The sequence below is a fragment of the Triticum urartu genome, chromosome 4A (assembly GCF_056163025.1).
Source record: "Triticum urartu cultivar PI428250 chromosome 4A, HENAU_Tu73, whole genome shotgun sequence".
Classification (NCBI taxonomy): domain Eukaryota; kingdom Viridiplantae; phylum Streptophyta; class Magnoliopsida; order Poales; family Poaceae; genus Triticum; species Triticum urartu.
In genome coordinates this window covers 230754259-230826347 of record NC_141876.1, presented here as the reverse complement: position 1 = coordinate 230826347, position 72089 = coordinate 230754259, and the positions used below count along the sequence as shown (strand labels likewise).

At 45.3% G+C, this 72089-nt stretch overlaps 1 protein-coding gene across 7 annotated transcripts; it reads left to right on the top strand.

The window, feature by feature from the left end:
* Positions 1 to 56740: 56740 nt before the first annotated feature.
* LOC125553851 (uncharacterized) lies at positions 56741 to 66734 on the top strand. 7 transcript variants are annotated; one of them, XR_015600805.1, is made up of 5 exons: positions 56741 to 57199; positions 57279 to 57591; positions 58374 to 60465; positions 65132 to 65209; positions 66444 to 66734. XR_015600805.1 is itself a non-coding variant. In XM_087518160.1 (5 exons), exons 2-5 carry the CDS (start codon positions 57549 to 57551, stop codon positions 66545 to 66547), a joined length of 315 nt encoding a protein of 104 aa, XP_087374286.1. In that variant the 5' UTR covers positions 56741 to 57199; positions 57279 to 57548; the 3' UTR covers positions 66548 to 66734. The 7 variants fall into 7 exon arrangements, 1 of the variants encoding a protein (XP_087374286.1); XR_015600806.1 differs by having other exon boundaries at positions 58336 to 58463; XR_015600802.1 differs by having other exon boundaries at positions 58336 to 60465.
* The last annotated feature ends 5355 nt before the right edge of the window (positions 66735 to 72089 follow it).

Genomic DNA, 72089 nt, shown 5'->3' with positions numbered 1-72089 from the left:
AAAAGAGTATCCTTGTCATCAAGGCGATAGCACTTGTACTTGGATTGACTCTTGGCAATCCCAATCTTCACCTTCTTCACCATAGCATCAAGAAGTTGAGCCTCGCAAATTTGATCTTCCAAAGTAGGAGAGACTTGAAGGTTGGCGAGGAAACCTTGAGGAACAACTTGCAGACTGAGTTTGCGGAAAGCTTCACAAAGCTCGGGTTGGTAGGGCTTGAGAATCAGACTGTTGCAGTACGCCTTCCTACTCAATGCGTCAGCAATCACATTGGCCTTGCCTGGAGTATATTTGATACTCGGATTATACTCTTGAATCATTTCGACCCAACGAGTCTGCCTGAGGTTGAGATTAGGCTGAGTGAAGATGTACTTGAGACTCTTGTGGTCAGTGAAGATGTCCACTTTTCTTCCCAATAAGAGATGTCTCCAAGTCAAAAGAGCATGCACAACTGCCGCCAACTCGAGGTCATGAGTGGGGTAGTTCTTCTCGTTGGGCTTCAACTGGCGAGAGGTATAAGCCACAACTTTCTTCTCTTGCATCAACACTGCACCAAGACTTTAAAGAGAGGCATCGCAGAAGACCTCGAACGGTTTGGATTCATCAGGAGGAGTCAGAACTGGAGTAGTGACTAATTTCTCTTTCAGTGTGTTGAAAGCGATGTCACATTCAGGAGACCAAACGTACTTGACGTGCTTCTGGAGAAGGTTTGAAAGAGGCTTCGCGATCTTTGAGAAGTTCTCAACGAACCTTCGACAATAGCTTGCGAGACCAAGGAAGCTGCGGAGTTGCTTCACGTTCTGAGGTGGTTCCCAATTCACAATTGCAGACACCTTCTCGGGATTCACTGCAATGCCCTTGGCAGAGATGATATGCCCAAGATAGAGAACCTCATCGAGCCAAAACTCGCACTTTGAGAACTTGGCGTAGAACTGATATTCTCTGAGCTTATCGAGCACCAAACGCAAGTGCTTGGCATGATCTTCCTTGTTCATCGAAAAGACCAGAATGTCATCGAGGTAGACCAAGACGAAGTCATTTGTGTAGGTGTTGAAGATGAAGTTCATCATGTGAGAGAAAGTCGGAGGAGCGTTGACGAGGCCAAAAGACATGACAGTGTATTCATATGAACCATAGCTTGTTCTGAAAGCCGTCTTGGGAATATCTTTCTCACGGATTCGAATCTGGTGATAGCCCATACGGAGATCAAGCTTGGAGAATACTTGAGCACCTTTGAGTTGTTCAAACAGCTCGTTGATGTTGGGAAGTGGGTACTTGTTCTTTATAGTCTTCTTGTTCAATGGACGGTAGTCAACACAAAGTCGGTCCGTTCCATCCTTCTTCTTCACAAAAAGAACTCCACAACCCCACGGAGAAGAACTAGGTCGGATGAGACCCATTCGCTCTTGAATATCGAGTTGCTTCTTTAACTCCTTCAGCTCTTCAGGTCCAAGCTTGTAAGGACGTTTGTAAACAGGTTCCGTGCCAGGCTCAAGATTGATGACGAATTCAACTGGCCAGTGCGGAGGAATTCCTGGAAGCTCTTCTGGAAAGACGTCTTGATATTCGCAAACGACTGGAATTTGAGAGATAGCATCCAGTTCACCCTTCTCATTGAGAGAAAACAGACGGATGGTATCGTCATTAACGGCAAAGACAATTACATCCTCAAACGAATGAGTCAATTGAATCTGCCTGGCAGCACAATCAAGCTGAGCCTTGTGCTTAGAAAGCCAGTCCATTCCAAGAATAAGATCAATATCCGAGTTACCAAGGACCATTGGAGAAGCCAGAAACTTGAAATCACCCATCATGATAGAAACATCCGGGACTATTAAAGTAGCCCTCATAGACTTAGCCGGAGAAACCACTCCCATAGGTTTACCCAACATTTGCGAAATGAAGTCATGCTTGGAAACAAATGATCTTGACATGAAACAATGCGATGCACCAGTGTCAAAAAGAACTTTAGCAGGAACAGAGTTAACTGGAAAGTTACCCATGATGACATCTGACGAGTCCTCTGCCTGAGCTGCATTCAGCAAGTTGACCTTGGCGTGCTTGGGGTTATGCTTGACCACAGCTGTACTTGCCGATCTCACAGGAGGAGGAGGAGGGAGACGCCTCTGATTGAAGAATTTGTTGGCATAGTGACCCTTCTGTTGGCACTTGTTGCACGTGACCTCTGAAAGCGGACGGTGATACAGAGCACTTGATCTTGGAGCTTGAGACGAAGTCTTGTTCTGAAAGCCAGGGTTGGGTGAGTGGGAGGATCCACTGCCACCTTTGCTCTTCTGCTGAAAAGGCTGACAGAACGGAGGAGGAGGAAGCCAATACTTCTGCTGCTTAGCCACTTGAGTTGAGGAAGAAGGAGTAGCATCTCTGACTCGCTTCTTGGAAGCATCGCACTTCAGCTGAGCAGTCTCTTGCTTCATTGCCATGTTGTAAAACTCATCGTACCTCTTGGGCTCAAAGAGGACAAGAGCTAGCTGGATTTCTTCTCTGAGACCACCCCTGAACTGGTATATCATGCTCTTCTCGTCAGGGACGTCCTGCTTAGCAAAACGGGCGAGCTTCTGAAACATCTTGTTGTACTCGTAGACAGACATAGAGCCTTGCTTCAGGTTGCGGAATTCCTCACGCTTGCTTTCAACCACGCTCTGAGGAATATGATGAGCTTTGAAGTCTTGACGGAATTCATCCCAGGTAATCACACGGCCTCCTCTGGAATCTTTGTACTGCTGAAACCATTCTGCAGCTTGGTCTTTGAGTTGGAAGGAAGCAAACTTGACAAAGTCCTCAGGCCTGACGTTACTGCACTCGAAATGCTTGCATATGTCCACGAGCCAATCATCAGCGTCTGTTGCCTCAACACAATTTCTGAAGGTCTTTGGCTGGTTAGCAAGGAAGTGGTTGAGTGTAGCAAAGTGATTCTGATTGTTGCCTTGGCCCTGGTTCCCTTGGTTGCGCTCTTGAAGAAGTTGCATGATCAACTGCGTGTTTGCATTGGTAGCGGCCATCACAGCTTGCCATGCCTCCGGAGGTGGGGGTGGTGGTGGCGGATCAGGATTCGGAGTCGTGCGCGTTGGAGGAGCCATCCTGAAGAGGTTGACATCCATTAGCACATTGACAGACAAATATTGAAGCTGAATCAAACGGGTTGAAATTGCAACATATAGTCTTCACATCCGAACAAAATGAACGAATGCATTCCAATTGAAATGGTCACATATCCATAAATTGAGAAGCCACTTAGAATTGAGGTAGAAGAAAAACAACAAGGTACGTAACAAGAACGAATACTCGGTAAGGATCAGCCAATCTCAAACCAAATATCCATGGAAGAAGAACTAGAGCTACAAGAATTCCCACCTATGAAACTCCTGAACCTTTCCGGTTATGCAATCAGGTGTTGGGGATACAGGGGAAGCATAATATCTCACCCAAATCTAGAAAATCCTACATCCAGCTATATCCATCCTTTAACACATAACCGAGAAAAACTTCGGAAATTGTTTACCTCAACCTTCGAAAAGCATCCGCTATACAAGTTATGGCAATACTCCCGAACTCCTGCCCCAGTACTGGGTGGCGTCGAGATTATCTCACCAACAACTGCATAAAAGAGATTTTCGATGTCGGTGAACCTAAACTCAGGTATTCTAGAACTGCAACGATAAAATTGTGACGACAACACCTCGGAGCTCAACTCCCCGGGACACTGCCACAACCCCTAAATGACAGGAGGCACCAAGAACAATGTTCTCGTCACAAATCGATCGGAACAATTTCAAGATACCCGCGTGATCCTAAAAAAAATTAGTGAAATTTGAGAAGAGAAGAGTCAAAACTCTACGTCAAGATGCCTTACCAGAGCGATGAAGGGACTGGGGAGTAAAAAGAAGTCCTAACTCTCTGATATATATAATCCTAAATGACTCAAAACATTTTTCTAGACTCAACAACGCCAGCTATTCGATCAAGCAGGGGGGCTCCTAAGGTCGGGGAAGGCTCTGATTACCAACTTGTAACGCCCTCGATGCGGCTATATCTCCTATGTGTCGAAGCACGACTTAGAGGCATAACCGCATTGAAAGCAATGTCGCAAGTAAGGTAACCTTCACAACAACCCATGTAAATAGATAATAGGGGAAAAGGTACATAGTTGGCTTACACTCGCCACGTCACACAAATATGTGAATAACATTACAATCATCCAATACACTCAGGGTCCGACTACGGTACCAAAATAAAAGATCAACCCCAACATGCAACACGGTCCCCGATCGCCCCAACTGGGCACCACTACTGATCATCTGGGAAAGACACATAGTAACGACGAGAGTCTTCATCGAACTCCCACTTGAGCTCAAGCACATCATCTGGAACGGTATCATCGGTCCTTGCATCTGGTTTTGGAAGTAAACCGTGAGTCACGGGGACTCAGCAATCTCGCACCCTCGCGATCAAGACTATTTAAGCTTATAGGTAAGGCAAGGTAAATATGTGGAGCTGCAGCAAGCGACTAGCATATATGGTGGCTAACCTGTTCGCAAAAGAGAGCGAGAAGAGAAGGCAAAGCACGAACGAAGAACTATGATCAAGAAGTGATCCTATAGCAACCTACGTCAAGCATTACTCCAACACCGTGTTCACTTCCCGGACTCCGCCGAGAAGAGACCATCACGGTTACACACGCGGTTGATTCATTTTAATTAAGTTAAGTTTCATGTTATCTACAACCGGACATTAACAAATTCCCATCTGCCCATAACCGCGGGCACGGCTTTCGAAATTTCAAATCCCTACAGGGGAGTCCCAACTTAGCCCATCACAAGCTCTCACGGTCAACGAAGGATATTCCTTCTCCCGAGACATTCCGATCAGACTCGGTATCCCGGTTTTACAAGACATCCTCAACAATGGTAAAACAAGTCCAGCAAGACCACCCGCTATGCCGACAAATCCCGATAGGAGCTGCACATATCTCGTTCTCAGGGCACACCGGATAAGCTAAGCGTACAGGAGCCAACGTAACCCAAGTTGCCAAGGGACGGCCACGCACGGTGCTCTGGGTTGGACCAACACTTAGAGAAGCACTGGCCCGGGGGTTTAAAATAAAGATGACCCTTGAGTCCGCGAAACCCAAGGGAAAAAGGCTAGGTGGCGAATGGTAAAACCAAGGTCGGGCCTTGCTGGAGGAGTTTTATTCAAGGCGAACTGTCAAGGGGTTCCCATTAGAACCCAACCGCGTAAGGAACGCAAAATCCATGAACATGACACCGATATGACGGAAACTAGGGCGGCAAGAGTGGAACAAAACACTAGGCATAAGGCCGAGCCTTCCACCCTTTACCAAGTATATAGATGCATTAATATAACAAGATAATATAGTGATATCCCAATAATAAACAATGTTCCAACAAGGAACGATCTCCAAACTTTACCTGCAACTAGCAACGCTATAAGAGGGGCTGAGCAAAGCGGTAACATAGCCAAACAACGGTTTGCTAGGACAAGGTGGGTTAGAGGTTTGACATGGCAATTTGGGAGGCATGATAAGAAAGTGGTAGGCATCGTAGCATAGGCATAGCAAAGAGCGAGCATCTAGCAAGCAAAGATAGAAGTGATTTCGAGGGTATGATCATCTTGCCTACAAAGTTGTCAGAGTTGACTTGATCCTCGTAAGCAAACTCACCGGGCTCCTCGTTCGTGAACTCGTCTCCCGGCTCTATCCAAACAAGACAAACAAGCAAAAGGAACACAATCAACCACGTGCAATGCTCAAACAACATGATGCGAACATGGTATGCTATGCGGGATGCGGTATGTGATGCATATGCAAGATTTGACAAGGAATGATTGAACCTGGCCTCAACTTGGAAATCCAAGAGTGCCACTGGAAAGGTTAGGTGATTTCGGTTGAAGTCGATATAAAGATCACCGGAATCGGATGCACGGTTTGGAAATGGCAAGCAAAACAAATATGGCACCGGTCTGCGATATTAAGCAAGTAGCCATCTAAATGCATCAACATAAATATGCTACGGCACTCAAACATGACAACAAAATACATGGCAGGGATCCGCTCATGATGCTTGACAGAAGATGAACACTGAGCTACGGCCAATTCATCCATTAACAGGTTCAAACAAGCATGGAAAAAATGCAAATGATAACAGGTTTCAGACTTAGTGAAATTAACACAAGTCTGGAATTTAACATTAGGTAGCACACTTTGGAGCATAAAAACTACATGCTACAGGAACTTAACATGGCAAAGCAAGGCATGAGATGAAGCTACTCAAAGCACTTAACAAAAGTCCCTTAGTGACCTTGAGCCAAAAGGGATCAGAAAATACAATTGCAAGCATGTGAACATGGCAAAAACATAAACAGATCTCAGACTTAGTGAAAAACTAGAGCATGCAAATCTGTTAACGAGTAGGCATGTTTACGAGCTCGATGCACTCACTAGAGAACATGGCATGACAAACTAAGCATATACCCATCAAGAATACATGTCATGGAATCTAGGCATGGCAAGAACAACAACATAGCATGCACGGATCAATAACAACATCCTCGGCAAAATCGCTAACAAGTCAACAATCTGCCAGGAATCACGAAATAGCAAAAGTAGAGCTCGATTGACTCAAGCTAGGTTGCTCCATAAATGCAAACAAAGACATGGATGGATAGAGCACCACAATGTTAACAAATTATCCTTACTGATCATCCTCAAAAGAGGCACGGATCACTAGGAAACAACAAGAACATATGGCATAATGACAAAATCAGGACAAGGACTTAGTGAAATTCTAAGTCCCTGAAATCAGCATTACCGAGTACGCTACTTTGCAAGCTGGTGCTAGTCACCACACATATCACAAAAATACATGGTAAGCACCTCTGTAAAGATGGCATGGCATATAACAAAACTCATGTAGAGCTCAGGAGCATACCATGCACACATTAATCATGGCAAAAATGACAAATATCTATTTGATGAAACAGATCTGACAATTATATCACATAGCCCTCTTCCAACAGCATTTCGGGCATCAAGATGAGCTCAAATGAAAATGATGCAATGAGATGAATGATGTACTTGTCGAGACGAACATTTTGATACGCTACATGCGCAAATTGGAGCTACGGATGCGGAGTTACGACATGCCAAAGATTGCAAAATAAATCTGAGAGAGGGGGAGAAAGTCAACCCAGATCTAGGGTTTACTGTAGCGGGTACTGTAGCAGCGGCGGGATCTCGAGGTCTCCGGCGAGGTTCCTCGCTCCGGCGAGGTGGCAAGGGCGCGGGGACGACCGGAGGAGATAGGAGCGCCGGAATGCAAAACGGACAACGGGGAAAATGCTCGGATGCATGAGATGAACACGTATGCAAATGCAATGCACCTGATGACATGATATGAGATGCATGAAAAAGGCAACAACACACGAAGACAAAAACCCGAACCCGAGGAAATAAAATAACTTAGTGCCGGAAACGACAAGAGTTGGGATACATATAAGGTAAATTACATCTGGGGTGTTACAACACTCCACCACTACGAAAGGATCTTGTCCCGAGATCTAGGACTGGAAAAACGCCGGGTACTCAGAACGGAGGTGATCCTCGCATTCCCAGGTGACTTCACGGTCGGAATGGTGTGACCACTTGACTTTGAGGAATTTGATTGACTTATTGCGAGTCTTGCGCTCAGTCTCTTCAAGAATAGCAACTGGGTGCTCACGATAAGAGAGGTCTTCTTGGAGATCAATGTCTTCAAAGTTGACGGTGCGGTCAGGGGTCTTGAAGCACTTGCGGAGCTGAGAGACATGGAACACATCGTGCACATTTGCAAAGTTTGAAGGAAGCTCGAGTTGATAGGCGAGATCACCTCTCTTGCTGACTATCTTGAAAGGACCCACATATCTAGGGGCAAGCTTCCCTTTGATACCGAAGCGACGAGTATCTTTCATTGGAGAGACGCGGAGGTAAACATGGTCTCCGACCTCGAAAGCCAAATCACGATGCTTACTATCATAGTAGCCCTTCTGACGCGATTGCGCTGCTTTGAGGTTATCATGAATGACTTTGCACATTTCCTCTGCCTCTGTGATCAAGTCATTACCAAGAAGTTGATGTTCACCGGTCTCTGACCAGTTAAGAGGAGTACGGCACTTTCTGCCATAGAGAATTTCAAATGGGGCCTGGCCCGAACTTGCTTGAAAACTGTTGTTGTAGGAGAACTCGGCATATGGAAGACAATCTTCCCACTTCATGCCGAAAGAGATAACGCAAGCCCTGAGCATATCTTCGAGAATCTGATTGACACGCTCGACTTGACCGCTAGTTTGAGGATGAAAAGTTGTGCTGAAACAGATGTTGGTGCCCATGGCCTTCTGAAAAGAATCCCAAAACTTGGAGGTAAAGAAGCTTCCACGGTCTGAAGAAATCAACTGTGGAATGCCGTGCAGAGAGACAATCCGAGAGGTATAAAGCTCCGCCATTTGAGCTGCAGTGATAGACTCTTTGATAGGCAGAAAGTGAGCCACTTTAGTGAGTTTGTCGATGACAACGAACATAGCATCATTGCCACGCTTGGACTTTGGAAAACCCGTCACGAAGTCCATCTCAATGTGGTCAAACTTCCATTCTGGAATGGCAAGAGGTTGGAGGAGACCAGCTGGTCGTTGGTTTTCTGCCTTCACTCTTCTGCAGACATCACATTCATTCACGGACTAAGTAATCTCGCGCTTCATTCGAGTCCACCAAAAAGCCTGCTTGAGGTCCTGGTACATCTTCGTACTCCCAGGGTGGATAGAGAGGAGTGAATTGTGAGCCTCGTTCATAATGACTTTACGAAGGTCACCTTTAGGCACAACAATGTGATCCTCGAAGAAAAGAGTATCCTTGTCATCAAGGCGATAGCACTTGTACTTGGATTGACTCTTGGCAATCCCAATCTTCACCTTCTTCACCATAGCATCAAGAAGTTGAGCCTCACAAATTTGATCTTCCAAAGTAGGAGAGACTTGAAGGTTGGCGAGGAAACCTTGAGGAACAACTTGCAGACTGAGTTTGCGGAAAGCTTCACAAAGCTCGGGTTGGTAGGGCTTGAGAATCAGACTGTTGCAGTACGCCTTCCTGCTCAATGCGTCAGCAATCACATTGGCCTTGCCTGGAGTATATTTGATACTCGGATTATACTCTTGAATCATTTCGACCCAACGAGTCTGCCTGAGGTTGAGATTAGGCTGAGTGAAGATGTACTTGAGACTCTTGTGGTCAGTGAAGATGTCCACTTTTCTTCCCAATAAGAGATGTCTCCAAGTCAAAAGAGCATGCACAACTGCCGCCAACTCGAGGTCATGAGTGGGGTAGTTCTTCTCGTTGGGCTTCAACTGGCGAGAGGTATAAGCCACAACTTTCTTCTCTTGCATCAACACTGCACCAAGACTTTAAAGAGAGGCATCGCAGAAGACCTCGAACGGTTTGGATTCATCAGGAGGAGTCAGAACTGGAGTAGTGACTAATTTCTCTTTCAGTGTGTTGAAAGCGATGTCACATTCAGGAGACCAAACGTACTTGACGTGCTTCTGGAGAAGGTTTGAAAGAGGCTTCGCGATCTTTGAGAAGTTCTCAACGAACCTTCGACAATAGCTTGCGAGACCAAGGAAGCTGCGGAGTTGCTTCACGTTCTGAGGTGGTTCCCAATTCACAATTGCAGACACCTTCTCGGGATTCACTGCAATGCCCTTGGCAGAGATGATATGCCCAAGATAGAGAACCTCATCGAGCCAAAACTCGCACTTTGAGAACTTGGCGTAGAACTGATATTCTCTGAGCTTATCGAGCACCAAACGCAAGTGCTTGGCATGATCTTCCTTGTTCATCGAAAAGACCAGAATGTCATCGAGGTAGACCAAGACGAAGTCATTTGTGTAGGTGTTGAAGATGAAGTTCATCATGTGAGAGAAAGTCGGAGGAGCGTTGACGAGGCCAAAAGACATGACAGTGTATTCATATGAACCATAGCTTGTTCTGAAAGCCATCTTGGGAATATCTTTCTCACGGATTCGAATCTGGTGATAGCCCATACGGAGATCAAGCTTGGAGAATACTTGAGCACCTTTGAGTTGTTCAAACAGCTCGTTGATGTTGGGAAGTGGGTACTTGTTCTTTATAGTCTTCTTGTTCAATGGACGGTAGTCAACACAAAGTCGGTCCGTTCCATCCTTCTTCTTCACAAAAAGAACTCCACAACCCCACGGAGAAGAACTAGGTCGGATGAGACCCATTCGCTCTTGAATATCGAGTTGCTTCTTTAGCTCCTTCAGCTCTTTAGGTCCAAGCTTGTAAGGACGTTTGTAAGCAGGTTCCGTGCCAGGCTCAAGATTGATGACGAATTCAACTGGCCGGTGCGGAGGCATTCCTGGAAGCTCTTCTGGAAAGACGTCTTGATATTCGCAAACGACTGGAATTTGAGAGATAGCATCCAGTTCACCCTTCTCATTGAGAGAAAACAGACGGATGGTATCGTCATTAACGGCAAAGACAATTACATCCTCAAACGAATGAGTCAATTGAATCTGCCTGGCAGCACAATCAAGCTGAGCCTTGTGCTTAGAAAGCCAGTCCATTCCAAGAATAAGATCAATATCCGAGTTACCAAGGACCATTGGAGAAGCCAGAAACTTGAAATCACCCATCGTGATAGAAACATCCGGGACTATTAAAGTAGCCCTCATAGACTTAGCCGGAGAAACCACTCCCATAGGTTTACCCAACATTTGCGAAATGAAGTCATGCTTGGAAACAAATGATCTTGACATGAAACAATGCGATGCACCAGTGTCAAAAAGAACTTTAGCAGGAACAGAGTTAACTGGAAAGTTACCCATGATGACATCTGACGAGTCCTCTGCCTGAGCTGCATTCAGCAAGTTGACCTTGGCGTGCTTGGGGTTATGCTTGACCACAGCTGTACTTGCCGATCTCACAGGAGGAGGAGGAGGGAGACGCCTCTGATTGAAGAATTTGTTGGCATAGTGACCCTTCTGTTGGCACTTGTTGCACGTGACCTCTGAAAGCGGACGGTGATACAGAGCACTTGATCTTGGAGCTTGAGACGAAGTCTTGTTCTGAAAGCCAGGGTTGGGTGAGTGGGAGGATCCACTGCCACCTTTGCTCTTCTGCTGAAAAGGCTGACGGAACGGAGGAGGAGGAAGCCAATACTTCTGCTGCTTAGCCACTTGAGTTGAGGAAGAAGGAGTAGCATCTCTGACTCGCTTCTTGGAAGCATCGCACTTCAGCTGAGCAGTCTCTTGCTTCATTGCCATGTTGTAAAACTCATCGTACCTCTTGGGCTCAAAGAGGACAAGAGCTAGCTGGATTTCTTCTCTGAGACCACCCCTGAACTGGTATATCATGCTCTTCTCGTCAGGGACGTCCTGCTTAGCAAAACGGGCGAGCTTCTGAAACATCTTGTTGTACTCGTAGACAGACATAGAGCCTTGCTTCAGGTTGCGGAATTCCTCACGCTTGCTTTCAACCACGCTCTGAGGAATATGATGAGCTTTGAAGTCTTGACGGAATTCATCCCAGGTAATCACACGGCCTCCTCTGGAATCTTTGTACTGCTGAAACCATTCTGCAGCTTGGTCTTTGAGTTGGAAGGAAGCAAACTTGACAAAGTCCTCAGGCCTGACGTTACTGCACTCGAAATGCTTGCATATGTCCACGAGCCAATCATCAGCGTCTGTTGCCTCAACACAATTTCTGAAGGTCTTTGGCTGGTTAGCAAGGAAGTGGTTGAGTGTAGCAAAGTGATTCTGATTGTTGCCTTGGCCCTGGTTCCCTTGGTTGCGCTCTTGAAGAAGTTGCATGATCAACTGCGTGTTTGCATTGGTAGCGGCCATCACAGCTTGCCATGCCTCCGGAGGTGGGGGTGGTGGTGGCGGATCAGGATTCGGAGTCGTGCGCGTTGGAGGAGCCATCCTGAAGAGGTTGACATCCATTAGCACATTGACAGACAAATATTGAAGCTGAATCAAACGGGTTGAAATTGCAACATATAGTCTTCACATCCGAACAAAATGAACGAATGCATTCCAATTGAAATGGTCACATATCCATAAATTGAGAAGCCACTTAGAATTGAGGTAGAAGAAAAACAACAAGGTACGTAACAAGAACGAATACTCGGTAAGGATCAGCCAATCTCAAACCAAATATCCATGGAAGAAGAACTAGAGCTACAAGAATTCCCACCTATGAAACTCCTGAACCTTTCCGGTTATGCAATCAGGTGTTGGGGATACAGGGGAAGCATAATATCTCACCCAAATCTAGAAAATCCTACATCCAGCTATATCCATCCTTTAACACATAACCGAGAAAAACTTCGGAAATTGTTTACCTCAACCTTCGAAAAGCATCCGCTATACAAGTTATGGCAATACTCCCGAACTCCTGCCCCAGTACTGGGTGGCGTCGAGATTATCTCACCAACAACTGCATAAAAGAGATTTTCGATGTCGGTGAACCTAAACTCAGGTATTCTAGAACTGCAACGATAAAATTGTGACGACAACACCTCGGAGCTCAACTCCCCGGGACACTGCCACAACCCCTAAATGACAGGAGGCACCAAGAACAATGTTCTCGTCACAAATCGATCGGAACAATTTCAAGATACCCGCGTGATCCTAAAAAAAATTAGTGAAATTTGAGAAGAGAAGAGTCAAAACTCTACGTCAAGATGCCTTACCAGAGCGATGAAGGGACTGGGGAGTAAAAAGAAGTCCTAACTCTCTGATATATATAATCCTAAATGACTCAAAACATTTTTCTAGACTCAACAACGCCAGCTATTCGATCAAGCAGGGGGGCTCCTAAGGTCGGGGAAGGCTCTGATTACCAACTTGTAACGCCCTCGATGCGGCTATATCTCCTATGTGTCGAAGCACGACTTAGAGGCATAACCGCATTGAAAGCAATGTCGCAAGTAAGGTAATCTTCACAACAACCCATGTAAATAGATAATAGGGGAAAAGGTACATAGTTGGCTTACACTCGCCACGTCACACAAATATATGAATAACATTACAATCATCCAATACACTCAGGGTCCGACTACGGTACCAAAATAAAAGATCAACCCCAACATGCAACACGGTCCCCGATCGCCCCAACTGAGCACCACTACTGATCATCTGGGAAAGACACATAGTAACGACGAGAGTCTTCATCGAACTCCCACTTGAGCTCAAGCACATCATCTGGAACGGTATCATCGGTCCTTGCATCTGGTTTTGGAAGTAAACCGTGAGTCACGGGGACTCAGCAATCTCGCACCCTCGCGATCAAGACTATTTAAGCTTATAGGTAAGGCAAGGTAAATATGTGGAGCTGCAGCAAGCGACTAGCATATATGGTGGCTAACCTGTTCGCAAAAGAGAGCGAGAAGAGAAGGCAAAGCACGAACGAAGAACTATGATCAAGAAGTGATCCTATAGCAACCTACGTCAAGCATTACTCCAACACCGTGTTCACTTCCCGGACTCCGCCGAGAAGAGACCATCACGGTTACACACGCGGTTGATTCATTTTAATTAAGTTAAGTTTCATGTTATCTACAACCGGACATTAACAAATTCCCATCTGCCCATAACCGCGGGCACGGCTTTCGAAATTTCAAATCCCTACAGGGGAGTCCCAACTTAGCCCATCACAAGCTCTCACGGTCAACGAAGGATATTCCTTCTCCCGAGACATTCCGATCAGACTCGGTATCCCGGTTTTACAAGACATCCTCAACAATGGTAAAACAAGTCCAGCAAGACCACCCGCTATGCCGACAAATCCCGATAGGAGCTGCACATATCTCGTTCTCAGGGCACACCGGATAAGCTAAGCGTACAGGAGCCAACGTAACCCAAGTTGCCAAGGGACGGCCACGCACGGTGCTCTGGGTTGGACCAACACTTAGAGAAGCACTGGCCCGGGGGTTTAAAATAAAGATGACCCTTGAGTCCGCGAAACCCAAGGGAAAAAGGCTAGGTGGCGAATGGTAAAACCAAGGTCGGGCCTTGCTGGAGGAGTTTTATTCAAGGCGAACTGTCAAGGGGTTCCCATTAGAACCCAACCGCGTAAGGAACGCAAAATCCATGAACATGACACCGATATGACGGAAACTAGGGCGGCAAGAGTGGAACAAAACACTAGGCATAAGGCCGAGCCTTCCACCCTTTACCAAGTATATAGATGCATTAAGATAACAAGATAATATAGTGATATCCCAATAATAAACAATGTTCCAACAAGGAACGATCTCCAAACTTTACCTGCAACTAGCAACGCTATAAGAGGGGCTGAGCAAAGCGGTAACATAGCCAAACAACGGTTTGCTAGGACAAGGTGGGTTAGAGGTTTGACATGGCAATTTGGGAGGCATGATAAGCAAGTGGTAGGCATCGTAGCATAGGCATAGCAAAGAGCGAGCATCTAGCAAGCAAAGATAGAAGTGATTTCGAGGGTATGATCATCTTGCCTACAAAGTTGTCAGAGTTGACTTGATCCTCGTAAGCAAACTCACCGGGCTCCTCGTTCGTGAACTCGTCTCCCGGCTCTATCCAAACAAGACAAACAAGCAAAAGGAACACAATCAACCACGTGCAATGCTCAAACAACATGATGCGAACATGGTATGCTATGCGGGATGCGGTATGTGATGCATATGCAAGATTTGACAAGGAATGATTGAACCTGGCCTCAACTTGGAAATCCAAGAGTGCCACTGGAAAGGTTAGGTGATTTCGGTTGAAGTCGATATAAAGATCACCGGAATCGGATGCACGGTTTGGAAATGGCAAGCAAAACAAATATGGCACCGGTCTGCGATATTAAGCAAGTAGCCATCTAAATGCATCAACATAAATATGCTACGGCACTCAAACATGACAACAAAATACATGGTAGGGATCCGCTCATGATGCTTGACAGAAGATGAACACTGAGCTACGGCCAATTCATCCATTAACAGGTTCAAACAAGCATGGAAAAAATGCAAATGATAACAGGTTTCAGACTTAGTGAAATTAACACAAGTCTGGAATTTAACATTAGGTAGCACACTTTGGAGCATAAAAACTACATGCTACAGGAACTTAACATGGCAAAGCAAGGCATGAGATGAAGCTACTCAAAGCACTTAACAAAAGTCCCTTAGTGACCTTGAGCCAAAAGGGATCAGAAAATACAATTGCAAGCATGTGAACATGGCAAAAACATAAACAGATCTCAGACTTAGTGAAAAACTAGAGCATGCAAATCTGTTAACGAGTAGGCATGTTTACGAGCTCGATGCACTCACTAGAGAACATGGCATGACAAACTAAGCATATACCCATCAAGAATACATGTCATGGAATCTAGACATGGCAAGAACAACAACATAGCATGCACGGATCAATAACAACATCCTCGGCAAAATCGCTAACAAGTCAACAATCTGCCAGGAATCACGAAATAGCAAAAGTAGAGCTCGATTGACTCAAGCTAGGTTGCTCCATAAATGCAAACAAAGACATGGATGGATAGAGCACCACAATGTTAACAAATTATCCTTACTGATCATCCTCAAAAGAGGCACGGATCACTAGGAAACAACAAGAACATATGGCATAATGACAAAATCAGGACAAGGACTTAGTGAAATTCTAAGTCCCTGAAATCAGCATTACCGAGTACGCTACTTTGCAAGCTGGTGCTAGTCACCACACATATCACAAAAATACATGGTAAGCACCTCTGTAAAGATGGCATGGCATATAACAAAACTCATGTAGAGCTCAGGAGCATACCATGCACACATTAATCATGGCAAAAATGACAAATATCTATTTGATGAAACAGATCTGACAATTATATCACATAGCCCTCTTCCAACAGCATTTCGGGCATCAAGATGAGCTCAAATGAAAATGATGCAATGAGATGAATGATGTACTTGTCGAGACGAACATTTTGATACGCTACATGCGCAAATTGGAGCTACGGATGCGGAGTTACGACATGCCAAAGATTGCAAAATAAATCTGAGAGAGGGGGAGAAAGTCAACCCAGATCTAGGGTTTACTGTAGCGGGTACTGTAGCAGCGGCGGGATCTCGAGGTCTCCGGCGAGGTTCCTCGCTCCGGCGAGGTGGCAAGGGCGCGGGGACGACCGGAGGAGATAGGAGCGCCGGAATGCAAAACGGACAACGGGGAAAATGCTCAGATGCATGAGATGAACACGTATGCAAATGCAATGCACCTGATGACATGATATGAGATGCATGAAAAAGGCAACAACACACGAAGACAAAAACCCGAACCCGAGGAAATAAAATAACTTAGTGCCGGAAACGACAAGAGTTGGGATACATATAAGGTAAATTACATCCGGGGTGTTACAACACTCCACCACTACGAAAGGATCTTGTCCCGAGATCTAGGACTGGAAAAACGCCGGGTACTCAGAACGGAGGTGATCCTCGCATTCCCAGGTGACTTCACGGTCGGAATGGTGTGACCACTTGACTTTGAGGAATTTGATTGACTTATTGCGAGTCTTGCGCTCAGTCTCTTCAAGAATAGCAACTGGGTGCTCACGATAAGAGAGGTCTTCTTGGAGATCAATGTCTTCAAAGTTGACGGTGCGGTCAGGGGTCTTGAAGCACTTGCGGAGCTGAGAGACATGGAACACATCGTGCACATTTGCAAAGTTTGAAGGAAGCTCGAGTTGATAGGCGAGATCACCTCTCTTGCTGACTATCTTGAAAGGACCCACATATCTAGGGGCAAGCTTCCCTTTGATACCGAAGCGACGAGTATCTTTCATTGGAGAGACGCGGAGGTAAACATGGTCTCCGACCTCGAAAGCCAAATCACGATGCTTACTATCATAGTAGCCCTTCTGACGCGATTGCGCTGCTTTGAGGTTATCATGAATGACTTTGCACATTTCCTCTGCCTCTGTGATCAAGTCATTACCAAGAAGTTGATGTTCACCGGTCTCTGACCAGTTAAGAGGAGTACGGCACTTTCTGCCATAGAGAATTTCAAATGGGGCCTGGCCCGAACTTGCTTGAAAACTGTTGTTGTAGGAGAACTCGGCATATGGAAGACAATCTTCCCACTTCATGCCGAAAGAGATAACGCAAGCCCTGAGCATATCTTCGAGAATCTGATTGACACGCTCGACTTGACCGCTAGTTTGAGGATGAAAAGTTGTGCTGAAACAGATGTTGGTGCCCATGGCCTTCTGAAAAGAATCCCAAAACTTGGAGGTAAAGAAGCTTCCACGGTCTGAAGAAATCAACTGTGGAATGCCGTGCAGAGAGACAATCCGAGAGGTATAAAGCTCCGCCATTTGAGCTGCAGTGATAGACTCTTTGATAGGCAGAAAGTGAGCCACTTTAGTGAGTTTGTCGATGACAACGAACATAGCATCATTGCCACGCTTGGACTTTGGAAAACCCGTCACGAAGTCCATCTCAATGTGGTCAAACTTCCATTCTGGAATGGCAAGAGGTTGGAGGAGACCAGCTGGTCGTTGGTTTTCTGCCTTCACTCTTCTGCAGACATCACATTCATTCACGGACTAAGTAATCTCGCGCTTCATTCGAGTCCACCAAAAAGCCTGCTTGAGGTCCTGGTACATCTTCGTACTCCCAGGGTGGATAGAGAGGAGTGAATTGTGAGCCTCGTTCATAATGACTTTACGAAGGTCACCTTTAGGCACAACAATGTGATCCTCGAAGAAAAGAGTATCCTTGTCATCAAGGCGATAGCACTTGTACTTGGATTGACTCTTGGCAATCCCAATCTTCACCTTCTTCACCATAGCATCAAGAAGTTGAGCCTCGCAAATTTGATCTTCCAAAGTAGGAGAGACTTGAAGGTTGGCGAGGAAACCTTGAGGAACAACTTGCAGACTGAGTTTGCGGAAAGCTTCACAAAGCTCGGGTTGGTAGGGCTTGAGAATCAGACTGTTGCAGTACGCCTTCCTGCTCAATGCGTCAGCAATCACATTGGCCTTGCCTGGAGTATATTTGATACTCGGATTATACTCTTGAATCATTTCGACCCAACGAGTCTGCCTGAGGTTGAGATTAGGCTGAGTGAAGATGTACTTGAGACTCTTGTGGTCAGTGAAGATGTCCACTTTTCTTCCCAATAAGAGATGTCTCCAAGTCAAAAGAGCATGCACAACTGCCGCCAACTCGAGGTCATGAGTGGGGTAGTTCTTCTCGTTGGGCTTCAACTGGCGAGAGGTATAAGCCACAACTTTCTTCTCTTGCATCAACACTGCACCAAGACTTTAAAGAGAGGCATCGCAGAAGACCTCGAACAGTTTGGATTCATCAGGAGGAGTCAGAACTGGAGTAGTGACTAATTTCTCTTTCAGTGTGTTGAAAGCGATGTCACATTCAGGAGACCAAACGTACTTGACGTGCTTCTGGAGAAGGTTTGAAAGAGGCTTCGCGATCTTTGAGAAGTTCTCAACGAACCTTCGACAATAGCTTGCGAGACCAAGGAAGCTGCGGAGTTGCTTCACGTTCTGAGGTGGTTCCCAATTCACAATTGCAGACACCTTCTCGGGATTCACTGCAATGCCCTTGGCAAAGATGATATGCCCAAGATAGAGAACCTCATCGAGCCAAAACTCGCACTTTGAGAACTTGGCGTAGAACTGATATTCTCTGAGCTTATCGAGCACCAAACGCAAGTGCTTGGCATGATCTTCCTTGTTCATCGAAAAGACCAGAATGTCATCGAGGTAGACCAAGACGAAGTCATTTGTGTAGGTGTTGAAGATGAAGTTCATCATGTGAGAGAAAGTCGGAGGAGCGTTGACGAGGCCAAAAGACATGACAGTGTATTCATATGAACCATAGCTTGTTCTGAAAGTCGTCTTGGGAATATCTTTCTCACGGATTCGAATCTGGTGATAGCCCATACGGAGATCAAGCTTGGAGAATACTTGAGCACCTTTGAGTTGTTCAAACAGCTCGTTGATGTTGGGAAGTGGGTACTTGTTCTTTATAGTCTTCTTGTTCAATGGACGGTAGTCAACACAAAGTCGGTCCGTTCCATCCTTCTTCTTCACAAAAAGAACTCCACAACCCCACGGAGAAGAACTAGGTCGGATGAGACCCATTCGCTCTTGAATATCGAGTTGCTTCTTTAACTCCTTCAGCTCTTCAGGTCCAAGCTTGTAAGGACGTTTGTAAACAGGTTCCGTGCCAGGCTCAAGATTGATGACGAATTCAACTGGCCAGTGCGGAGGCATTCCTGGAAGCTCTTCTGGAAAGACGTCTTGATATTCGCAAACGACTGGAATTTGAGAGATAGCATCCAGTTCACCCTTCTCATTGAGAGAAAACAGACGGATGGTATCGTCATTAACGGCAAAGACAATTACATCCTCAAACGAATGAGTCAATTGAATCTGCCTGGCAGCACAATCAAGCTGAGCCTTGTGCTTAGAAAGCCAGTCCATTCCAAGAATAAGATCAATATCCGAGTTACCAAGGACCATTGGAGAAGCCAGAAACTTGAAATCACCCATCATGATAGAAACATCCGGGACTATTAAAGTAGCCCTCATAGACTTAGCCGGAGAAACCACTCCCATAGGTTTACCCAACATTTGCGAAATGAAGTCATGCTTGGAAACAAATGATCTTGACATGAAACAATGCGATGCACCAGTGTCAAAAAGAACTTTAGCAGGAACAGAGTTAACTGGAAAGTTACCCATGATGACATCTGACGAGTCCTCTGCCTGAGCTGCATTCAGCAAGTTGACCTTGGCGTGCTTGGGGTTATGCTTGACCACAGCTGTACTTGCCGATCTCACAGGAGGAGGAGGAGGGAGACGCCTCTGATTGAAGAATTTGTTGGCATAGTGACCCTTCTGTTGGCACTTGTTGCACGTGACCTCTGAAAGCGGACGGTGATACAGAGCACTTGATCTTGGAGCTTGAGACGAAGTCTTGTTCTGAAAGCCAGGGTTGGGTGAGTGGGAGGATCCACTGCCACCTTTGCTCTTCTGCTGAAAAGGCTGACAGAACGGAGGAGGAGGAAGCCAATACTTCTGCTGCTTAGCCACTTGAGTTGAGGAAGAAGGAGTAGCATCTCTGACTCGCTTCTTGGAAGCATCGCACTTCAGCTGAGCAGTCTCTTGCTTCATTGCCATGTTGTAAAACTCATCGTACCTCTTGGGCTCAAAGAGGACAAGAGCTAGCTGGATTTCTTCTCTGAGACCACCCCTGAACTGGTATATCATGCTCTTCTCGTCAGGGACGTCCTGCTTAGCAAAACGGGCGAGCTTCTGAAACATCTTGTTGTACTCGTAGACAGACATAGAGCCTTGCTTCAGGTTGCGGAATTCCTCACGCTTGCTTTCAACCACGCTCTGAGGAATATGATGAGCTTTGAAGTCTTGACGGAATTCATCCCAGGTAATCACACGGCCTCCTCTGGAATCTTTGTACTGCTGAAACCATTCTGCAGCTTGGTCTTTGAGTTGGAAGGAAGCAAACTTGACAAAGTCCTCAGGCCTGACGTTACTGCACTCGAAATGCTTGCATATGTCCACGAGCCAATCATCAGCGTCTGTTGCCTCAACACAATTTCTGAAGGTCTTTGGCTGGTTAGCAAGGAAGTGGTTGAGTGTAGCAAAGTGATTCTGATTGTTGCCTTGGCCCTGGTTCCCTTGGTTGCGCTCTTGAAGAAGTTGCATGATCAACTGCGTGTTTGCATTGGTAGCGGCCATCACAGCTTGCCATGCCTCCGGAGGTGGGGGTGGTGGTGGCGGATCAGGATTCGGAGTCGTGCGCGTTGGAGGAGCCATCCTGAAGAGGTTGACATCCATTAGCACATTGACAGACAAATATTGAAGCTGAATCAAACGGGTTGAAATTGCAACATATAGTCTTCACATCCGAACAAAATGAACGAATGCATTCCAATTGAAATGGTCACATATCCATAAATTGAGAAGCCACTTAGAATTGAGGTAGAAGAAAAACAACAAGGTACGTAACAAGAACGAATACTCGGTAAGGATCAGCCAATCTCAAACCAAATATCCATGGAAGAAGAACTAGAGCTACAAGAATTCCCACCTATGAAACTCCTGAACCTTTCCGGTTATGCAATCAGGTGTTGGGGATACAGGGGAAGCATAATATCTCACCCAAATCTAGAAAATCCTACATCCAGCTATATCCATCCTTTAACACATAACCGAGAAAAACTTCGGAAATTGTTTACCTCAACCTTCGAAAAGCATCCGCTATACAAGTTATGGCAATACTCCCGAACTCCTGCCCCAGTACTGGGTGGCGTCGAGATTATCTCACCAACAACTGCATAAAAGAGATTTTCGATGTCGGTGAACCTAAACTCAGGTATTCTAGAACTGCAACGATAAAATTGTGACGACAACACCTCGGAGCTCAACTCCCCGGGACACTGCCACAACCCCTAAATGACAGGAGGCACCAAGAACAATGTTCTCGTCACAAATCGATCGGAACAATTTCAAGATACCCGCGTGATCCTAAAAAAAATTAGTGAAATTTGAGAAGAGAAGAGTCAAAACTCTACGTCAAGATGCCTTACCAGAGCGATGAAGGGACTGGGGAGTAAAAAGAAGTCCTAACTCTCTGATATATATAATCCTAAATGACTCAAAACATTTTTCTAGACTCAACAACGCCAGCTATTCGATCAAGCAGGGGGGCTCCTAAGGTCGGGGAAGGCTCTGATTACCAACTTGTAACGCCCTCGATGCGGCTATATCTCCTATGTGTCGAAGCACGACTTAGAGGCATAACCGCATTGAAAGCAATGTCGCAAGTAAGGTAATCTTCACAACAACCCATGTAAATAGATAATAGGGGAAAAGGTACATAGTTGGCTTACACTCGCCACGTCACACAAATATATGAATAACATTACAATCATCCAATACACTCAGGGTCCGACTACGGTACCAAAATAAAAGATCAACCCCAACATGCAACACGGTCCCCGATCGCCCCAACTGAGCACCACTACTGATCATCTGGGAAAGACACATAGTAACGACGAGAGTCTTCATCGAACTCCCACTTGAGCTCAAGCACATCATCTGGAACGGTATCATCGGTCCTTGCATCTGGTTTTGGAAGTAAACCGTGAGTCACGGGGACTCAGCAATCTCGCACCCTCGCGATCAAGACTATTTAAGCTTATAGGTAAGGCAAGGTAAATATGTGGAGCTGCAGCAAGCGACTAGCATATATGGTGGCTAACCTGTTCGCAAAAGAGAGCGAGAAGAGAAGGCAAAGCACGAACGAAGAACTATGATCAAGAAGTGATCCTATAGCAACCTACGTCAAGCATTACTCCAACACCGTGTTCACTTCCCGGACTCCGCCGAGAAGAGACCATCACGGTTACACACGCGGTTGATTCATTTTAATTAAGTTAAGTTTCATGTTATCTACAACCGGACATTAACAAATTCCCATCTGCCCATAACCGCGGGCACGGCTTTCGAAATTTCAAATCCCTACAGGGGAGTCCCAACTTAGCCCATCACAAGCTCTCACGGTCAACGAAGGATATTCCTTCTCCCGAGACATTCCGATCAGACTCGGTATCCCGGTTTTACAAGACATCCTCAACAATGGTAAAACAAGTCCAGCAAGACCACCCGCTATGCCGACAAATCCCGATAGGAGCTGCACATATCTCGTTCTCAGGGCACACCGGATAAGCTAAGCGTACAGGAGCCAACGTAACCCAAGTTGCCAAGGGACGGCCACGCACGGTGCTCTGGGTTGGACCAACACTTAGAGAAGCACTGGCCCGGGGGTTTAAAATAAAGATGACCCTTGAGTCCGCGAAACCCAAGGGAAAAAGGCTAGGTGGCGAATGGTAAAACCAAGGTCGGGCCTTGCTGGAGGAGTTTTATTCAAGGCGAACTGTCAAGGGGTTCCCATTAGAACCCAACCGCGTAAGGAACGCAAAATCCATGAACATGACACCGATATGACGGAAACTAGGGCGGCAAGAGTGGAACAAAACACTAGGCATAAGGCCGAGCCTTCCACCCTTTACCAAGTATATAGATGCATTAAGATAACAAGATAATATAGTGATATCCCAATAATAAACAATGTTCCAACAAGGAACGATCTCCAAACTTTACCTGCAACTAGCAACGCTATAAGAGGGGCTGAGCAAAGCGGTAACATAGCCAAACAACGGTTTGCTAGGACAAGGTGGGTTAGAGGTTTGACATGGCAATTTGGGAGGCATGATAAGCAAGTGGTAGGCATCGTAGCATAGGCATAGCAAAGAGCGAGCATCTAGCAAGCAAAGATAGAAGTGATTTCGAGGGTATGATCATCTTGCCTACAAAGTTGTCAGAGTTGACTTGATCCTCGTAAGCAAACTCACCGGGCTCCTCGTTCGTGAACTCGTCTCCCGGCTCTATCCAAACAAGACAAACAAGCAAAAGGAACACAATCAACCACGTGCAATGCTCAAACAACATGATGCGAACATGGTATGCTATGCGGGATGCGGTATGTGATGCATATGCAAGATTTGACAAGGAATGATTGAACCTGGCCTCAACTTGGAAATCCAAGAGTGCCACTGGAAAGGTTAGGTGATTTCGGTTGAAGTCGATATAAAGATCACCGGAATCGGATGCACGGTTTGGAAATGGCAAGCAAAACAAATATGGCACCGGTCTGCGATATTAAGCAAGTAGCCATCTAAATGCATCAACATAAATATGCTACGGCACTCAAACATGACAACAAAATACATGGTAGGGATCCGCTCATGATGCTTGACAGAAGATGAACACTGAGCTACGGCCAATTCATCCATTAACAGGTTCAAACAAGCATGGAAAAAATGCAAATGATAACAGGTTTCAGACTTAGTGAAATTAACACAAGTCTGGAATTTAACATTAGGTAGCACACTTTGGAGCATAAAAACTACATGCTACAGGAACTTAACATGGCAAAGCAAGGCATGAGATGAAGCTACTCAAAGCACTTAACAAAAGTCCCTTAGTGACCTTGAGCCAAAAGGGATCAGAAAATACAATTGCAAGCATGTGAACATGGCAAAAACATAAACAGATCTCAGACTTAGTGAAAAACTAGAGCATGCAAATCTGTTAACGAGTAGGCATGTTTACGAGCTCGATGCACTCACTAGAGAACATGGCATGACAAACTAAGCATATACCCATCAAGAATACATGTCATGGAATCTAGACATGGCAAGAACAACAACATAGCATGCACGGATCAATAACAACATCCTCGGCAAAATCGCTAACAAGTCAACAATCTGCCAGGAATCACGAAATAGCAAAAGTAGAGCTCGATTGACTCAAGCTAGGTTGCTCCATAAATGCAAACAAAGACATGGATGGATAGAGCACCACAATGTTAACAAATTATCCTTACTGATCATCCTCAAAAGAGGCACGGATCACTAGGAAACAACAAGAACATATGGCATAATGACAAAATCAGGACAAGGACTTAGTGAAATTCTAAGTCCCTGAAATCAGCATTACCGAGTACGCTACTTTGCAAGCTGGTGCTAGTCACCACACATATCACAAAAATACATGGTAAGCACCTCTGTAAAGATGGCATGGCATATAACAAAACTCATGTAGAGCTCAGGAGCATACCATGCACACATTAATCATGGCAAAAATGACAAATATCTATTTGATGAAACAGATCTGACAATTATATCACATAGCCCTCTTCCAACAGCATTTCGGGCATCAAGATGAGCTCAAATGAAAATGATGCAATGAGATGAATGATGTACTTGTCGAGACGAACATTTTGATACGCTACATGCGCAAATTGGAGCTACGGATGCGGAGTTACGACATGCCAAAGATTGCAAAATAAATCTGAGAGAGGGGGAGAAAGTCAACCCAGATCTAGGGTTTACTGTAGCGGGTACTGTAGCAGCGGCGGGATCTCGAGGTCTCCGGCGAGGTTCCTCGCTCCGGCGAGGTGGCAAGGGCGCGGGGACGACCGGAGGAGATAGGAGCGCCGGAATGCAAAACGGACAACGGGGAAAATGCTCAGATGCATGAGATGAACACGTATGCAAATGCAATGCACCTGATGACATGATATGAGATGCATGAAAAAGGCAACAACACACGAAGACAAAAACCCGAACCCGAGGAAATAAAATAACTTAGTGCCGGAAACGACAAGAGTTGGGATACATATAAGGTAAATTACATCCGGGGTGTTACAACACTCCACCACTACGAAAGGATCTTGTCCCGAGATCTAGGACTGGAAAAACGCCGGGTACTCAGAACGGAGGTGATCCTCGCATTCCCAGGTGACTTCACGGTCGGAATGGTGTGACCACTTGACTTTGAGGAATTTGATTGACTTATTGCGAGTCTTGCGCTCAGTCTCTTCAAGAATAGCAACTGGGTGCTCACGATAAGAGAGGTCTTCTTGGAGATCAATGTCTTCAAAGTTGACGGTGCGGTCAGGGGTCTTGAAGCACTTGCGGAGCTGAGAGACATGGAACACATCGTGCACATTTGCAAAGTTTGAAGGAAGCTCGAGTTGATAGGCGAGATCACCTCTCTTGCTGACTATCTTGAAAGGACCCACATATCTAGGGGCAAGCTTCCCTTTGATACCGAAGCGACGAGTATCTTTCATTGGAGAGACGCGGAGGTAAACATGGTCTCCGACCTCGAAAGCCAAATCACGATGCTTACTATCATAGTAGCCCTTCTGACGCGATTGCGCTGCTTTGAGGTTATCATGAATGACTTTGCACATTTCCTCTGCCTCTGTGATCAAGTCATTACCAAGAAGTTGATGTTCACCGGTCTCTGACCAGTTAAGAGGAGTACGGCACTTTCTGCCATAGAGAATTTCAAATGGGGCCTGGCCCGAACTTGCTTGAAAACTGTTGTTGTAGGAGAACTCGGCATATGGAAGACAATCTTCCCACTTCATGCCGAAAGAGATAACGCAAGCCCTGAGCATATCTTCGAGAATCTGATTGACACGCTCGACTTGACCGCTAGTTTGAGGATGAAAAGTTGTGCTGAAACAGATGTTGGTGCCCATGGCCTTCTGAAAAGAATCCCAAAACTTGGAGGTAAAGAAGCTTCCACGGTCTGAAGAAATCAACTGTGGAATGCCGTGCAGAGAGACAATCCGAGAGGTATAAAGCTCCGCCATTTGAGCTGCAGTGATAGACTCTTTGATAGGCAGAAAGTGAGCCACTTTAGTGAGTTTGTCGATGACAACGAACATAGCATCATTGCCACGCTTGGACTTTGGAAAACCCGTCACGAAGTCCATCTCAATGTGGTCAAACTTCCATTCTGGAATGGCAAGAGGTTGGAGGAGACCAGCTGGTCGTTGGTTTTCTGCCTTCACTCTTCTGCAGACATCACATTCATTCACGGACTAAGTAATCTCGCGCTTCATTCGAGTCCACCAAAAAGCCTGCTTGAGGTCCTGGTACATCTTCGTACTCCCAGGGTGGATAGAGAGGAGTGAATTGTGAGCCTCGTTCATAATGACTTTACGAAGGTCACCTTTAGGCACAACAATGTGATCCTCGAAGAAAAGAGTATCCTTGTCATCAAGGCGATAGCACTTGTACTTGGATTGACTCTTGGCAATCCCAATCTTCACCTTCTTCACCATAGCATCAAGAAGTTGAGCCTCGCAAATTTGATCTTCCAAAGTAGGAGAGACTTGAAGGTTGGCGAGGAAACCTTGAGGAACAACTTGCAGACTGAGTTTGCGGAAAGCTTCACAAAGCTCGGGTTGGTAGGGCTTGAGAATCAGACTGTTGCAGTACGCCTTCCTGCTCAATGCGTCAGCAATCACATTGGCCTTGCCTGGAGTATATTTGATACTCGGATTATACTCTTGAATCATTTCGACCCAACGAGTCTGCCTGAGGTTGAGATTAGGCTGAGTGAAGATGTACTTGAGACTCTTGTGGTCAGTGAAGATGTCCACTTTTCTTCCCAATAAGAGATGTCTCCAAGTCAAAAGAGCATGCACAACTGCCGCCAACTCGAGGTCATGAGTGGGGTAGTTCTTCTCGTTGGGCTTCAACTGGCGAGAGGTATAAGCCACAACTTTCTTCTCTTGCATCAACACTGCACCAAGACTTTAAAGAGAGGCATCGCAGAAGACCTCGAACGGTTTGGATTCATCAGGAGGAGTCAGAACTGGAGTAGTGACTAATTTCTCTTTCAGTGTGTTGAAAGCGATGTCACATTCAGGAGACCAAACGTACTTGACGTGCTTCTGGAGAAGGTTTGAAAGAGGCTTCGCGATCTTTGAGAAGTTCTCAACGAACCTTCGACAATAGCTTGCGAGACCAAGGAAGCTGCGGAGTTGCTTCACGTTCTGAGGTGGTTCCCAATTCACAATTGCAGACACCTTCTCGGGATTCACTGCAATGCCCTTGGCAAAGATGATATGCCCAAGATAGAGAACCTCATCGAGCCAAAACTCGCACTTTGAGAACTTGGCGTAGAACTGATATTCTCTGAGCTTATCGAGCACCAAACGCAAGTGCTTGGCATGATCTTCCTTGTTCATCGAAAAGACCAGAATGTCATCGAGGTAGACCAAGACGAAGTCATTTGTGTAGGTGTTGAAGATGAAGTTCATCATGTGAGAGAAAGTCGGAGGAGCGTTGACGAGGCCAAAAGACATGACAGTGTATTCATATGAACCATAGCTTGTTCTGAAAGTCGTCTTGGGAATATCTTTCTCACGGATTCGAATCTGGTGATAGCCCATACGGAGATCAAGCTTGGAGAATACTTGAGCACCTTTGAGTTGTTCAAACAGCTCGTTGATGTTGGGAAGTGGGTACTTGTTCTTTATAGTCTTCTTGTTCAATGGACGGTAGTCAACACAAAGTCGGTCCGTTCCATCCTTCTTCTTCACAAAAAGAACTCCACAACCCCACGGAGAAGAACTAGGTCGGATGAGACCCATTCGCTCTTGAATATCGAGTTGCTTCTTTAACTCCTTCAGCTCTTCAGGTCCAAGCTTGTAAGGACGTTTGTAAACAGGTTCCGTGCCAGGCTCAAGATTGATGACGAATTCAACTGGCCAGTGCGGAGGCATTCCTGGAAGCTCTTCTGGAAAGACGTCTTGATATTCGCAAACGACTGGAATTTGAGAGATAGCATCCAGTTCACCCTTCTCATTGAGAGAAAACAGACGGATGGTATCGTCATTAACGGCAAAGACAATTACATCCTCAAACGAATGAGTCAATTGAATCTGCCTGGCAGCACAATCAAGCTGAGCCTTGTGCTTAGAAAGCCAGTCCATTCCAAGAATAAGATCAATATCCGAGTTACCAAGGACCATTGGAGAAGCCAGAAACTTGAAATCACCCATCATGATAGAAACATCCGGGACTATTAAAGTAGCCCTCATAGACTTAGCCGGAGAAACCACTCCCATAGGTTTACCCAACATTTGCGAAATGAAGTCATGCTTGGAAACAAATGATCTTGACATGAAACAATGCGATGCACCAGTGTCAAAAAGAACTTTAGCAGGAACAGAGTTAACTGGAAAGTTACCCATGATGACATCTGACGAGTCCTCTGCCTGAGCTGCATTCAGCAAGTTGACCTTGGCGTGCTTGGGGTTATGCTTGACCACAGCTGTACTTGCCGATCTCACAGGAGGAGGAGGAGGGAGACGCCTCTGATTGAAGAATTTGTTGGCATAGTGACCCTTCTGTTGGCACTTGTTGCACGTGACCTCTGAAAGCGGACGGTGATACAGAGCACTTGATCTTGGAGCTTGAGACGAAGTCTTGTTCTGAAAGCCAGGGTTGGGTGAGTGGGAGGATCCACTGCCACCTTTGCTCTTCTGCTGAAAAGGCTGACAGAACGGAGGAGGAGGAAGCCAATACTTCTGCTGCTTAGCCACTTGAGTTGAGGAAGAAGGAGTAGCATCTCTGACTCGCTTCTTGGAAGCATCGCACTTCAGCTGAGCAGTCTCTTGCTTCATTGCCATGTTGTAAAACTCATCGTACCTCTTGGGCTCAAAGAGGACAAGAGCTAGCTGGATTTCTTCTCTGAGACCACCCCTGAACTGGTATATCATGCTCTTCTCGTCAGGGACGTCCTGCTTAGCAAAACGGGCGAGCTTCTGAAACATCTTGTTGTACTCGTAGACAGACATAGAGCCTTGCTTCAGGTTGCGGAATTCCTCACGCTTGCTTTCAACCACGCTCTGAGGAATATGATGAGCTTTGAAGTCTTGACGGAATTCATCCCAGGTAATCACACGGCCTCCTCTGGAATCTTTGTACTGCTGAAACCATTCTGCAGCTTGGTCTTTGAGTTGGAAGGAAGCAAACTTGACAAAGTCCTCAGGCCTGACGTTACTGCACTCGAAATGCTTGCATATGTCCACGAGCCAATCATCAGCGTCTGTTGCCTCAACACAATTTCTGAAGGTCTTTGGCTGGTTAGCAAGGAAGTGGTTGAGTGTAGCAAAGTGATTCTGATTGTTGCCTTGGCCCTGGTTCCCTTGGTTGCGCTCTTGAAGAAGTTGCATGATCAACTGCGTGTTTGCATTGGTAGCGGCCATCACAGCTTGCCATGCCTCCGGAGGTGGGGGTGGTGGTGGCGGATCAGGATTCGGAGTCGTGCGCGTTGGAGGAGCCATCCTGAAGAGGTTGACATCCATTAGCACATTGACAGACAAATATTGAAGCTGAATCAAACGGGTTGAAATTGCAACATATAGTCTTCACATCCGAACAAAATGAACGAATGCATTCCAATTGAAATGGTCACATATCCATAAATTGAGAAGCCACTTAGAATTGAGGTAGAAGAAAAACAACAAGGTACGTAACAAGAACGAATACTCGGTAAGGATCAGCCAATCTCAAACCAAATATCCATGGAAGAAGAACTAGAGCTACAAGAATTCCCACCTATGAAACTCCTGAACCTTTCCGGTTATGCAATCAGGTGTTGGGGATACAGGGGAAGCATAATATCTCACCCAAATCTAGAAAATCCTACATCCAGCTATATCCATCCTTTAACACATAACCGAGAAAAACTTCGGAAATTGTTTACCTCAACCTTCGAAAAGCATCCGCTATACAAGTTATGGCAATACTCCCGAACTCCTGCCCCAGTACTGGGTGGCGTCGAGATTATCTCACCAACAACTGCATAAAAGAGATTTTCGATGTCGGTGAACCTAAACTCAGGTATTCTAGAACTGCAACGATAAAATTGTGACGACAACACCTCGGAGCTCAACTCCCCGGGACACTGCCACAACCCCTAAATGACAGGAGGCACCAAGAACAATGTTCTCGTCACAAATCGATCGGAACAATTTCAAGATACCCGCGTGATCCTAAAAAAAATTAGTGAAATTTGAGAAGAGAAGAGTCAAAACTCTACGTCAAGATGCCTTACCAGAGCGATGAAGGGACTGGGGAGTAAAAAGAAGTCCTAACTCTCTGATATATATAATCCTAAATGACTCAAAACATTTTTCTAGACTCAACAACGCCAGCTATTCGATCAAGCAGGGGGGCTCCTAAGGTCGGGGAAGGCTCTGATTACCAACTTGTAACGCCCTCGATGCGGCTATATCTCCTATGTGTCGAAGCACGACTTAGAGGCATAACCGCATTGAAAGCAATGTCGCAAGTAAGGTAATCTTCACAACAACCCATGTAAATAGATAATAGGGGAAAAGGTACATAGTTGGCTTACACTCGCCACGTCACACAAATATATGAATAACATTACAATCATCCAATACACTCAGGGTCCGACTACGGTACCAAAATAAAAGATCAACCCCAACATGCAACACGGTCCCCGATCGCCCCAACTGAGCACCACTACTGATCATCTGGGAAAGACACATAGTAACGACGAGAGTCTTCATCGAACTCCCACTTGAGCTCAAGCACATCATCTGGAACGGTATCATCGGTCCTTGCATCTGGTTTTGGAAGTAAACCGTGAGTCACGGGGACTCAGCAATCTCGCACCCTCGCGATCAAGACTATTTAAGCTTATAGGTAAGATAAGGTAAATATGTGGAGCTGCAGCAAGCGACTAGCATATATGGTGGCTAACCTGTTCGCAAAAGAGAGCGAGAAGAGAAGGCAAAGCACGAACGAAGAACTATGATCAAGAAGTGATCCTATAGCAACCTACGTCAAGCATTACTCCAACACCGTGTTCACTTCCCGGACTCCGCCGAGAAGAGACCATCACGGTTACACACGCGGTTGATTCATTTTAATTAAGTTAAGTTTCATGTTATCTACAACCGGACATTAACAAATTCCCATCTGCCCATAACCGCGGGCACGGCTTTCGAAATTTCAAATCCCTACAGGGGAGTCCCAACTTAGCCCATCACAAGCTCTCACGGTCAACGAAGGATATTCCTTCTCCCGAGACATTCCGATCAGACTCGGTATCCCGGTTTTACAAGACATCCTCAACAATGGTAAAACAAGTCCAGCAAGACCACCCGCTATGCCGACAAATCCCGATAGGAGCTGCACATATCTCGTTCTCAGGGCACACCGGATAAGCTAAGCGTACAGGAGCCAACGTAACCCAAGTTGCCAAGGGACGGCCACGCACGGTGCTCTGGGTTGGACCAACACTTAGAGAAGCACTGGCCCGGGGGTTTAAAATAAAGATGACCCTTGAGTCCGCGAAACCCAAGGGAAAAAGGCTAGGTGGCGAATGGTAAAACCAAGGTCGGGCCTTGCTGGAGGAGTTTTATTCAAGGCGAACTGTCAAGGGGTTCCCATTAGAACCCAACCGCGTAAGGAACGCAAAATCCATGAACATGACACCGATATGACGGAAACTAGGGCGGCAAGAGTGGAACAAAACACTAGGCATAAGGCCGAGCCTTCCACCCTTTACCAAGTATATAGATGCATTAAGATAACAAGATAATATAGTGATATCCCAATAATAAACAATGTTCCAACAAGGAACGATCTCCAAACTTTACCTGCAACTAGCAACGCTATAAGAGGGGCTGAGCAAAGCGGTAACATAGCCAAACAACGGTTTGCTAGGACAAGGTGGGTTAGAGGTTTGACATGGCAATTTGGGAGGCATGATAAGCAAGTGGTAGGCATCGTAGCATAGGCATAGCAAAGAGCGAGCATCTAGCAAGCAAAGATAGAAGTGATTTCGAGGGTATGATCATCTTGCCTACAAAGTTGTCAGAGTTGACTTGATCCTCGTAAGCAAACTCACCGGGCTCCTCGTTCGTGAACTCGTCTCCCGGCTCTATCCAAACAAGACAAACAAGCAAAAGGAACACAATCAACCACGTGCAATGCTCAAACAACATGATGCGAACATGGTATGCTATGCGGGATGCGGTATGTGATGCATATGCAAGATTTGACAAGGAATGATTGAACCTGGCCTCAACTTGGAAATCCAAGAGTGCCACTGGAAAGGTTAGGTGATTTCGGTTGAAGTCGATATAAAGATCACCGGAATCGGATGCACGGTTTGGAAATGGCAAGCAAAACAAATATGGCACCGGTCTGCGATATTAAGCAAGTAGCCATCTAAATGCATCAACATAAATATGCTACGGCACTCAAACATGACAACAAAATACATGGTAGGGATCCGCTCATGATGCTTGACAGAAGATGAACACTGAGCTACGGCCAATTCATCCATTAACAGGTTCAAACAAGCATGGAAAAAATGCAAATGATAACAGGTTTCAGACTTAGTGAAATTAACACAAGTCTGGAATTTAACATTAGGTAGCACACTTTGGAGCATAAAAACTACATGCTACAGGAACTTAACATGGCAAAGCAAGGCATGAGATGAAGCTACTCAAAGCACTTAACAAAAGTCCCTTAGTGACCTTGAGCCAAAAGGGATCAGAAAATACAATTGCAAGCATGTGAACATGGCAAAAACATAAACAGATCTCAGACTTAGTGAAAAACTAGAGCATGCAAATCTGTTAACGAGTAGGCATGTTTACGAGCTCGATGCACTCACTAGAGAACATGGCATGACAAACTAAGCATATACCCATCAAGAATACATGTCATGGAATCTAGACATGGCAAGAACAACAACATAGCATGCACGGATCAATAACAACATCCTCGGCAAAATCGCTAACAAGTCAACAATCTGCCAGGAATCACGAAATAGCAAAAGTAGAGCTCGATTGACTCAAGCTAGGTTGCTCCATAAATGCAAACAAAGACATGGATGGATAGAGCACCACAATGTTAACAAATTATCCTTACTGATCATCCTCAAAAGAGGCACGGATCACTAGGAAACAACAAGAACATATGGCATAATGACAAAATCAGGACAAGGACTTAGTGAAATTCTAAGTCCCTGAAATCAGCATTACCGAGTACGCTACTTTGCAAGCTGGTGCTAGTCACCACACATATCACAAAAATACATGGTAAGCACCTCTGTAAAGATGGCATGGCATATAACAAAACTCATGTAGAGCTCAGGAGCATACCATGCACACATTAATCATGGCAAAAATGACAAATATCTATTTGATGAAACAGATCTGACAATTATATCACATAGCCCTCTTCCAACAGCATTTCGGGCATCAAGATGAGCTCAAATGAAAATTATGCAATGAGATGAATGATGTACTTGTCGAGACGAACATTTTGATACGCTACATGCGCAAATTGGAGCTACGGATGCGGAGTTACGACATGCCAAAGATTGCAAAATAAATCTGAGAGAGGGGGAGAAAGTCAACCCAGATCTAGGGTTTACTGTAGCGGGTACTGTAGCAGCGGCGGGATCTCGAGGTCTCCGGCGAGGTTCCTCGCTCCGGCGAGGTGGCAAGGGCGCGGGGACGACCGGAGGAGATAGGAGCGCCGGAATGCAAAACGGACAACGGGGAAAATGCTCGGATGCATGAGATGAACACGTATGCAAATGCAATGCACCTGATGACATGATATGAGATGCATGAAAAAGGCAACAACACACGAAGACAAAAACCCGAACCCGAGGAAATAAAATAACTTAGTGCCGGAAACGACAAGAGTTGGGATACATATAAGGTAAATTACATCCGGGGTGTTACAACACTCCACCACTACGAAAGGATCTTGTCCCGAGATCTAGGACTGGAAAAACGCCGGGTACTCAGAACGGAGGTGATCCTCGCATTCCCAGGTGACTTCACGGTCGGAATGGTGTGACCACTTGACTTTGAGGAATTTGATTGACTTATTGCGAGTCTTGCGCTCAGTCTCTTCAAGAATAGCAACTGGGTGCTCACGATAAGAGAGGTCTTCTTGGAGATCAATGTCTTCAAAGTTGACGGTGCGGTCAGGGGTCTTGAAGCACTTGCGGAGCTGAGAGACATGGAACACATCGTGCACATTTGCAAAGTTTGAAGGAAGCTCGAGTTGATAGGCGAGATCACCTCTCTTGCTGACTATCTTGAAAGGACCCACATATCTAGGGGCAAGCTTCCCTTTGATACCGAAGCGATGAGTATCTTTCATTGGAGAGACGCGGAGGTAAACATGGTCTCCGACCTCGAAAGCCAAATCACGATGCTTACTATCATAGTAGCCCTTCTGACGCGATTGCGCTGCTTTGAGGTTATCATGAATGACTTTGCACATTTCCTCTGCCTCTGTGATCAAGTCATTACCAAGAAGTTGATGTTCACCGGTCTCTGACCAGTTAAGAGGAGTACGGCACTTTCTGCCATAGAGAATTTCAAATGGGGCCTGGCCCGAACTTGCTTGAAAACTGTTGTTGTAGGAGAACTCGGCATATGGAAGACAATCTTCCCACTTCATGCCGAAAGAGATAACGCAAGCCCTGAGCATATCTTCGAGAATCTGATTGACACGCTCGACTTGACCGCTAGTTTGAGGATGAAAAGTTGTGCTGAAACAGATGTTGGTGCCCATGGCCTTCTGAAAAGAATCCCAAAACTTGGAGGTAAAGAAGCTTCCACGGTCTGAAGAAATCAACTGTGGAATGCCGTGCAGAGAGACAATCCGAGAGGTATAAAGCTCCGCCATTTGAGCTGCAGTGATAGACTCTTTGATAGGCAGAAAGTGAGCCACTTTAGTGAGTTTGTCGATGACAACGAACATAGCATCATTGCCACGCTTGGACTTTGGAAAACCCGTCACGAAGTCCATCTCAATGTGGTCAAACTTCCATTCTGGAATGGCAAGAGGTTGGAGGAGACCAGCTGGTCGTTGGTTTTCTGCCTTCACTCTTCTGCAGACATCACATTCATTCACGGACTAAGTAATCTCGCGCTTCATTCGAGTCCACCAAAAAGCCTGCTTGAGGTCCTGGTACATCTTCGTACTCCCAGGGTGGATAGAGAGGAGTGAATTGTGAGCCTCGTTCATAATGACTTTACGAAGGTCACCTTTAGGCACAACAATGTGATCCTCGAAGAAAAGAGTATCCTTGTCATCAAGGCGATAGCACTTGTACTTGGATTGACTCTTGGCAATCCCAATCTTCACCTTCTTCACCATAGCATCAAGAAGTTGAGCCTCGCAAATTTGATCTTCCAAAGTAGGAGAGACTTGAAGGTTGGCGAGGAAACCTTGAGGAACAACTTGCAGACTGAGTTTGCGGAAAGCTTCACAAAGCTCGGGTTGGTAGGGCTTGAGAATCAGACTGTTGCAGTACGCCTTCCTGCTCAATGCGTCAGCAATCACATTGGCCTTGCCTGGAGTATATTTGATACTCGGATTATACTCTTGAATCATTTCGACCCAACGAGTCTGCCTGAGGTTGAGATTAGGCTGAGTGAAGATGTACTTGAGACTCTTGTGGTCAGTGAAGATGTCCACTTTTCTTCCCAATAAGAGATGTCTCCAAGTCAAAAGAGCATGCACAACTGCCGCCAACTCGAGGTCATGAGTGGGGTAGTTCTTCTCGTTGGGCTTCAACTGGCGAGAGGTATAAGCCACAACTTTCTTCTCTTGCATCAACACTGCACCAAGACTTTAAAGAGAGGCATCGCAGAAGACCTCGAACGGTTTGGATTCATCAGGAGGAGTCAGAACTGGAGTAGTGACTAATTTCTCTTTCAGTGTGTTGAAAGCGATGTCACATTCAGGAGACCAAACGTACTTGACGTGCTTCTGGAGAAGGTTTGAAAGAGGCTTCGCGATCTTTGAGAAGTTCTCAACGAACCTTCGACAATAGCTTGCGAGACCAAGGAAGCTGCGGAGTTGCTTCACGTTCTGAGGTGGTTCCCAATTCACAATTGCAGACACCTTCTCGGGATTCACTGCAATGCCCTTGGCAGAGATGATATGCCCAAGATAGAGAACCTCATCGAGCCAAAACTCGCACTTTGAGAACTTGGCGTAGAACTGATATTCTCTGAGCTTATCGAGCACCAAACGCAAGTGCTTGGCATGATCTTCCTTGTTCATCGAAAAGACCAGAATGTCATCGAGGTAGACCAAGACGAAGTCATTTGTGTAGGTGTTGAAGATGAAGTTCATCATGTGAGAGAAAGTCGGAGGAGCGTTGACGAGGCCAAAAGACATGACAGTGTATTCATATGAACCATAGCTTGTTCTGAAAGCCGTCTTGGGAATATCTTTCTCACGGATTCGAATCTGGTGATAGCTCATACGGAGATCAAGCTTGGAGAATACTTGAGCACCTTTGAGTTGTTCAAACAGCTCGTTGATGTTGGGAAGTGGGTACTTGTTCTTTATAGTCTTCTTGTTCAATGGACGGTAGTCAACACAAAGTCGGTCCGTTCCATCCTTCTTCTTCACAAAAAGAACTCCACAACCCCACGGAGAAGAACTAGGTCGGATGAGACCCATTCGCTCTTGAATATCGAGTTGCTTCTTTAGCTCCTTCAGCTCTTTAGGTCCAAGCTTGTAAGGACGTTTGTAAACAGGTTCCGTGCCAGGCTCAAGATTGATGACGAATTCAACTGGCCAGTGCGGAGGCATTCCTGGAAGCTCTTCTGGAAAGACGTCTTGATATTCGCAAACGACTGGAATTTGAGAGATAGCATCCAGTTCACCTTTCTCATTGAGAGAAAACAGACGGATGGTATCGTCATTAACGGCAAAGACAATTACATCCTCAAACGAATGAGTCAATTGAATCTGCCTGGCAGCACAATCAAGCTGAGCCTTGTGCTTAGAAAGCCAGTCCATTCCAAGAATAAGATCAATATCCGAGTTACCAAGGACCATTGGAGAAGCCAGAAACTTGAAATCACCCATCATGATAGAAACATCCGGGACTATTAAAGTAGCCCTCATAGACTTAGCCGGAGAAACCACTCCCATAGGTTTACCCAACATTTGCGAAATGAAGTCATGCTTGGAAACAAATGATCTTGACATGAAACAATGCGATGCACCAGTGTCAAAAAGAACTTTAGCAGGAACAGAGTTAACTGGAAAGTTACCCATGATGACATCTGACGAGTCCTCTGCCTGAGCTGCATTCAGCAAGTTGACCTTGGCGTGCTTGGGGTTATGCTTGACCACAGCTGTACTTGCCGATCTCACAGGAGGAGGAGGAGGGAGACGCCTCTGATTGAAGAATTTGTTGGCATAGTGACCCTTCTGTTGGCACTTGTTGCACGTGACCTCTGAAAGCGGACAGTGATACAGAGCACTTGATCTTGGAGCTTGAGACGAAGTCTTGTTCTGAAAGCCAGGGTTGGGTGAGTGGGAGGATCCACTGCCACCTTTGCTCTTCTGCTGAAAAGGCTGACAGAACGGAGGAGGAGGAAGCCAATACTTCTGCTGCTTAGCCACTTGAGTTGAGGAAGAAGGAGTAGCATCTCTGACTCGCTTCTTGGAAGCATCGCACTTCAGCTGAGCAGTCTCTTGCTTCATTGCCATGTTGTAAAACTCATCGTACCTCTTGGGCTCAAAGAGGACAAGAGCTAGCTGGATTTCTTCTCTGAGACCACCCCTGAACTGGTATATCATGCTCTTCTCGTCAGGGACGTCCTGCTTAGCAAAACGGGCGAGCTTCTGAAACATCTTGTTGTACTCGTAGACAGACATAGAGCCTTGCTTCAGGTTGCGGAATTCCTCACGCTTGCTTTCAACCACGCTCTGAGGAATATGATGAGCTTTGAAGTCTTGACGGAATTCATCCCAGGTAATCACACGGCCTCCTCTGGAATCTTTGTACTGCTGAAACCATTCTGCAGCTTGGTCTTTGAGTTGGAAGGAAGCAAACTTGACAAAGTCCTCAGGCCTGACGTTACTGCACTCGAAATGCTTGCATATGTCCACGAGCCAATCATCAGCGTCTGTTGCCTCAACACAATTTCTGAAGGTCTTTGGCTGGTTAGCAAGGAAGTGGTTGAGTGTAGCAAAGTGATTCTGATTGTTGCCTTGGCCCTGGTTCCCTTGGTTGCGCTCTTGAAGAAGTTGCATGATCAACTGCGTGTTTGCATTGGTAGCGGCCATCACAGCTTGCCATGCCTCCGGAGGTGGGGGTGGTGGTGGCGGATCAGGATTCGGAGTCGTGCGCGTTGGAGGAGCCATCCTGAAGAGGTTGACATCCATTAGCACATTGACAGACAAATATTGAAGCTGAATCAAACGGGTTGAAATTGCAACATATAGTCTTCACATCCGAACAAAATGAACGAATGCATTCCAATTGAAATGGTCACATATCCATAAATTGAGAAGCCACTTAGAATTGAGGTAGAAGAAAAACAACAAGGTACGTAACAAGAACGAATACTCGGTAAGGATCAGCCAATCTCAAACCAAATATCCATGGAAGAAGAACTAGAGCTACAAGAATTCCCACCTATGAAACTCCTGAACCTTTCCGGTTATGCAATCAGGTGTTGGGGATACAGGGGAAGCATAATATCTCACCCAAATCTAGAAAATCCTACATCCAGCTATATCCATCCTTTAACACATAACCGAGAAAAACTTCGGAAATTGTTTACCTCAACCTTCGAAAAGCATCCGCTATACAAGTTATGGCAATACTCCCGAACTCCTGCCCCAGTACTGGGTGGCGTCGAGATTATCTCACCAACAACTGCATAAAAGAGATTTTCGATGTCGGTGAACCTAAACTCAGGTATTCTAGAACTGCAACGATAAAATTGTGACGACAACACCTCGGAGCTCAACTCCCCGGGACACTGCCACAACCCCTAAATGACAGGAGGCACCAAGAACAATGTTCTCGTCACAAATCGATCGGAACAATTTCAAGATACCCGCGTGATCCTAAAAAAAATTAGTGAAATTTGAGAAGAGAAGAGTCAAAACTCTACGTCAAGATGCCTTACCAGAGCGATGAAGGGACTGGGGAGTAAAAAGAAGTCCTAACTCTCTGATATATATAATCCTAAATGACTCAAAACATTTTTCTAGACTCAACAACGCCAGCTATTCGATCAAGCAGGGGGGCTCCTAAGGTCGGGGAAGGCTCTGATTACCAACTTGTAACGCCCTCGATGCGGCTATATCTCCTATGTGTCGAAGCACGACTTAGAGGCATAACCGCATTGAAAGCAATGTCGCAAGTAAGGTAATCTTCACAACAACCCATGTAAATAGATAATAGGGGAAAAGGTACATAGTTGGCTTACACTCGCCACGTCACACAAATATATGAATAACATTACAATCATCCAATACACTCAGGGTCCGACTACGGTACCAAAATAAAAGATCAACCCCAACATGCAACACGGTCCCCGATCGCCCCAACTGAGCACCACTACTGATCATCTGGGAAAGACACATAGTAACGACGAGAGTCTTCATCGAACTCCCACTTGAGCTCAAGCACATCATCTGGAACGGTATCATCGGTCCTTGCATCTGGTTTTGGAAGTAAACCGTGAGTCACGGGGACTCAGCAATCTCGCACCCTCGCGATCAAGACTATTTAAGCTTATAGGTAAGATAAGGTAAATATGTGGAGCTGCAGCAAGCGACTAGCATATATGGTGGCTAACCTGTTCGCAAAAGAGAGCGAGAAGAGAAGGCAAAGCACGAACGAAGAACTATGATCAAGAAGTGATCCTATAGCAACCTACGTCAAGCATTACTCCAACACCGTGTTCACTTCCCGGACTCCGCCGAGAAGAGACCATCACGGTTACACACGCGGTTGATTCATTTTAATTAAGTTAAGTTTCATGTTATCTACAACCGGACATTAACAAATTCCCATCTGCCCATAACCGCGGGCACGGCTTTCGAAATTTCAAATCCCTACAGGGGAGTCCCAACTTAGCCCATCACAAGCTCTCACGGTCAACGAAGGATATTCCTTCTCCCGAGACATTCCGATCAGACTCGGTATCCCGGTTTTACAAGACATCCTCAACAATGGTAAAACAAGTCCAGCAAGACCACCCGCTATGCCGACAAATCCCGATAGGAGCTGCACATATCTCGTTCTCAGGGCACACCGGATAAGCTAAGCGTACAGGAGCCAACGTAACCCAAGTTGCCAAGGGACGGCCACGCACGGTGCTCTGGGTTGGACCAACACTTAGAGAAGCACTGGCCCGGGGGTTTAAAATAAAGATGACCCTTGAGTCCGCGAAACCCAAGGGAAAAAGGCTAGGTGGCGAATGGTAAAACCAAGGTCGGGCCTTGCTGGAGGAGTTTTATTCAAGGCGAACTGTCAAGGGGTTCCCATTAGAACCCAACCGCGTAAGGAACGCAAAATCCATGAACATGACACCGATATGACGGAAACTAGGGCGGCAAGAGTGGAACAAAACACTAGGCATAAGGCCGAGCCTTCCACCCTTTACCAAGTATATAGATGCATTAAGATAACAAGATAATATAGTGATATCCCAATAATAAACAATGTTCCAACAAGGAACGATCTCCAAACTTTACCTGCAACTAGCAACGCTATAAGAGGGGCTGAGCAAAGCGGTAACATAGCCAAACAACGGTTTGCTAGGACAAGGTGGGTTAGAGGTTTGACATGGCAATTTGGGAGGCATGATAAGCAAGTGGTAGGCATCGTAGCATAGGCATAGCAAAGAGCGAGCATCTAGCAAGCAAAGATAGAAGTGATTTCGAGGGTATGATCATCTTGCCTACAAAGTTGTCAGAGTTGACTTGATCCTCGTAAGCAAACTCACCGGGCTCCTTGTTCGTGAACTCGTCTCCCGGCTCTATCCAAACAAGACAAACAAGCAAAAGGAACACAATCAACCACGTGCAATGCTCAAACAACATGATGCGAACATGGTATGCTATGCGGGATGCGGTATGTGATGCATATGCAAGATTTGACAAGGAATGATTGAACCTGGCCTCAACTTGGAAATCCAAGAGTGCCACTGGAAAGGTTAGGTGATTTCGGTTGAAGTCGATATAAAGATCACCGGAATCGGATGCACGGTTTGGAAATGGCAAGCAAAACAAATATGGCACCGGTCTGCGATATTAAGCAAGTAGCCATCTAAATGCATCAACATAAATATGCTACGGCACTCAAACATGACAACAAAATACATGGCAGGGATCCGCTCATGATGCTTGACAGAAGATGAACACTGAGCTACGGCCAATTCATCCATTAACAGGTTCAAACAAGCATGGAAAAAATGCAAATGATAACAGGTTTCAGACTTAGTGAAATTAACACAAGTCTGGAATTTAACATTAGGTAGCACACTTTGGAGCATAAAAACTACATGCTACAGGAACTTAACATGGCAAAGCAAGGCATGAGATGAAGCTACTCAAAGCACTTAACAAAAGTCCCTTAGTGACCTTGAGCCAAAAGGGATCAGAAAATACAATTGCAAGCATGTGAACATGGCAAAAACATAAACAGATCTCAGACTTAGTGAAAAACTAGAGCATGCAAATCTGTTAACGAGTAGGCATGTTTACGAGCTCGATGCACTCACTAGAGAACATGGCATGACAAACTAAGCATATACCCATCAAGAATACATGTCATGGAATCTAGGCATGGCAAGAACAACAACATAGCATGCACGGATCAATAACAACATCCTCGGCAAAATCGCTAACAAGTCAACAATCTGCCAGGAATCACGAAATAGCAAAAGTAGAGCTCGATTGACTCAAGCTAGGTTGCTCCATAAATGCAAACAAAGACATGGATGGATAGAGCACCACAATGTTAACAAATTATCCTTACTGATCATCCTCAAAAGAGGCACGGATCACTAGGAAACAACAAGAACATATGGCATAATGACAAAATCAGGACAAGGACTTAGTGAAATTCTAAGTCCCTGAAATCAGCATTACCGAGTACGCTACTTTGCAAGCTGGTGCTAGTCACCACACATATCACAAAAATACATGGTAAGCACCTCTGTAAAGATGGCATGGCATATAACAAAACTCATGTAGAGCTCAGGAGCATACCATGCACACATTAATCATGGCAAAAATGACAAATATCTATTTGATGAAACAGATCTGACAATTATATCACATAGCCCTCTTCCAACAGCGTTTCGGGCATCAAGATGATCTCAAATGAAAATGATGCAATGAGATGAAATGATGTACTTGTCGAGACGAACATTTTGATACGCTACATGCGCAAATTGGAGCTACGGATGCGGAGTTACGACATGCCAAAGATTGCAAAATAAATCTGAGAGAGGGGGAGAAAGTCAACCCAGATCTAGGGTTTACTGTAGCGGGTACTGTAGCAGCGGCGGGATCTCGAGGTCTCCGGCGAGGTGGCAAGGGCGCGGGGACGACTGGAGGAGATAGGAGCGCCGGAATGCAAAACGGACAACGGGGAAAATGCTCGGATGCATGAGACGAACACGTATGTAAATGCAATGCACCTGATGACATGATATGAGATGCATGAAAAAGGCAACAACACACGAAGACAAAAACCCGAACCCGAGGAAATAAAATAACTTAGTGCCGGAAACAACAAGAGTTGGGATACATATAAGGTAAATTACATCCGGGGTGTTACATGCGGCTTCAATTCCAACCATGCAGTCCTACCGCGAAGAACTAAGTGCATAATAAAAACATAGATAATGAAACATGATCAAGATGCAACTTGCCTCGGTATTGCTGGTTGAATTCTAAAGACTGATAATATTCTGCTTCGCACTCCGGGCAATCTATCACAAAGAAGATAAACAAACATAAGCAAACATTTCAGAAAACCAAGAAGAACATGCGAAGCAAGACGTCTCAGAAAAACCAAATGAACATACAACACACTAAGCTACCACAAAAATATTCTAAATGCAAAACAACATAAGCGTATGGTTCAAAAAGTGATGTGAACTATAGTGCATACTATGCAAACTAGTAAAAAACTATGAATGGACAGAATCTAGTGTGTGAAAATTATTGTGACAAAGGTCCACGTGATAGGGTTTGGCTACGGTGACAAAGTGCAAAAAGAATCAACTTAATTGGAGCTACGGTCTGGGAGATATGGCCATTTGAAGTTCAAATTCAAATCTGAATAAATTCAAATTTGAATCTGACAAAAGTTTGCAAAAATGATACCACTGGATAGATCTAATCACGATGAATAATTTTCCGTTGGTTTCATCGAGTTTGGATCTACAGTTAAAAAGTTGTGGCCACTCGAAGTTCAGGGACTAATCTGCTAATTACACGGACTAAACAGAGAAAGAAATTATCACAAACAAGTTCCTGGCCACATGGCGGCTCATGGCTGGCCGAGCAGCGTCCGCTACGGAGGCGATACGGTGAATGGTCGCTAAATAAGAAAAACAACGGCGGCGGCTAACTAAAGAAAAACCGACGCTCGGTTTAAATAAAACCGCACGGTCTAAGGGAACCGCAGTTAATCGCGTACCTATTCGCAAAATAAAAAACAAACCTAATCTAATCTGGGCCGTCCATGGTAGATCGAACGGGCGAGGGTGAGGTGGTGGCTCACAGTGGGTGGTGGTGGTCGGCGATGATGAAGACGGCGGTGCGGCGTCGGTGACGGAGGGGGCGGCGGCTGCGGTGGTCCTCATCGACGGTGAAGAAGACGGGGAGGTGCGGCGCATCGAGGGCATCGCGAAGCTGGTGTCGGCGGCGTCGGGACGGGGCGAGGCGATGACGACGGGGCTCGGTGCTCCGGCGGCTCTGGCGTCGACGGTGCGGCGGCTCCGACGGGACCTAGGGGAAAAACAATTATGTCAAACGGATGCGCCTCGGCGAGCTAAGAAAAAAATACAGAAAAAGGGAGGGTCGAAGTGGTCTACGGGCGACGAAATGCTCCGGCAAGTTACGCGGCTCCAGCGAGATGCGAATGGGCAGCGCGGCGGCTATGAGAGGCATGGGACGAAGCGAGACGGCGAGGTTGGAAGAGGGGGTGCAGGGGCATTTATAGGCGAGGGCAGAGGGCACAGGAGCTGCAGATAAGCTCTATCCGAGCGCGAGGCGGCCGGCGGTTGCAGGCGGCGAGGTGCGGATGTTTATCCCGCGCGATGCAGGAGGTTGGGGACGGGCTGACGAGCGGGGCCCGCCTAGCAGCGGCAGCGAGAGGAGGCGAGCGAGGGGTGAGATCGGGCGGGCGACCGGCGCCTAGGCTAATCGGGCGTGGGGCTGGGCCTTGGGCCGTTTTGGCCGGTGGGCTGGCTAGCCTGGTACGGCTGGGTGAGCGCGCGCGTCCCTGGGCCGAACTGGTTTCGGTCCACGCGAGTGAGTGTGTGCGTTGTGTTTTTTTAACCAAAGACTAAAGTGGCCCTAAATAATGAATTAATAAAAACTCCACAATAATTTCTAAAATAACTATACAATATTTAGAGCCTAATGAACATTAACTTCAGTACATAACATATTGAAAATATTTTCCTAATGCAATTAATGCACTTTTTGCAAATAAAATAAATACCAATAAACTCCAAAACTTCAAATAATATTCAAAATAAAATTTCCCACTCTTTTATATTTTGAGGAAGTCATCTTATCCCCTCTCATTTGTTTTTCTCAAGTGGAAATATATTATTTGAATATTTTAAAAACTCCAAAATGCAAAGAAATATGATATGCATTGAATGATTCTATTAACATCCAAATTTAATAAAAAAAAATTGGGATGTCACAGCGCGCTTCGAGCCTTCTCCCTTGGGCCTCCACCTTGGACCACCTCTGTGCGTCCGGCCAGCCGGTGAGACACCGGAGCAGCAGCGCTGCCGGTGACCCGCTCCTCTCCTTGTTGTTATTCTCGTTTTCCCCTCGTTCTCTCTCACCCCGCAGCTATGGCCAGCCCTTCTACATCTTGACTCGCTGGAGTTTCCTGTGAGCCTCTCGCTTGTTCGCGTCCGCAGCCGCGATGCAGTGCCTCCTCGCGCGCCCGTGCTCCTCCCGAAGTTTGCGCTGCCTCACCCAACCAGCAGGTCCCATCGCCCATGCCTTCTTCTTTTCTCCCGTGCTCCTGCCTCATCTCACCTCTGTCTCTCTCACTCTGTTTGGAACTAGGGGCCCCACCATGGATCTCCAACCGTCGGCAAGTTCGCCGCTGCCGAGACCTTGCCTCGCCCGATCCGCCTCCCTGCTGTCTCCTGCTCCGCCCCGGTGACGCGCCTACGCGAGCCTCCTCCGCGCCAAGTCCCAGCCGCGCCAGGCCGCTATGGCGTCCTCTGCTTCCCCTACAACGAGCAACAGCAGCTCGCTCGTCGTTCCGTTGACCGCGCCCCCGCTCAAGCGCTCTGCGCCAGGCACGCAAGCGAGGTCGGCCCAAGCTGCGTCCGACCTCCCCAGCTAGCCTCCTCCACCAATGGGCCGAAGCCCATGGGTGAGCGGCCCCCTGTTCCTATTGGCCCAAGTGCAGTTTCAGCGTGTGCCATATTTTTTTCCCTCTGGACGATTTTCTCTATTTCCAGAAAATGGCAGCTTTACAGAAAAACCCTCATACTTCATGCATATAAAAACTCTTTAACCGTGCATCGGATGAAAACAACTTATATATGTAAGATGCTTAGAATTTCATCTAGTTTCATAATATCCAACTTTCATCCATGATAAAAATGTTTAAATTGCCGTTTGCTTAAATGCCATGTTAAAATGATTTATTTCATAACTAAATAATCGTAGCTCTGAATTAAATAGACTTTATATGTAAGTGGGGTGGAAAAATGCATAGATTAATATGGTGCACTTATTTTTGCTGTTTAACAACTCTAAAATATGGTTTAGGGCAGAACAGTACCAACTTCAAAATATGCACATGGGGATTTTCCTGAATTGTTGTTTGCTGTTTCGGCCTCATTTAAACTTGCCTAAATAGTTAGTTTACTTATGTTTCACCTCTTGCCATGTTTAACAACATTTAATATTGTTGGGTACATAAATGAGAGTGAATTAAATAATTGAATGTGGTGTTTTATGCAACTCGTTGCATATTGAGCTCCACTTAATTTGTAGTATTGTTTATTGCACTTTGCCATGCCATGCCTTTTTAAACCGGACATGCACCATACTTGGTTGTGCGTCATGCCATGTTCATGTGAAGGTTGTATACCATGTTTTTACTTCTTTCTAGTGTTGCTTCTCGATAGTTCGGTTATGTTGCGATTGTGAGGATTCTTTCGACTATGTTGGTTCGTCTACTTCATGGATTCGGTCTTCTTCCTAGCGGGATTTCAAGCAAGATGACCGTTACCCTAGATACCACTACTATCTTTGCTTTGCTAGTTGTCTTGATGCTATCTCTATGTCGCGCTACCTACCACTTGTTTCTCAAGCCTCCCAATATGCCATGAAACAGCCTCTAACCTTTTTCACCATCCCAGCAAACCGTTGTTTGGCTATGTTACCGCTTTTCTCAACCCTTCTTATAGCGTTGTTAGTTGCAGGTGCAGTTGTAGGTTGTTCCATGTTGGAACATGGATATCATGGGATATCACAATATCTCTTATTTAATTAATGCACATATACACTTGGTAAAGGGTGGAAGGCTTGGCCTTTTGCCTGGTGTTTTGTTCCACTCTTTCCGCCCTAGTTTCCGTCATACCGGTGTTATGTTCCTTGAGTTTGCGTTCCAAACATGGTCGGGGTTTATGGGGCCCCCTTGACAGTTCGCTTTGAATAAAACTCTTCCAGCAAGGCCCAACATTGGTTTTACCATTTGCCTAATAACAACTAAAACTTGCATAGGGACTTTCTGGACCCCGAGTATAATTAATTAACAACCCCGGGCCAGTGCTCCTCATGAGTGTTGGTCCAAACTAGAGCCCCTTGCAGCGGCACCACGGGGCTCAACCGATCGTGGCCTGAGACGAGATATGCGCGGCTACTATCAGGGTGTCGGCATGCCGGGAGGTCTTGCTGGTTTTGTTTTAGCATTGTCGAAATGTCTTGTGCACCGGGATCTCGAGTTTGATCGGGTTGTCCCGCGATGGAGGATTGTCTCCGCGGATTGTGAGCTTGTCATGAGCTAAGTTGGGACACCTCTACAGGGTTTAAACTTTCGAGAGCCGTGCCCGCGGTTATGTGGCAGATGGGAATTTTTTATATCCGGTTGTAGAGAACTTGACACCAGATTCGAATTAAAATACACCAATCACGTGTGTAACTGTGACCGTCTCTTTTCGAGTGAGTTCGAGAAGAGAACACGATGGGGTTATGTATGAATCGTAAGTAGTTCAGGATCACTTCTTGATCATTGCTAGATTGCGACCGTTATGCGTAGTTTCTCTTCTTATTCTTGTACTCGTAAGTTAGCCACCATACAATGCTTAGTGCTGCTGCAACCTCATCACTTATCCATTCCATACCCATTAAGCTTTGCTAGTCTTGATACCCATGGTAATGGGATTGCTGAGTCCTCGTGGCTCACAGATTACTACAACAACAGTTGCAGGTACAGGTAATGCGATGCTATGACGTGAGAGCGATGCTTGCTTGTTTGGAGTTCTTCTTCTTCTATCAAGGGATAGGTTCCGAGTCGGGAGCCTGGGATTAGCAGTGTGGATGTCGTTCTTCTTTTTCGTTTGATTTCATCTGTAGTCGGATCCTACTCTTCTGTATGATGATTCCTATGTATTGATGTATTCATGTATTCATGTATTCATGTTGTAGCTTGTGGCAATTGTAAGACTTTATCTTGTATTCTCATCTATTCAGTACATGGTATGTTGTAATGATATCCACCTTGCTATGCGCTCGAAATGTGGTTGTGCCCCAATCATGAATTCATCACGTCATTGGGATAGAATCGTATCTTGGATGCTACAAGCACCTACACACACAAAAGCAAATACTTGCACCCAACACGGGCAATAGGGTTGTCAATCCCTTTGAACTCATTACTTGTAAGGATTAATTCTGATAGTGATAGATAGATAAATTGCAAAGTAAAATAAAAGCAAATAAATTGCAGCAAAGTATTTTTGGATTTTCAGCAATATGATAAAGGTAGACTCGGGGGCCATAGTTTCACTAGAGGCTTCTTTCTCGAACACATAGCATATAGTGGGTGAACAAATTATTGCTGGGCAATTGATTGAAAAGCGCATAATTATTACATATTCACGACAATGATCATGTATATAGGCATCACATCCGAGACAAGTAGACCGACTACTGCCTGCATCTACTACCATAACTCCACCAATCGACCGATATCCAGCATGCATCTATGGTATTAAGTCCATGACAAGCAGAGTAACGCCTTAAGTAAGATGACATGATGTAGACAAAGTAAACCCAATCAATATGAATAAACCTTGTCGTTTTACCCTTAATTGCAACAATACAAATACATGGCTTGTCCCCTTCTGTCACTAGGATATAGAGCACTGCAAGATTGAACCCATTACAAAGCACCTCTCCCACTGAAGATAAATCAATCTAGTTAGCCAAACCAAACGGATAGATCAGAGAGAAATACAAAGCTATAGCAATCAAGCATAATAAAGTTCAGAAAAGACTCAGTTACTTTTAGTCAATAATCTCATCATAAACCCATAATTGATCGAATCCCAATAAACACACCGCAAAAGAAGATTATAATGGATAGAACTCCAAGAAGACCAAGGAGAACATGGTATTGAAGATCAAAGAGAGACAAGAAGTCATCTAGCTACTAGCTATGGACCTGTAGATCTATGGTGAACTACTCACGCACCATCGGAAGGCAGCAAGGATGATGTACAAGCCCTTCGTGTTCGATCCCCCCTCCGACGGAGTATCGGAAAAGGCCTCCATATGGGATCACGGAAGAACAGAAACTTGCGGCGGCGGAAAAAGTGTTTCGGGTGGCTCTCTACTGGTTTGGGAATATTTGGCAATTTATAGAGTAGGAATTAGGTCAAAAGGATCTATAAGGGGCGCCTACCCTCCCAGGGCGCGTCTGGTGAGCTCGTGGCCCTCTCGTATATCTTCTAGAACCCCCCCCCCCCCAAAGCTTCTAGGGTCCCTTTTTGTCCAGAAAAAATCACCGTATAGTTTCATCGTGTTTGGACTTTGTTTGGTATTGTTTTCTGAAAAGGCAAAAACAAGCAAAAAAGAAACTGGCATTGGGCACTGGGTTAATAGGTTAGTCCCATAAAATGATATAAAATAGCATATAAATGTATATAAAACATGCAAGATTCATAATATAATAGCATGAAACAATCAGAAGTTATAGATAAGTTGGAGACGTATCACCGCCTTCTGTACAATGCCCTTGCATTTGTGTTCTTATCAAATAAGTTTCTTTCTGCATAATTTGTTTAGGTATTGTCTCACTCACACCTCAAAATGCGAGTTCGGGAGCGTAGTGCTGGTATAACCGATGTCCCCTTGATCTTCGTTAAATTCTGCAGGATATTCATTGTGCTTGAACATGAGAAATTCAGGTTTGCATCTCATCTAACTAATGTATGCCATTTGATGTCTTCATTTCCTTTAGTTTTTTCTCACTATTCTGTAATCGAGATGTGTAGTTCTATCTGATATTTGGCCAATAAGTAATTGGCTCTTGGCTGGTGGTTGGTTCTGGGTTTGTTAGAAGATATTAAGATTAGCAATGCAAATGTGTAGACGTTTGTGCTATCTTGTAGAACACCGGTCATGAAAGTTGGATCTTAAGAACTTCTGTTTATTTCATTGGAAAATATGAAGTTTGCAGAAGTGTATTGCAAGTTATCCACCGGTACTACACTGGGACTTCTAAGATTGACCAGTGTGCATTAGATATTTGCCTATATGAGCACTTGCGCTAATGAATATTTTTTTGGCAATGATTGGTAGAGACGGCCAAACACAACCTGAAGAAAATAACAGAAAGTGCAGCTTGTGTCAAGAAAGTTTCATTTTGTGTTCTGGACATCTAAAACGATAAGAAAAGGTACTTCTGCTGGGTGTTACTTATGATATCCATTTCGTCAAAATAAATTAATTCTATTCTGCATTTTTTGTCCATAGAACTATAATCAGTCCTTCATTGTTAGTTCACCATTCTAAATGAAAGACTGTTAGATGTCATACACTTAATGTCGTGCCTCCTCGTCTTGCGGTTTTTTCTTGAATCCAAGTTACTATGTACTTTATTTTAAAATAATGGCACTCATTATGGTTTAAATGTTGGATTCTTTCACAACTTAACTACATACTGGATTATAAGACTTTCTATAGAGCTTATATACAAGGGTTTAGAAAACTTTATTTCTTTGACTGCCCGTGCAAAGTATGCCTCGGTTCAGAGGCTAGGAGGGATCTCCTGAATGAATGTACATGACTTCCTGAATGTCTGTACTTAGCATGATTTTAATCTTCATAATTAATGCAAGTGAAGCTCTTGGGCTACAAAAAAACTATTGTGTGATATCATTCATTGTTTACCTTGAAATTTTTGGTGTGGATATGTAGCGCCCAAGATGCGATTCTATCGCAATCACATGATGAATTCATGATTGGGGCACAACCGCATTTTAAGCGCATAGCAAGGTGGGTATCATTACAACATACCATGTACTGAATAGATGAGAATACAAGATAAAGGCTTACACTCGCCACAATCTACAACATGAATACAACAGTTCATCAATACATAGCAATCGTCATATAGAAGAGCAGTATCCGACTACAGATGAAGTCAAACGAAAAAGAAGCACGACATCCACCCAGCTAATCCCAGGCTCGCGACCCGGAACCTATCCCTTGATCGAAGAAGAAGCAGAAGAACTCCAAAACAAGCAAGCATCGCTCTCACGTCAGATCATCGCATTAACTATACCCGCAACTGTTGTTGTAGTAATCTATGAGCCATGAGGACTCAGCAATTCCATTACCATGGGTATCAAGACTAGCAAAGCTTAATGGGTATGATACGGATAAGTGGTGAGGTTGCAACAAGCACTAAGCATTGTATGGTGGCTAGCTTACGAGTACAAGAATAAGAAGAGAAACTACGCATAACGGTCGCAAACTAGTAATGATCAAGAAGTGATCCTGAACTACTTACGATTCAAACATAACCCCACCGTGTTCTCTTCCCGAACTTGCTCGAAAAGAGACAGTCACGGTTACACACATGGTTGGTGTATTTTATTTTAGATCTGGTGTCAAGTTCTCTACAGCCGGATATTATAAATTTCCAATCTGCCACATAACCGCGAGCACGGCTCTCGAAAAGGTTAAACCCTGCAGGGGTGTCCCAACTTAGTCCATCACAAACTCTCACGATCCGTGAAGGAAAATCCTCCATTCCGAAACAACCCGATCAAGCTCGGAATCCCGGTTCACAAGACATTTTGATAATTGTAAAACAAAACCAGCAAGACCTCCCGACGTGCCGACACCCTGATAGTAGCCGCATGTATCTCATCTCAGGCCATGATCGGATGGGTCAAGCTATGAGTAGAACCAATCCTCGAGTTTCCCCATGGTGGCCCTGTAGGCTACCCCATTTGGACCAACACTCATGAGAAGCACTGGATCGGGTTGTTAATTAAGAGTCCTCGGGTGCTAGCCGGTCCATATGCAAGTTTTAGTTGTTATTAGGCAAATGGTAAAACCAAAGTTGGGCCTTGCTGGAAGAGTTTTATTCAAAGCGAACTGTCAAGGGGGGCTCATAAACCCCGACCGTGTTAGGAACGCAAAATCAAGGAACATAACACCGGTATGACGGAAACTAGGACGGCAAGAATGGAACAAAACACCAGGCAAAAGGTCGAGTCTTCCACCCTTTACCAAGTATATAGATGCATTAATTAAGTAAGAGATATTGTGATATCCCATGATATCCATGTCCCAACATGGAACAACCTGCACTGCACCTGGAACTAGCAACGCTATAAGAGGGGCTGAGCAAAGCGGTAACATAGTCAAACAACGGTTTGCTGGGATGGTGGAAAAGGTTAGAGGCTTATCATGGCAATTTGGGAGGCTTGATAAACAAGTGGTAGGTAACACGACATATCGATAGCATCGAGACAACTAGCAAGTAAAGATAGTAGTGGTATCCAAGGTAACGATCATCTTGCCTGAAATCCCGCTAGGAAGAAGACCAAATCCATGAAGCAGACGAACCAACGTACTCGAATGCATCCTCACAATCACAAAGAAATTGGAACTATCAAGAAGAAGCACAACCGGCAAGAAGCAAACAACCTAGTAAACCAGCAAGCATAATCATGGCATGATGCGAAATCAAGTATGATGCATGTCCATTTTAATGAGGCATGGCATGGCAAAGTGCAACAATCAAATACTACAAATTAAGTGGAGCTCAATATACAACGAGTTCCATATTGAGGAAAACACCACATTCAATTATTAATTCACTCTCGTTTATGCTACTCGTCAAAATTAAATGTTGGTTAACATGGCAAGAGGTGAAGCCTGAGTAAAGTAACTATTTAGACAAGTTTAAATGGGGCTCGAAACAACAAACAACAATTTCGGAAAATCCCTATATGCATATTTCAAATTTGGTACTATTCTGCCCTGGACCATATCCTATTGGTGTTAAACAGGAAAATAAAGTGCACCAAGTTAATCTATGCATTTTTCTAGACAATTTACATATATAGTTCATTTAATTCGGAGCTACAGTTATTTAGTTATGAAATAAACCATTTTAACATGTCATTGATGCAAATTAATGCAAACAACAATTTTAAACATTTTAAACATGGGTGAAAGTGGCATATTGTGAAACTAGATGAAATTCTAAGCATTTTACATATAGAAAACATTTAAACACGATGCACAGTTAATGTGTTATTATATGCATAATGTGCAAGGACTTTTCTGTAAAACAGTAATCTCCTGGAAATCCCTAAATTCGCAGATAGCAGAAAAAATAGTAATGGGCCAAATCCGTTGGGCGCTGGGGTGCTCACCATGGGCCATGTCCCAGTTCGGTTGTGAGGTGAGGCCGACAAGGGGGCGCGCAGCTGGGCTGGTTGGTGCGGCCCACATGGAGGACGACGAGTCAACGGGCACGGGCGAGCTCTCGTCCGCTCGAACTGACCGAGACAGAGCAGAAACGGTGGCGGGACTTGCGGCAACGGTGGGCCTCCAAGAAGAAGATGGTGGCGGGCAGAGGTGCGGATCCGACTACGAGACGACAGGATTGGACGGATCTCGAGGTGCACCTTCAAATCGTGCGTGGGCGGAGCTTCAAGCCTCCATCCATGGCGGCAGCGTTCGGCTCATGTAGAGACACGGGAGAGAGAGGGAGCACGCTGTGAGAGAGAGAGAGAGTTCGGGCAGGAGGAAGAGAAGAGATGGGGCCGCGATGGGGGGTCCTGCTAGAGGTGGTCGCCGACGGCGACGTGGTCGACAAGGTGGCGGTCAAGGCAAGCTCCCGGTAGGGGCGCCTGGACGCCGGCTGAGCTGCTGCTCCGGCTGGCATGGCAGCGAGGCAAGGGAGCTCATGCTCCTGGACGAGGGGAGGCTCGGGGGCGGAGCCCTCACGCTCGGGCGCGAGTGTGAGAGGAGGCAGAGGTTGGCGCACATCGAGGAGGAGAAATCCAAGGCGGTCAGGCGGCTGCGCGGGAAACCAGGGGATCTGGTCTGACGCTGCGATTGGTGGGGATGGAGATCCTGATGTGGGTGATGAGACAGGGCGGCGGCGGCGGAGGGGGTTTGTCCAAAATGAACTAGGGACGGACTATATATATATATGGAAAAGAGGAAAGTTTGGAGCATCCGATCGAAATCATACGGTCGAGATAAAATAAGCTTGGGAAGTCCAAATAAGAAACCGAAGATATTTTAGGGATGTTTAGGGTGATCCGGACCCATCGGTCATGACCGTGCGGTACTAGTTCGGAGAAGTTTCGGACTTGGTCACGAGTGGGTTTTTTGCACTATGCAGAGATGCTCAAATGGTCGAACAACAAAAGAATGGTTGGTCCCGAAAGAGACAATGAAGGCAATGGGGAGAAGCAGGAACTATGAACGGATGCAAGTTTTATGAAAACATGTGGATGCAATGCTCATGATGCCAGGATGAAATGTAACAAACAAATGGAACACACGACAACAATGAAAAAAATGGAAGGTCTCTGGAGCGTCGGTCTCAGGCTATTACAAGATATATTTATTCCATTACACATAGATATACATTGGTGCTTGGTACTTTTTTAATAATAAGGAGAAACTTATTCATTATCTTGATTCTCTTATTGATTCTCTTAGCGCCATGGCCTGTTGTACTGAGAATACTAATAGGCTTAATTGATGTCTTTGAAATACAGTACTATCGACGAAACTGATGCCTTTGAACGAAGTGTCATTTTTCTGCAATAGACGACAGTTTGTCTTGGAGCAGATCTAAACTTATTCCAATTCATGATGCACGAACGTGTTAGTGAAAGTTTGAGGCGACATGTTTGGTTATCTCCTGCATCATCTACCTATTTTACAAGTTTTAACCGCTTTCGTTCATTGTATTGTTGTTTCTTAGTACTAATTTGGACGATGTTGTTTAGTTCATGGTTCCTGAAATGTATGTACTCTCATACATAGGGACTTCAATCAGTTCATGGTTTTAGTGTTTAGATGTACCCCCCCCCCCCCGGTCCCATAATATAAGAAAGTTTTTCAAGCTAGCATAGTTTGAAAAATGTTCTTATATGTGGGACGGCTGGATATTTTTCTATGTGAGTCTTGCACACTGAAGTACTTTTGTTGGACATATACACAGTACTTTGGTTTATACATTGCATTCAGGGTTTGGTTTGTACTTGTGATAACTAGATGCTGCCATTTAGTAAAATATTATGGTCCATAGCGATGATACATACCTTATAGTTTCCTCTATTGTTTTTTCAATAACTGATGTATCTCATCATTCATAATACTTCATGCTTCTATTTGTGCAGCTATCCTAATCTTTACTATTTTCTTGATGATACAATTGCTTACCTATATGTTCTTGTGTCCAGTGATATGTGGTCTACCGTGTCTGTGGCAGGAAGAGGCCAGTCCCCAAGTGTATTGTTGATGGTAAGCCCAAGCACCAGGGTGATACCCAGCTCAAGTTCTAGAGGGACAAGTGGTGTGTTGCTGAAGAAAGAGTTGGGCACAAGCTGGATGGTCTTCGTATGCTCAACTCTACTCGGCCAATGAGGTATATACTTTCTAATTGCTACAATGTGTGAAAATGACTTGTAATTTATATTTTATTCACTATTTCTCTGCTTGCCCGGTTTTATTGTAATGTAGGACTCTACCTACGAGTACTTTGAGGTCATCCTTGTTGAAATTGCACACAATACCGTCTGCAACGACCTAACTAGCCCTGCAAGCCTGTGCACAAGCACCATGAGCTTCATGGTCTTACCTCAGCTGGAAGGAAGTTCTATGGTCTACGTGGCAAGGTCACTGTCAACACAAGAACATTCCCTTGAGGAGAGCCACCTGGAAGCGCAATCCGGCCGTCTCCTTCCCCCTGGTGTTCATTATTTCAACGTCGAGGAACTTGCTGACACCTGATTCAACAGGGAGGAGATTGTCAATATCGAGGTACTTGCTAGCAAAAGTGTGAGAACGATGGCCTAGAGGATGTGAATTGCATTCAAATAGGTGCAGGTTCCGTGCCAAACTAGCTTCCTGTAACGACCCGAGACCGACGCTCCAGACGCCTTCCAGTTATTTTTGTTGTCGCTGTGTGTTTTATTTTTTTGCTGCATTCATCATGGCATCATTCACATTGCATCGGCACTCCATTGCCGTCATTTTTCAAAACTTGCATCCGCTCGTAGTTGTCGCTTCTTCCTTGTCTCTGATGACCTTCTCTCGGACTACCGGACCGCTCTCTTCTCTCTTGTCTTCTCTGTGCCCTTTTGTCAGGCCCCGTCGTCTTCGTTTTCCTTTCTCGTCTACATGTCCACCCTTTCTGCACAGTGCACATACCCCCTCGCGTGCACGTCCGAAACTGTACCGAACCTGAACCGGGCAGTCGTGACTATTGGGTCCGGATCATCCCCAAACATCCCTAAAATATCTTTGGTTCTTTGTTAGAATGTCCTAGTCTATTTTTTTCCGAACCGTTCGATTACGATCGGAGGGTCTAGATGACCCCTCCCTTAATTCTACTACTATATAAACAAGGCAACCCTAAACCTAGGTTGTCCCATCCATCCATTCCATCCCGCAGCCGCCGCCACCCACATTCCCCTTGTTCCTCGCGAGCTTGTCCCATCGCTGCCAGTCCCCTCCATCCTTGGGATCCAAGCCCGCAGCTTCTCCTCCTCGTTTTCTCGAGTCCCCCAACCAGATTCCATCCCCAACCAACCACCTCGCTAGACCTCCTCTGCTTTTCCTCGTGCGTGAGCTGCAGTACGTCGAGCCACCCAGTGCCTCCACCACCTCGTCGGGCCAGCCGCCGCCGGAGACCGAGCCAGCAGCAGGTCATGCCGGCGGCCTCCTCCCTGCCCTCCCTCCTTCTCGTGCTCCCCCTCCTCCCTCATCTTCTCTCACTTTTCTCCGTACCAGGGAGCCGCCATGGCTTCGAACCTTGCCGCGTTGGCACTCCTACTTCATTTCGTCGAGGATCCGGCCAGATCCGGTCGTCCCCGCGTCGTTCGCGCCGCCGGTCAGCAAGCCCCCTCGCGGCCTCCCTATTTCCTCCCCGATTTCTTTCTCTCTCTGAAACCTTATCTACGTTTGAACAGAGAACATGCACTGCCTCCTTCAGCTCTGTCCGCACGCCACCTTGCCGGAGATCGCCGTCACGCGGCCGGATCCGCTCGTCTCCGCCGCCTCCCCGCCGGTTCCCACGTCGCCTCCCTGCGCCCTAGAGTCCATGCCTGCCTGCACTCTTGCCGCCTCCAAGTCCCATTGCTACCTCTGTTTCAGAGGAGGACGACGCGGTCGACGCCCGCGTTGACTGCGCCTCGCCCCGCGAGCGACCGCCGGGTGGGCTCCAAGGCCCAGCAGCCCCCATGCCGGCCTCACCTCACCGCAAAACTGGGCCAGGCCCGTTGGGTGAGCCTCTAGCGCCAATGATCCCATTGGGCCAGTCAATTCAGCCCGTAGCGTTTTTATTCTGCTACTGCAAATTTGCTAATTAACCGGGTAGTTGCAGTTTTACAGAAAAACCCTCAAACTTAATGCATATAAAAACTCAACAACCGATGCATCACATGTAAAAACTTTATATATATGTAAGATGCTTAGAATTTTATCTATTTTCATAATATGCAACTTCCATCCATGTTAAAAATGTTTAAAGTTGATGTTTGATTAAATTTGCATAATTGTCATGCTTAAATGATTTATTTCATAACTAATTAACTGTAGCTCTGAATTAAATAATCTTTATATGTAAATGGGGTAAAAACATTGCATAGATTATCATGGTGCACCTACTTTGCATGTTTAACAACTCTAGAATTATGTTTAGGGTAGAATAGTAGCAAATTCAAGATATGCACATGAGGATTTTCCGGAATTGTTATTTGTTGTTTTCGACCTCATTTAAACTTGCCTAAATAGTTAGTTTTATTATGGTTCACCTCTTGCCATGTTTAACAACATTTAATATTGTTGGGTACATAACCGGGGGCAAAATAATAATTGAATGTGGTGTTTCGCCAATATGCAACTCGTTGAGCTCCACTTAATTTGTAGTATTTTTGTTGCACTTTGCCATGCCATGCCTCTTTAAACCAGACATGCATCATACTTGTATGCGCATCATGCCATGGTTATGATATGTGTGTTTACCAGGTTGTTTGCTTCTTTTCGGTTGTTGTTCTTGTCGATAGTTCCTGGTTCCATTGCGATTGTGAGGATCCGTTCGACTACGTTGGTTCATCTACTTCATGGATTCGGTCTTCTTCCTAGCGGGATTCCAGGCAAGATGATCGTTACCCTAGATACCACTACTATCTTTGCTTGCTAGTTGTCTCGATGCTATCGCTATGTCGCGCTACCTACCACTTGTTTATCAAGCCTCCCAAATTGCCATGATAAGCCTCTAACCTTTCCACCATCCCAGCAAACCGTTGTTTTGCTATGTTACCGCTTTGCTCAACCCATCTTATAGCATTGCTAGTTGCAGGTGCAGTTGCAGTTTGTTCCATGTTGGGACATGGATATGATGGGATATCACAATATCTCTTATTCAATTAATGCATCTATATACTTGGTAAAGGGTGGTAGGCTCGGGCTTTTGCCTGGTGTTTGGTTCCACTCTTGCCGCCCTAGTTTCCATCATACCGGTGTTATTGAAGGAAATATGCCCTAGAGGCAATAATAAAGCTATTATTTATTTTCTTATATCATGATAAATGTTTATTATTCATGCTAGAATTATATTAACCGGAAACATAATACATGTGTGAATACATAGACAAACAGAGTGTCACTAGTATGCCTCTACTTGACTAGCTCGTTGATCAAAGATGGTTATGTTTCCTAACCATAGACATGAGTTGTCATTTGATTAACGGGATCACATAATTAGGAAATGATGTGATTGACTTGACCCATTCCGTTAGCATAGCACTTGATCGTTTAGTTTGTTGCTATTGCTTTCTTCATGACTTATACATGTTCCTATGACTATGAGATTATGGAACTCCCGTTTACCGGAGGAACACTTTGTGTGCCACCAAACGTCACAACGTAACTGGGTGATTATAAAGGTGCTCTACAGGTGTCTCCGAAGGTACTTGTTGGGTTGGCGTATTTCGAGATTAGGATTTGTCACTCTGATTGTCGGAGAGGTATCTCTGGGCCCTCTCGGTAATGCACATCACTTAAGCCTTGCAAGCATTGCAACTAATGAGTTAGTTGCAGGATGATGTATTACGAAATGAGTAAAGAGACTTGCCGGTAACGAGATCGAACTAGGTATTGAGATATTGACGATCGAATCTCGGGCAAGTAACATACCGATGACAAAGGGAACAACGTATGTTGTTATACGGTCTGACCGATAAAGATCTTCGTAGAATACGTGGGAGCCAATATGAGCATCCAGGTTCTGCTATTGGTTATTGACCGGAGACGTGTCTCGGTCATGTCTACATTGTTCTCGAACCCGTAGGTTCCGCACGCTTAAGGTTTCGATGACAGTTATATTATGAGTTTATGAGTTTTGATGTACCGAAGGAGTTCGGAGTCCCGGATGAGATCGGGGACATGACGAGGAGTCTCGAAATGGTCGAGACGTAAAGATCGATATATTGGACAACTATATTCGGACATCGGAAAGGTTTCGAGTGATTCGGGTATTTTTCGGAGTACTGGGGAGTTACTGGAATACGTATTGGGCCTTATTGGGTCATACGGGAAAGAAGGAAAAGGGCCTCAAGGGTGGCCGCACCCCTCCCCTTGGTCTGGTCCGAATTGGACTAGGGAAGGGGGGCGCCCCCTTCCTTCCTTCTCCTTTTCCCTTCCTCTTTTCCTATTTCATATGGGAGGTGGAATCCTACTAGGACTAGGGAGTCCTAGTAGGACTCCACACTTGTCGCGCCCCCTCCTAGGGCCGGCCTCCTCCTCCCTTGCTCCTTTATATACGGGTGCAGGGGGGCACCCCAAAGACACAACAAAATTGATCATTGATCTCTTAGCCGTGTGCGGTGCCCCCTTCCATCATAATCCTTGATAATATTGTAGCGGTGCTTAGGTGAAGCCCTACGACAGTAGAACATCAAGATCGTCACCACGCCGTCGTGCTGACGGAACTCTTCTCCGACATTCTGCTGGATCGGAGTCCGGGGATCGTCATCGAGCTGAACGTGTGCTAGAACTCAGAGGTGACGTAGTTTCGGTGCTTGATCGGTCGGGCCGTGAAGACGTACGACTACATCAACCGCGTTGTGCTAACACTTCCGCTTTCGGTCTACGAGGGTACGTAGACAACACTCTCCTCTCTCGTTGCTATGCATCACCATGATCTTGCATGTGCGTAGGAAAATTTTGAAATTACTACGTTCCCCAACAGTGGCATCCGAGCCAGGTTTTATGCGCTGATGTTATGCACGAATAGAACACAAGTGAGTTGTGGGCGATATAAGTCATACTGCTTACCAGCATGTCATACTTTGGTTCGGCGGTATTGTTGGATGAAGCGGCCCGGACCGACATTACGCGTACGCTTACGCGAGACTGGTTCTACCGACGTGCTTTGCACACAGGTGGCTGACGGGTGTCAGTTTCTCCAACTTTAGTTGAACCGAGTGTGGCTACGCCCGGTCCTTGCGAAGGTTAAAACAGCACCAACTTGACAAACTATCGTTGTGGTTTTGATGCGTAGGTAAGAACGGTTCTTGCTAAGCCCGTAGCAGCCACGTAAAACTTGCAACAACAAAGTAGAGGACGTCTAACTTGTTTTTGCAGGGCATGTTGTGATGTGATATGGTCAAGACATGATGCTAAATTTTATTGTATGAGATGATCATGTTTTGTAACCGAGTTATCGGCAACTGGCAGGAGCCATATGGTTGTCGCTTTATTGTATGTAATGCAATCGCGCTATAATGCTTTACTTTATCACTAAGCGATAGCGATAGTCGTGGAAGCATAAGATTGGCGAGACGACAACGATGCTACGATGGAGATCAAGGTGTCACGCCGGTGACGATGGTGATCATGACGGTACTTCAGAGATGGAGATCACAAGTACAAGATGATGATGGCCATATCATATCACTTATATTGATTGCATGTGATGTTTATCTTTTATGCATCTTATCTTGCTTTGATTGATGGTAGCATTATAAGATGATCTCTCACTAAAATTATCAAAGTATAAGTGTTCTCCTTGAGTATGCACCGTTGCGAAAGTTCTTCGTGCTGAGACATCACGTGATGATCGGGTGTGATAGGCTCTACGTTCAAATACAACGGGTGCAAAATAGTTGCACACGCGGAATACTCAGGTTAAACTTGACGAGCCTAGCATATAACAAATATGGCCTCGGAACACGGAGACCGAAAGGTCGAGTGTGAATCATATAGTAGATATGATCAACATAGTGATGTTCACTTTTGAAACTACTCCATCTCACGTGATGATCGGACATGGTTTAGTTGATTTGGATCACGCGATCACTTAGAGGATTAGAGGGATGTCTATCTAAGTGGGAGTTCTTAAGTAATATGATTAATTGAACTTTAATTTATCATGAACTTAGTCCTGGTAGTATTAGCATATCTATGTTGTAGATCAATAGCTCGCGTTTAGCTCCCCTGTTTTATTTTTTGATATGTTCCTAGAGAAAACTAAGTTGAAAGATGTTAGTAGCAATGATGCGGATTGGATCCGTGATCTGAGGTTTATCCTCATTGCTGCACAGAAAAATTATGTCTTTGATGCACCGCTAGGTGACAAACCTATTGCAGGAGCAGATGCAGATGTTATGAACATTTGGCTAACTCAATATGATGACTACTTAATAGTTTAGTGCACCATGCTTAAACGGCTTAGAATCGGGACTTCAAAGACGTTTTGAACGTCGTGGACCATGTGAGATGTTCCAGGAGTTGAAGTTAATATTTCAAGCAAATACCCGAGTTGAGAGATGAAGTCTCCAACAAGTTCTATAGCTAAAAGATGGAGAAGAATAGCTCAAGCAGTGAGCATGTGCTTAGATTGTCTGGGTACTACAATCGCTTGAATCAAGTGGGAGTTAATCTTCCAGATAAAATAGTGATTGACAGAATTCTCTAGTCACCATCACCAAGTTAGTAAAACTTCGTGATGAACTATAATATGCAAGGGATAACGGAAACGATTCCAAGCTCTTCGTGATGCTGAAATCAACGAAGGTAGAAATCAAGAAAAGCATCAAGTGTTGATGGTAAACAAAACCACTAGTTTCAAGTAAAGGGACAAAGGGAAGAAAGGGGAACTTCAAGAAGAACGACAAGCAAGTTGCTGCTCAAGTGAAAAACCCAAGTCTGGACCTAAGCCTAAAACTGAGTGCTTCTACTTCAAAGGGACTGGTCACTGGATGTAACACCCTGGATGTAACTTTTCCTTTTTTGTACTCCAACTCTTGCCGTTTCCGGCGTTAAGTTATATTTATTTCTCGGGTTCGGGTCTTTGTCTCCGTGTGTTGTTTTCGTTGTCATGCATCTCATATCATGTCATCATGTGCATTGCATTTGCATACGTGTTCATCTCATGCATTCGAGCATTTTCCCCGTTGTCCGTTTTGCATTCCGGCGCTTCATTCTCCTCCGGTGGTCATTTCTAGCTTTCTTTCGTGTGTGGGGATTAAACATTTCCGGATTGGACCGAGACTTGTCATGCGGCCTTGGGTTACTACCGGTAGACCGCCTGTCAAGTTTCGTACCATTTGGACTTCGTTTGATACTTCAACGGTTAACCGAGGGACCGAAAAGGCCTCGTGTGTGTTGCAGCCCAACACCCCTCCAATTTGGCCCAAAACCCACCAAACTCTGCTCCATGTTCTAGAGCGTTCGATCACGATCGCGTGGCCGAAAACCGCACCTCATTTGGACTCTCCTAGCTCCACTTATGCCTATAAATACACCCCCCTTCGTTTTCGGATCTCTCTCCCCGAAACCCTAGTCTAAAAAAAACAGATCCCCGCACCGACGGACATGTCCGGAGCCTAGCCGGACACGCCCGCCGCGCCCCCTCAGCCTACCAGACGCTGCCACGTGGGCAGCGCCAACCACCGCCGCCGCCGGCCCGGGAGGCCCGATCCGGGCCCCCGCGAGCCCGTACGCGCTCCGCCGCCCAACGCCGCTCGACCCCGCCGCCTCTCCCAGCTCCGGCGGCCGGAGCTCACGCGCCGCCGCTGCGCGCCATCACGGGCCGGAGCCGCCGCCGCCGCCATCAGCCGCCTCGCGCCGCTCCCGCCGCCGTCGCAACGCCGCCCGGCCCTTCCTCTCCCCGGCCGGCCCCCTCCTCTACTCCGGCGACCGGAGCACCGGCCGGATCCGGCGAAGTCTCCATCACCGGCGAGCTTCAAGTTCATCTCCGGCGAGCCTCGGATTCCGTGCGTGAACAGTGATTACAGATCTAGATCCAAAAATATCTCCTCACGGTTGACTTTTCCCTCTCCCCCTTAATTTTTTTGTGCATACTTTGACCGGTGATATCTCCGCATCCGTAGCTCTGATTTGGACATATAGTATATCAAAATGTTCGCCTCGACGAGTACATCATTTCATTCCATTGCATCATTTTCATTTGAGCTCATCTTGATGCCCGAAATGCTGTTAGAAGATGCCTTCGTGAGTTAATTGTCAGATCTGCTAGTTCATCTTAGACTTTTGTCATTTTTGCCATGATTATTGTGTGCATGCTATGCATGTGAGTCCTCCATATGTTTTGTTAAGGATTTTGTCTTCTTTTCAGAGGTGCAACCCATGCATTTTTAGGATGTGTGTGGTGACTTGTGCAACCTTGCAAAGTGAGGCACGCGGTAAATCTGTTTTCAGAGACTTAGTTGTTTTCACTAAGTCTGGGATTATTTAGTTCATGATGCCATATGTTCAGCTTGTTTCCTAGTGATCCGTGCCTCTTTTGAGGATGATAAGTAAAGGAGTTTTGTTAATCATGTTATGCTCTATCCATCCATGTCTTTGTTTGCAATTATGGAGCACCCTAGCTTGAGTCAATCGAGCTCTACTTTTGCTTCGTTGTGAATCTGGGCAGATCATCAACTCGTTTGCGATTTTTCCGGCGTTGTTGTAGTTGACCCGTGCATGCTATGCCATTGTTCTTGCCATGTCTAGCTTGTATTTTGTGCCTTCTTAATGGATGTATGCTTGCCTTGCCATGACTTGCACCGGGGTGAGTGCATCGAGCTTGTTTACATGCCTTCGTGAGTTATATTTCAGCATGTCTCAGTTTTCACTAAGTCTGAAAACTGATTATGTTTTTGCTATGTTCGTGTGCCCGTTAGTATATTTTGTGATCCCTTTTGACCCCAGGTCACTTAGGGACTTTTGTTAAGCTTGTTGAGTAGCTCCATGCCATATTCTTACTTGTCTTAATCAGGTCATGTATCATGTTGTTTTGCTGCTCTGAAGAGGGCTTCGTGATCTGAAATTTCAGACAAGTGTTAATTTCACTAAGTCTGGAATTTGTTTTGCATTTGCATTTTTTCCATGCTTGTTTGAACCCCATAATGGATGAATTGGCCGTGGCTCAGTGCTAGTATTTTGTTAAGCATCTTGTGTACATCCCTGCCATGTCTTTTGTTGTCATGTTTGATGGCTGTAGCATGTTCATTTCGTTGCGTTTAGATGCCTACTTGCTGTAAATCGCAGACCGGTGTCGTTTTTGAAACGCTTGCCATTTCCAAACCGTAACTCCGATTCCGGCGTTCTTTATATCGTTTTCAAGCGATTTCATCTCATCTTTCCAGTGGCACCCTTGGAATTCCAAGTTGAGGCCAGGTTCATGCGTTTCCTGTCATATCTTGCTTTTTGCATCCCGCATCGCATCCCGCATAGCATATCGTCATTTCATCTTATTGCTTGGTCTTGCACGTGGTTGATTGTATCCTTGTTGCTTGTTTGTCTTGTTGGGTAGAGCCGGGAGACGAGTTCGCTACGGAGGATCCCGTTGAGTTTGCTTGTGAGGATCCAGTCAACTCTGACAACTGTGCAGGCAAGATGATCATACCCTCGAAATCACTACTATCTTTGCTATGCTAGTTTGCTCGCTCTTTGCTATGCCAATGCTACGATGCCTACCTTTTGCTTGTCAGCCTCCCAATTGCCATGTTGAAACTCTAACCCACCATGTCCTAGCAAACCGTTGATTGGCTATGTTACCGCTTTGCTCAGCCCCTCTTATAGCGTTGCTAGTTGCAGGTGAAGATTGGAGGCCGTTCCTTGTTGGAACATCATTTATTTACTTGTTGGGATATCATTATATTGCCATGTTATCTTAATGCATCTATATACTTGGTAAAGGGTGGAAGGCTCGGCCTCTCGCCTAGTGTTTTGTTCCACTCTTGCCGCCCTAGTTTCCGTCATATCGGTGTTATGTTCCCGGATTTTGCGTTCCTTACGCGGTTGGGTTATAATGGGAACCCCTTGATATTTCGCCTTGATTAAAGCTTGTCCAGCAATGCCCAACCTTGGTCTTACCATTTGCCACCTAGCCTCTTTTTCCCTCGGGTTTCCGGAGCCCGCGGGTCATCTTATTTTAAACCCCCCCGGGCCAGTGCTCCTCTGAGTATTGGTCCAAACTAGAGTCCTGTGCAGCGCCCCCTCGGGGAAACTCGAGGTTTGGTTTTAGTTGTATGGAGCGCTCATCTGAGTGTGCCCTGAGAAAGAGATATGTGCAGCTCCTATCGGGATTTGTCGGCACATTCAGACGGTGTTGCTGGTCTTGTTTTAACCTATCGAATTGTCTTGTTGTACCGGCTTACCGAGTCTGATCGGTGTGTCTCGGGTGGAGGTCTATTCCTTCGTTGACCATGAGAGCTTGTCATGGGCTAAGTTGGGACTCCCCTGCAGGGATTGAACTTTCGAAAGCCGTGCCCGCGGTTATGGGCAGATGGGAATTTGTTAATGTCCGGTTGTAGATAACTTGAACCTTAATTAATTAAAATGAATCAACTGAGTGTGTTGCCGTGATGGCCTCTTCTCGGCGGGGTCCGGGAAGTGGACACGGTGTTGGAGTAATGTTTGCGCAGGTTGCTCTCTAGTTTCTCGCTCGCGCTTTGCCTCCTCTTCTCGCTCTCTTTTGCGAATAAGTTAGCCACCATATATGCTAGTCGCTTGCTGCAGCTCCACATATTTATTGCCTTACCCTTCCTATAAGCTTAAATAGTCTTGATCGCGAGGGTGCGAGATTGCTGAGTCCGTGTGGCTCACATATACTATAAATTCAGATGCAGGTCCAGGTGATTCCGCTCCAGGTGACGAGTACGAGCTCAAGTGGGAGTTCGACGAGGACTCTCAGCGTTATTATGTTTCCTTTCCCGATGATCAGTAGTGGTGCCTGGTTGGGGTTCGATTCAGGGCCTTGTCGCATGTTGGGTTTTCTTCTATTTTGGCGTCGTAGTCGGGCCATGAGTGTTTGTATGATGGATGTTATTTATGTACTTTGATGTGACGTGGCGAGTGTAAGCCAACTATGTGTCTCCCCCTTTGATTATATATTACATGGGATATTGTAATGATTGCCTGACTTGCGACATTGCTTTCAATGCGGTTATGTCTCTAAGTCGTGCCTCGACACGTGGGAGCTATAGCCGCATCGAGGGCGTTACACTGGAAGCGGAACTACCCCAAGTAATTGGCGGATAAGAAGGATGGCAAAGTGAACATAGGTATATTTGATATACATGTTATTGATGTGTACTTTACTAGTGTTTATAGCAACCCCTCAGTATTTGATACTAGTTCAGTTGCTAAGAGTAGTAACTCGAAACGGGAGTTGCAGAATAAACGGAGACCAGTTAAGGGTGAAGTGACGATGTGTGTTGGAAGTGGTTCCAAGATTGATATGATCATCATCGCACACTCTCTATACTTTCGGGATTAGTGTTGAACCTAAATAAGTGTTATTTGGTGTTTGCGTTGAGCATAAATATGATTGGATCATGTTTATTGCAATACGGTTATTCATGTAAGTTAGAGAATAATTGTTGTTCTGTTTACATGAATAAAACCTTCTATGGTCATACACCCAATGAAAATGGTTTGTTGGATCTCGATCGTGGTGATACACATATTCATAATATTGAAGCCAAAAGATGCAAAGTTAATAATGATAGTGCAACTTATTTGTGGCACTGCCATTTCGGTCATATTGGTGTAAAGCGCATGAAGAAAATCCATGCTGATGGGTTTTTGGAATCACTTGATTATGAATCAGTTGATGCTTGTGAACCATGCCTCATGGGCAAGATGACTAAGACTCCGTTCTCCGGAACAATGGAGCGAGCAACAGATTTGTTGGAAATCATACATACTGATGTATGTGGTCCGATGAATATTGAGGCTCGTGGAAGGTATCATTATTTTCTGATCTTCACAGATGATTTGAGCAGATATGAGTATATCTACTTGATGAAACACAAGTCTGAAATATTTGAAAAGTTCAAAGAATTTCAGAGTGATGTGGAGAATCATCGTAACAAAAATAAAAGTTTCTACGATATGATCGCAGAAGTAAAATATTTGAGTTACGAGTTTGGCCTTCAGTTAAAACAATGTGAAATAGTTTCACTACTCACGCCACCTGGAACACCACAGTGTAATGGTGTGTCCGAACGTCATAACTATACTTTATTAGATATAGTGCGATCTATGATGTCTCTTACCAATCTACCACTGTCGTTTTGGGGTTATGCATTAGAGACAGCTACATTCACGTTAAAAAGGGCACCATCTAAATCCGTTGAGACAACACCGTATGAACCGTGGTTTGGCGAGAAACCTAAGATGTCGTTTTTTTAAAGTGTGGGACTGCAATGCTTATGTGAAAAAGTTTCAACATGATAAGCTCGAACCCAAATCGGAGAAGTAAATCTTCATAGGATACCCAAAAGAAAACGTTGGGTACACCTTCTATCACAGATCCGAAGGCAAGTTATTCATTGCTGAGAATGGATCCTTTCTAGAGAAGGAGTTTCTCTCGAAAGAAGTGAGTGGGAGGAAAGTAGAACTTGATGAGGTAACTGTACCTGCTCCCTTATTGGAAAGTAGTTCATCACAGAAATCTGTTTCTGTGACTACTACACCGATTAGTGAGGAAGCTAATGATGATGAGAATGGATCCTTTCTAGAGAAGGAGTTTCTCTCGAAAGAAGTGAGTGGGAGGAAAGTAGAACTTGATGAGGTAACTGTACCTGCTCCCTTATTGGAAAGTAGTTCATCACAGAAATCTATTTCCGTGACTACTACACCGATTAGTGAGGAAGCTAATGATGATGATCATGTAACTTCAGATCAAGTTACTACTGAACCTCATAGGTAAACCAGAGTGAGATCCGCACCAGAGTGGTACGGTAATCCTATTCTGGAGGTCATGTTACTTGACCATGACGAGCCTACGAACTATGAGGAAGCGATTATGAGCCCAGATTCCGCGAAATGGCTTGAGGCCATGAAATCTGAGATGAGATCCATGTATGAGAACAAAGTATGGACTTTGATTGACTTGCCCAATGATCGGTGAGCCATTGAGATTAAATGGATCTTCAAGAGGAAGATGGACGCTGATAGTAGTGTTACTATCAACAAAGCTAGAATTGTCGCAAAAAGTTTTTCGACAAGTTCAAGGTGTTGACTATGATGAGAGTTTCTCACTCGTATTTATGCTTAAGTCTGTCCGAATCATGTTAGCAATTGCCGCATTTTATGAAATCTGGCAAATGGATAAACAAAACTGCATTCCTTAATGGATTTATTAAAGAAGAGTTGTATATGATGCAACCAGAAGGTTTTGTCAATCCTAAAGGTACTAACAAAATATGCAAGCTCCAGCGATCCATCTATGGACTGGTGCAAGCATCTCGGAGTTGGAATATACGCTTTGATAAGTTGATCAAAGCATATAGTTTTATACAGACTTGCGGTGAAGGCTGTATTTACAAGAAAGTGAGTGGGAGCACTACAGCATTTCTGATAAGTATATGTGAAAGACATATTGTTGATCGGAGATAATGTAGAATTATTCTGCAAAGCATAAAGGAATGTTTGAAAGGACTTTTTCAAAGAAAGACCTCGGTGAAGCTACTTACATATTGAGCATCAAGATCTATAGAGATAGATCAAGATGCTTGATAAGTTTTTCAATGAGTACATACCTTGACAAGATTTTGAAGTAGTTCAAAATGGAACAGTCAAAGAAGAAGTTCTTGCCTGTGTTACAAGGGGTGAAGTTGAGTAAGACTCAAAATCCGACCACGACAGAAGATAGAGAGAGAATGAAAGTCATTCCCTATGCCTTAGCCATAGGTTCTATAAAGTATGCCATGTTGTGTACCAGACCTATTGTATACCCTGCCCTGAGTTTGGCAAGGGAGTACAATAGAGATCTAGGAGTAGATCACTGGACATTGGTCAAAATTATCCTTAGTGGAATAAGGATATGTTTCTCGATTATGGAGGTGACAAAAGGTTCGTCGTAAAGGGTTACGTCGATGCAAGTTTTGACACTGATCCAGATGACTCTAAGTCTCAATCTGGATACATATTGAAAGTCGGAGCAATTAGCTAGAATAGCTCCATGCAGAGCATTGTTGACATAGAAATTTGCAAAATACTTACGGATCTGAATGTGGCAGACCCATTGACTAAACTTCTCTCACAAGCAAAACATGATCACACCTCAGTACTCTTTGGGTGTTAATCACATAGCGATGCGAACTAGATTATTGACTCTAGTAAACCCTTTGGGTGTTGGTCACATGTCGATGTGAACTATGGGTGTTAATCACATGGTGATGTGAACTATTGATGTTAAATCACATGGCGATGTGAACTAGATTATTGACTCTAGTGCAAGTGGGAGACTGAAGGAAATATGCCCTAGAGGCAATAATAAAGCTATTATTTATTTCCTTATATCATGATAAATGTTTATTATTCATGCTAGAATTGTATTAACCGGAAACATAATACATGTGTGAATACATAGACAAACAGAGTGTCACTAGTATGCCTCTACTTGACTAGCTCGTTGATCAAAGATGGTTATGCTTCCTAACCATAGACATGAGTTGTCATTTGATTAACGGGATCACATCATTAGGAAATGATGTGATTGACTTGACCCATTCCGTTAGCATAGCACTTGATCGTTTAGTTTGTTGCTATTGCTTTCTTCATGACTTATACATGTTCCTATGACTATGAGATTATGCAACTCCCGTTTACCGGAAGAACACTTTGTGTGCCACCAAATGTCACAACGTAACTGGGTGATTATAAAGGTGCTCTACAGGTGTCTCCGAAGGTACTTGTTGGGTTGGCATATTTCGAGATTAGGATTTGTCACTCCGATTGTCGGAGAGGTATCTTTGGGCCCTCTCGGTAATGCACATCACTTAAGCCTTGCAAGCATTGCAACTAATGAGTTAGTTGCAGCATGATGTATTACGGAACGAGTAAAGAGACTTGCCGGTAACGAGATCGAACTAGGTATTGAGATACCGACGATCGAATCTCGGGCAAGTAACATACCGATGACAAAGGGAACAACGTATGTTGTTATGCGGTCTGACCGATAAAGATCTTCATAGAATATGTGGGAGCCAATATGAGCATCTAGGTTCCGCTATTGGTTATTGACCGGAGACGTGTCTCGGTCATGTCTACATTGTTCTCAAACCCGTAGGGTCCGCACGCTTAAGGTTTCGATGACAGTTATATTATGAGTTTTTGACTTTTGATGTACCGAAGGAGTTCGGAGTCCCGGATGAGATCAGGGACATGACGAGGAGTCTCGAAATGGCCGAGACGTAAAGATCGATATATTGGACGACTGTATTCGGACATCGGAAAGGTTCCGAGTGATTCAGGTATTTTTCGGAGTACCGGAGAGTTACGGGAATACGTATTGGGCCTTATTGGGCCATACGGGAAAGAAGGAAAAGGGCCTCAAGGGTGGCCGCACCCCTCCCCTTGGTCTGGTCCGAATTGGACTAGGGAAGGGGGGCGCCTCCTTCCTTCTCCTTTTCCCTTCCTCTTTTCCTATTCTATATGGGAGGTGGAATCCTACTAGGACTAGGGAGTCCTAGTAGGACTCCACACTTGGCGCGCCCCCTCCTAGGGCCGGCCTCCTCCTCCCTTGCTCCTTTATATACGGGTGCAGGGGGCACCCCAAAGGATAGAGGCTAAGGTGTCCCGATGTTTCGATGAGATGGTGGCTATCATTTTCTGTGGGAGTCGACCTTGACGATCTGACTACGAACGTGCTAGACGTCGCGCCTTAGCAATCGCTAAACCAACTTCCGAGGGTTATTGACCACGCCGGAGCACGATCAACCTGACCACGAGGGTCTGTTTCCTGCGAACAAACGAAGAACAAGCAAGAAACTGAGATTGCAATCGGGATATTGCGAATATAAGATGAAAGCTTTATTGATCAAGGTGGGGTTCTGTGACGTCTTGGTCTGGTCGTTGGACACAAACGAAGTACGCGAAGTTGCAGCTATGGCGAACTTTTAATATAAACAAAACCCAAAGTCTAAACGATGCCCTAAGGGCTGTATATATGGAGGAAGAGGGGGGAATTTCGTGGCCCTTGAGGGTGGGGTCCGAAACCAACCCTAACTCTTGTTTCCCCACACATACGGACTCTAAAAATAGCCTATACTTAAGTATTTCGAAATTGCATGGGCCTGGCCCATTAATAAGGTGACGCGGCACCTAGAATAGCCTATGGACGAATATTATGAAGTGGCATCTTGTATATTTCGTCCAAGGCTTCATGCACTCCTTATGCCGGCTTCAAAGTCCTGAAATCATCACTTGTAACTCCGTTCTTGATCCCCTTGCGCATGCCATCAACTCCATGCGTGTTC

What these genes read in the sequence shown, in the direction of transcription:
- LOC125553851 (XM_087518160.1), top strand. Translation starts at nt 57,549, where the DNA reads ATGCCGGCCTCACCTCACCGCAAAACTGGGCCAGGCCCGTTGG. An exon ending in AACTGGGCCAGGCCCGTTGG is followed by an intron (nt 57,592 to 58,373) that starts GTGAGCCTCTAG and finishes TCTTGTCGATAG; the next exon opens with TTCCTGGTTCCATTGCGATT. An exon ending in CAACTCTGACAACTGTGCAG is followed by an intron (nt 65,210 to 66,443) that starts GCAAGATGATCA and finishes CTATAAATTCAG; the next exon opens with ATGCAGGTCCAGGTGATTCC.